This window comes from Triturus cristatus, chromosome 5_2, assembly GCF_964204655.1.
Source record: "Triturus cristatus chromosome 5_2, aTriCri1.1, whole genome shotgun sequence".
NCBI classification, from domain to species: Eukaryota; Metazoa; Chordata; class Amphibia; order Caudata; family Salamandridae; genus Triturus; species Triturus cristatus.
In genome coordinates this window covers 135,551,648-135,623,736 of record NC_140588.1, presented here as the reverse complement: position 1 = coordinate 135,623,736, position 72,089 = coordinate 135,551,648, and positions in this window count along the sequence as shown.

Genomic DNA, 72,089 nt, shown 5'->3' with positions numbered 1-72,089 from the left:
CCATTAAAAAATTACCATTTCTGACCATCTGGAGAAATTTCGACAGGTCGCGGGTCATCGTTTTTCATCAGAAAAGGGATTTTTTGGACTTTAGAAAAATTGATTCAAAATGTCATTTGGATTGTGCCTCATGTTGAATAACTACTTTTTAAAGCCCCAATGTGACCAAAATTGCCATTTTTACAGACTTTTTCTCCTACTAGAAGCTTCTATTTCGACCAATTTCAGGCATTAAAATGACTCTAAACACACTTATTTTAGTTCCAAAAGTGATAATTCACATGCAATAGTCATTTACAGTCAAAAAATTAAACATTAAAAAATTACCATTTCTGACCATCTGGAGAAATTTCGACAGGTCACGGGTCATCGTTTTTCATCAGAAAATGGATTTTTTGGACTTTACAAAAATTGATTCAAAATATCATTTGGATTGTGCCTCATGTTGAATAACTACTTTTTAAAGCCTCAATGTGACCAAATTGCCATTTTTACAGACTTTTTCTCCTACTAGAAGCTTCTATTTCGACCATTTTCAGGCATTAAAATGACTCTAAACACACTTATTTTAGTTCCAAAAGTGATAATTCACATGCAATAGTCATTTACAGTAAAAAAATTAAACATTAAAAAATTACCATTTCTGACCATCTGGAGAAAGTTCAACAGGTCACGGGTCATCGTTTTTCATCAGAAAATTAAGTTTTTCGACTTTAGAAAAATTGATTCAAAATATAATTTGGATTGTGCCTCATGTTGAATAACTACTTTTTAAAGCCTCAATGTGACCAAAATTGCTATTTTTACAGACTTTTCTCCTTCTCAGAAGCTTCTATTATGACTAATTTCAGGCATTAAAACGACTCTAAACACACTTATTTTAGTTCCACAAGTGATAATTCACATGCGATAGATATTTACAGTCAAAAAATTAAACATTAAAAAATTACCATTTCTGACCATCTGGAGAAATTTCGACAGGTCGCGGGTCATCGTTTTTCATCAGAAAATGGATTTTTGGACTTTAGAAAAATTGATTCAAAATATCATTTGGATTGTGCCTCATGTTGAATAACTACTTTTTAAAGCCTCAATGTGACCAAAATTGCCATTTTTACAGACTTTTTCTCCTACTAGAAGCTTCTATTTCAAACAATTTCAGGCATTAAAATGACTCTAAACACACTTCTTTTAGTTCCAAAAGTGATAATTCATATGCAGTAGTCATTTACAGTCAAAAAATTAAACATTAAAAAATTACCATTTCTGACCATCTGGAGAAAGTTCAACAGGTCACGGGTCATCTTTTTTCATCAGAAAATTGATTTTTGGACTTTAGAAAAATTGATTCAAAATGTCATTTGGATTGTGCCTCATGTTGAATAACTACTTTTTAAAGCCTCAATGTGACCAAAATTGCCATTTTTACAGACTTTTTCTCCTTCTCAGAAGCTTCTAATATGACTAATTTCAGGAATTAAAACGACTCTAAACACACTTATTTTAGTTCCACAAGTGATAATTCACATGCGATAGTCATTTACAGTCAAAAATTTAAACATTAATAAATTACCATTTCTGACCATCTGGAGAAATTTCGACAGGTCACTGGTCATCGTTTTTCATCAGAAAATGGATTTTTTGGACTTTAGAAAAATTGATTCAAAATATCATTTGGATTGTGCCTCATGTTGAATAACTACTTTTTAAAGCCTCAATGTGACCAAAATTGCCATTTTTACAGACTTTTTCTCCTACTAGAAGCTTCTATTTCAAACAATTTCAGGCATTAAAATGACTCTAAACACACTTCTTTTAGTTCCAAAAGTGATAATTCATATGCAATAGTCATTTATAGTCAAAAAATTAAACATTAAAAAATTACCATTTCTGACCATCTGGACAAAGTTCAACAGGTCACGGGTCATCTTTTTTCATCAGAAAATTGATTTTTGGACTTTAGAAAAATTGATTCAAAATGTCATTTGGATTGTGCCTCATGTTGAATAACTACTTTTTAAAGCCTCAATATGACCAAAATTGCCATTTTTGCAGACTTTTTCTCCTCTAGAAGCTTCTATTTCGAACAATTTCAGGCATTAAAATGACTCTAAACACACTTATTTTAGTTCCAAAAGTGATAATTCACATGCAATAGTCATTTACAGTCAAAAAATGAACCATTAAAAAATTACCATTTCTGACCATCTGGAGAAATTTCGACAGGTCGCGGGTCATCATTTTTCATCAGAAAAGGGATTTTTTGGACTTTAGAAAAATTGATTCAAAATGTCATTTGGATTGTGCCTCATGTTGAATAACTACTTTTTAAAGCCCCAATGTGACCAAAATTGCCATTTTTGCAGACTTTTTCTCCTACTAGAAGCTTCTATTTCAAACAATTTCAGGCATTAAAATGACTCTAAACACACTTCTTTTAGTTCCAAAAGTGATAATTCATATGCAATAGTCATTTATAGTCAAAAAATTAAACATTAAAAAATTACCATTTCTGACCATCTGGACAAAGTTCAACAGGTCACGGGTCATCTTTTTTCATCAGAAAATTGATTTTTGGACTTTAGAAAAATTGATTCAAAATGTCATTTGGATTGTGCCTCATGTTGAATAACTACTTTTTAAAGCCTCAATATGACCAAAATTGCCATTTTTGCAGACTTTTTCTCCTACTAGAAGCTTCTATTTCGACCAATTTCAGGCATTAAAATGACTCTAAACACACTTCTTTTAGTTCCAAAAGTGATAATTCATATGCAGTAGTCATTTACAGTCAAAAAATTCAACATTAAAAAATTACCATTTCTGACCATCTGGAGAAAGTTCAACAGGTCACGGGTCATCTTTTTTCATCAGAAAATTGATTTTTGGACTTTAGAAAAATTGATTCAAAATGTCATTTGGATTGTGCCTCATGTTGAATAACTACTTTTTAAAGCCTCAATGTGACCAAAATTGCCATTTTTACAGACTTTTTCTCCTTCTCAGAAGCTTCTAATATGACTAATTTCAGGAATTAAAACGACTCTAAACACACTTATTTTAGTTCCACAAGTGATAATTCACATGCGATAGTCATTTACAGTCAAAAATTTAAACATTAATAAATTACCATTTCTGACCATCTGGAGAAATTTCGACAGGTCACTGGTCATCGTTTTTCATCAGAAAATGGATTTTTTGAACTTTAGAAAAATTGATTCAAAATATCATTTGGATTGTGCCTCATGTTGAATAACTACTTTTTAAAGCCTCAATGTGACCAAAATTGCCATTTTTACAGACTTTTTCTCCTACTAGAAGCTTCTATTTCAAACAATTTCAGGCATTAAAATGACTCTAAACACACTTATTTTAGTTCCAAAAGTGATAATTCACATGCAATAGTCATTTACAGTCAAAAATAGAACCATTAAAAAATTACCATTTCTGACCATCTGGAGAAATTTCAACAGGTCGCGGGTCATCGTTTTTCATCAGAAAATGGATTTTTTGGACTTTATAAAAATTGAATCAAAATGTCATTTGGATTGTGCCTCATGTTGAATAACTACTGTTTAAAGCCTCAATGTGACCAAAATTGCCATTTTTACAGACTTTTTCTCCTACTAGAAGCTTCTATTTCGACCAATTTCAGGCATTAAAATGACTCTAAACACACTTATTTTAGTTCCAAAAGTGATAATTCACATGCAATAGTCATTTACAGTCAAAGAAATTAAACATTAAAAAATTACCATTTCTGACCATCTGGAGAAAGTTCAACAGGTCACGGGTCATCGTTTTTCATCAGAAAATTAATTTTTTCGACTTTAGAAAAATTGATTCAAAATATAATTTGGATTGTGCCTCATGTTGAATAACTACTTTTTAAAGCCTCAATGTGACCAAAATTGCCATTTTTACAGACTTTTCTCCTTCTCAGAAGCTTCTATTATGACTAATTTCAGGCATTAAAACGACTCTAAACACACTTATTTTAGTTCCACAAGTGATAATTCACATGCGATAGATATTTACAGTCAAAAAATTAAACATTAAAAAATTACCATTTCTGACCATCTGGAGAAATTTCGACAGGTCACTGGTCATCGTTTTTCATCAGAAAATGGATTTTTTGGACTTTAGAAAAATTGATTCAAAATATCATTTGGATTGTGCCTCATGTTGAATAACTACTTTTTAAAGCCTCAATGTGACCAAAATTGCCATTTTTACAGACTTTTTCTCCTACTAGAAGCTTCTATTTCAAACAATTTCAGGCATTAAAATGACTCTAAACACACTTCTTTTAGTTCCAAAAGTGATAATTCATATGCAATAGTCATTTACAGTCAAAAAATTAAACATTAAAAAATTACCATTTCTGACCATCTGAACAAAGTTCAACAGGTCACGGGTCATCTTTTTTCATCAGAAAATTGATTTTTGGACTTTAGAAAAATTGATTCAAAATGTCATTTGGATTGTGCCTCATGTTGAATAACTACTTTTTAAAGCCTCAATATGACCAAAATTGCCATTTTTGCAGACTTTTTCTCCTACTAGAAGCTTCTATTTCGAACAATTTCAGGCATTAAAATGACTCTAAACACACTTATTTTAGTTCCAAAAGTGATAATTCACATGCAATAGTCATTTACAGTCAAAAAATGAACCATTAAAAAATTACCATTTCTGACCATCTGGAGAAATTTCGACAGGTCGCGGGTCATCGTTTTTCATCAGAAAAGGGATTTTTTGGACTTTAGAAAAATTGATTCAAAATGTCATTTGGATTGTGCCTCATGTTGAATAACTACTTTTTAAAGCCCCAATGTGACCAAAATTGCCATTTTTACAGACTTTTTCTCCTACTAGAAGCTTCTATTTCGACCAATTTCAGGCATTAAAATGACTCTAAACACACTTATTTTAGTTCCAAAAGTGATAATTCACATGCAATAGTCATTTACAGTCAAAAAATTAAACATTAAAAAATTACCATTTCTGACCATCTGGAGAAATTTCGACAGGTCACGGGTCATCGTTTTTCATCAGAAAATGGATTTTTTGGACTTTACAAAAATTGATTCAAAATATCATTTGGATTGTGCCTCATGTTGAATAACTACTTTTTAAAGCCTCAATGTGACCAAATTGCCATTTTTACAGACTTTTTCTCCTACTAGAAGCTTCTATTTCGACCATTTTCAGGCATTAAAATGACTCTAAACACACTTATTTTAGTTCCAAAAGTGATAATTCACATGCAATAGTCATTTACAGTAAAAAAATTAAACATTAAAAAATTACCATTTCTGACCATCTGGAGAAAGTTCAACAGGTCACGGGTCATCGTTTTTCATCAGAAAATTAATTTTTTCGACTTTAGAAAAATTGATTCAAAATATCATTTGGATTGTGCCTCATGTTGAATAACTACTTTTTAAAGCCTCAATGTGACCAAAATTGCCATTTTTACAGACTTTTTCTCCTTCTCAGAAGCTTCTAATATGACTAATTACAGGCATTAAAACGACTCTAAACACACTTATTTTAGTTCCACAAGTGATAATTCACATGCGATAGTCATTTACAGTCAAAAATTTAAACATTAAAAAATTACCATTTCTGACCATCTGGAGAAATTTCGACAAGTCACTGGTCATCGTTTTTCCTCAATAAATGGATTTTTTGGACTTTAGAAAAATTGATTCAAAATATCATTTGGATTGTGCCTCATGTTGAATAACTACTTTTTAAAGCCTCAATGTGACCAAAATTGCCATTTTTGCAGACTTTTTCTCCTACTAGAAGCTTCTATTTCGAACAATTTCAGGCATTAAAATGACTCTAAACACACTTATTTTAGTTCCAAAAGTGATAATTCACATGCAATAGTCATTTACAGTCAAAAAATGAACCATTAAAAAATTACCATTTCTGACCATCTGGAGAAATTTCGACAGGTCGCGGGTCATCGTTTTTCCTCAGAAAAGGGATTTTTTGGACTTTAGAAAAATTGATTCAAAATATCATTTGGATTGTGCCTCATGTTGAATAACTACTTTTTAAAGCCTCAATGTGACCAAAATTGCCATTTTTGCAGACTTTTTCTCCTACTAGAAGCTTCTATTTCGAACAATTTCAGGCATTAAAATGACTCTAAACACACTTATTTTAGTTCCAAAAGTGATAATTCACATGCAATAGTCATTTACAGTCAAAAAATGAACCATTAAAAAATTACCATTTCTGACCATCTGGAGAAATTTCGACAGGTCGCGGGTCATCGTTTTTCATCAGAAAATGGATTTTTTGGACTTTACAAAAATTGATTCAAAATATCATTTGGTTTGTGCCTCATGTTGAATAACTACTTTTTAAAGCCTCAATGTGACCAAATTGCCATTTTTACAGACTTTTTCTCCTACTAGAAGCTTCTATTTCGACCATTTTCAGGCATTAAAATGACTCTAAACACACTTATTTTAGTTCCAAAAGTGATAATTCACATGCAATAGTCATTTACAGTAAAAAAACTTAAACATTAAAAAATTACCATTTCTGACCATCTGGAGAAAGTTCAACAGGTTACGGGTCATCGTTTTTCATCAGAAAATTAATTTTTTCGACTTTAGAAAAATTGATTCAAAATATCATTTGGATTGTGCCTCATGTTGAATAACTACTTTTTAAAGCCTCAATGTGACCAAAATTGCCATTTTTACAGACTTTTTCTCCTTCTCAGAAGCTTCTAATATGACTAATTACAGGCATTAAAACGACTCTAAACACACTTATTTTAGTTCCACAAGTGATAATTCACATGCGATAGTCATTTACAGTCAAAAATTTAAACATTAAAAAATTACCATTTCTGACCATCTGGAGAAATTTCGACAAGTCACTGGTCATCGTTTTTCCTCAATAAATGGATTTTTTGGACTTTAGAAAAATTGATTCAAAATATCATTTGGATTGTGCCTCATGTTGAATAACTACTTTTTAAAGCCTCAATGTGACCAAAATTGCCATTTTTACAGACTTTTTCTCCTACTAGAAGCTTCTATTTCAAACAATTTCAGGCATTAAAATGACTCTAAACACACTTATTTTAGTTCCAAAAGTGATAATTCACATGCAATAGTCATTTACAGTCAAAAAATGAACCATTAAAAAATTACCATTTCTGACCATCTGGAGAAATTTCGACAGGTCGCGGGTCATCGTTTTTCATCAGAAAATGGATTTTTTGGACTTTATAAAAATTGATTCAAAATGTCATTTGGATTGTGCCTCATGTTGAATAACTACTTTTTAAAGCCTCAATGTGACCAAAATTGCCATTTTTACAGACTTTTTCTCCTACTAGAAGCTTCTATTTCGAACAATTTCAGGCATTAAAATGACTCTAAACACACTTATTTTAGTTCCAAAAGTGATAATTCACATGCAATAGTCATTTACAGTCAAAAAATGAACCATTAAAAAATTACCATTTCTGACCATCTGGAGAAATTTCGACAGGTCGCGGGTCATCGTTTTTCATCAGAAAAGGGATTTTTTGGACTTTAGAAAAATTGATTCAAAATGTCATTTGGATTGTGTCTCATGTTGAATAACTACTTTTTAAAGCCCCAATGTGACCAAAATTGCCATTCTTACAGACTTTTTCTCCCACTAGAAGCTTCTATTTCGACCATTTTCAGGCATTAAAATGACTCTAAACACACTTATTTTAGTTCCAAAAGTTATAATTCACATGCAATAGTCATTTACAGTCAAAAAATGAACCATTATAAAATTACCATTTCTGACCATCTGGAGAAATTTCGACAGGTCGCGGGTCATCGTTTTTCATCAGAAAAGGGATTTATTGGACTTTATAAAAATTGATTCAAAATGTCATTTGGATTGTGCCTCATGTTGAATAACTACTTTTTAAAGCCTCAATGTGACCAAAATTGCCATTTTTACAGACTTTTTCTCCTACTAGAAGCTTCTATTTCGACCATTTTCAGGCATTAAAATGACTCTAAACACACTTATTTTAGTTCCAAAAGTGATAATTCACATGCAATAGTCATTTACAGTAAAAAAATTAAACATTAAAAAATTACCATTTCTGACCATCTGGAGAAAGTTCAACAGGTCGCGGGTCATCGTTTTTCATCAGAAAATGGATTTTTGGGACTTTATAAAAATTGAATCAAAATGTCATTTGGATTGTGCCTCATGTTGAATAACTACTTTTTAAAGCCTCAATGTGACCAAAATTGCCATTTTTACAGACTTTTTCTCCTACTAGAAGCTTCTATTTCGACCAATTTCAGGCATTAAAATGACTCTAAACACACTTATTTTAGTTCCAAAAGTGATAATTCACATGCAATAGTCATTTACAGTCAAAGAAATTAAACATTAAAAAATTACCATTTCTGACCATCTGGAGAAAGTTCAACAGGTCACGGGTCATTGTTTTTCATCAGAAAATTAATTTTTTCGACTTTAGAAAAATTGATTCAAAATATAATTTGGATTGTGCCTCATGTTGAATAACTACTTTTTAAAGCCTCAATGTGACCAAAATTGCCATTTTTACAGACTTTTCTCCTTCTCAGAAGCTTCTATTATGACTAATTTCAGGCATTAAAACGACTCTAAACACACTTATTTTAGTTCCACAAGTGATAATTCACATGCGATAGATATTTACAGTCAAAAAATTAAACATTAAAAAATTACCATTTCTGACCATCTGGAGAAATTTCGACAGGTCGCGGGTCATCGTTTTTCATCAGAAAATGGATTTTTGGACTTTAGAAAAATTGATTCAAAATATCATTTGGATTGTGCCTCATGTTGAATAACTACTTTTTAAAGCCTCAATGTGACCAAAATTGCCATTTTTACAGACTTTTTCTCCTACTAGAAGCTTCTATTTCAAACAATTTCAGGCATTAAAATGACTCTAAACACACTTCTTTTAGTTCCAAAAGTGATAATTCATATGCAATAGTCATTTACAGTCAAAAAATTAAACATTAAAAAATTACCATTTCTGACCATCTGGACAAAGTTCAACAGGTCACGGGTCATCTTTTTTCATCAGAAAATTGATTTTTGGACTTTAGAAAAATTGATTCAAAATGTCATTTGGATTGTGCCTCATGTTGAATAACTACTTTTTAAAGCCTCAATATGACCACAATTGCCATTTTTGCAGACTTTTTCTCCTACTAGAAGCTTCTATTTCGACCAATTTCAGGCATTAAAATGACTCTAAACACACTTCTTTTAGTTCCAAAAGTGATAATTCATATGCAGTAGTCATTTACATTCAAAAAATTAAACATTAAAAAATTACCATTTCTGACCATCTGGAGAAAGTTCAACAGGTCACGGGTCATCTTTTTTCATCAGAAAATTGATTTTTGGACTTTAGAAAAATTGATTCAAAATGTCATTTGGATTGTGCCTCATGTTGAATAACTACTTTTTAAAGCCTCAATGTGACCAAAATTGCCATTTTTACAGACTTTTTCTCCTTCTCAGAAGCTTCTAATATGACTAATTTCAGGAATTAAAACGACTCTAAACACACTTATTTTAGTTCCACAAGTGATAATTCACATGCGATAGTCATTTACAGTCAAAAATTTAAACATTAATAAATTACCATTTCTGACCATCTGGAGAAATTTCGACAGGTCACTGGTCATCGTTTTTCATCAGAAAATGGATTTTTTGGACTTTAGAAAAATTGATTCAAAATATCATTTGGATTGTGCCTCATGTTGAATAACTACTTTTTAAAGCCTCAATGTGACCAAAATTGCCATTTTTACAGACTTTTTCTCCTACTAGAAGCTTCTATTTCAAACAATTTCAGGCATTAAAATGACTCTAAACACACTTCTTTTAGTTCCAAAAGTGATAATTCATATGCAATAGTCATTTATAGTCAAAAAATTAAACATTAAAAAATTACCATTTCTGACCATCTGGACAAAGTTCAACAGGTCACGGGTCATCTTTTTTCATCAGAAAATTGATTTTTGGACTTTAGAAAAATTGATTCAAAATGTCATTTGGATTGTGCCTCATGTTGAATAACTACTTTTTAAAGCCTCAATATGACCAAAATTGCCATTTTTGCAGACTTTTTCTCCTCTAGAAGCTTCTATTTCGAACAATTTCAGGCATTAAAATGACTCTAAACACACTTATTTTAGTTCCAAAAGTGATAATTCACATGCAATAGTCATTTACAGTCAAAAAATGAACCATTAAAAAATTACCATTTCTGACCATCTGGAGAAATTTCGACAGGTCGCGGGTCATCGTTTTTCATCAGAAAAGGGATTTTTTGGACTTTAGAAAAATTGATTCAAAATTTCATTTGGATTGTGCCTCATGTTGAATAACTACTTTTTAAAGCCTCAATGTGACCAAAATTGCCATTTTTACAGACTTTTTCTCCTTCTCAGAAGCTTCTAATATGACTAATTACAGGCATTAAAACGACTCTAAACACACTTATTTTAGTTCCACAAGTGATAATTCACATGCGATAGTCATTTACAGTCAAAAATTTAAACATTAAAAAATTACCATTTCTGACCATCTGGAGAAATTTCGACAAGTCACTGGTCATCGTTTTTCCTCAATAAATGGATTTTTTGGACTTTAGAAAAATTGATTCAAAATATCATTTGGATTGTGCCTCATGTTGAATAACTACTTTTTAAAGCCTCAATGTGACCAAAATTGCCATTTTTGCAGACTTTTTCTCCTACTAGAAGCTTCTATTTCGAACAATTTCAGGCATTAAAATGACTCTAAACACACTTATTTTAGTTCCAAAAGTGATAATTCACATGCAATAGTCATTTACAGTCAAAAAATGAACCATTAAAAAATTACCATTTCTGACCATCTGGAGAAATTTCGACAGGTCGCGGGTCATCGTTTTTCCTCAGAAAAGGGATTTTTTGGACTTTAGAAAAATTGATTCAAAATATCATTTGGATTGTGCCTCATGTTGAATAACTACTTTTTAAAGCCTCAATGTGACCAAAATTGCCATTTTTGCAGACTTTTTCTCCTACTAGAAGCTTCTATTTCGAACAATTTCAGGCATTAAAATGACTCTAAACACACTTATTTTAGTTCCAAAAGTGATAATTCACATGCAATAGTCATTTACAGTCAAAAAATGAACCATTAAAAAATTACCATTTCTGACCATCTGGAGAAATTTCGACAGGTCGCGGGTCATCGTTTTTCATCAGAAAATGGATTTTTTGGACTTTACAAAAATTGATTCAAAATATCATTTGGATTGTGCCTCATGTTGAATAACTACTTTTTAAAGCCTCAATGTGACCAAATTGCCATGTTTACAGACTTTTTCTCCTACTAGAAGCTTCTATTTCGACCATTTTCAGGCATTAAAATGACTCTAAACACACTTATTTTAGTTCCAAAAGTGATAATTCACATGCAATAGTCCTTTACAGTAAAAAAATTAAACATTAAAAAATTACCATTTCTGACTATCTGGAGAAAGTTCAACAGGTCACGGGTCATCGTTTTTCATCAGAAAATTAATTTTTTTGACTTTAGAAAAATTGATTCAAAATATCATTTGGATTGTGCCTCATGTTGAATAACTACTTTTTAAAGCCTCAATGTGACCAAAATTGCCATTTTTACAGACTTTTTCTCCTACTAGAAGCTTCTATTTCAAACAATTTCAGGCATTAAAATGACTCTAAACACACTTATTTTAGTTCCAAAAGTGATAATTCACATGCAATAGTCATTTACAGTCAAAAAATGAACCATTAAAAAATTACCATTTCTGACCATCTGGAGAAATTTCGACAGGTCGCGGGTCATCGTTTTTCATCAGAAAAGGGATTTTTTGGACTTTAGAAAAATTGATTCAAAATGTCATTTGGATTGTGTCTCATGTTGAATAACTACTTTTTAAAGCCCCAATGTGACCAAAATTGCCATTCTTACAGACTTTTTCTCCCACTAGAAGCTTCTATTTCGACCATTTTCAGGCATTAAAATGACTCTAAACACACTTATTTTAGTTCCAAAAGTGATAATTCACATGCAATAGTCATTTACAGTCAAAAAATGAACCATTATAAAATTACCATTTCTGACCATCTGGAGAAATTTCGACAGGTCGCGGGTCATCGTTTTTCATCAGAAAAGGGATTTATTGGACTTTATAAAAATTGATTCAAAATGTCATTTGGATTGTGCCTCATGTTGAATAACTACTTTTTAAAGCCTCAATGTGACCAAAATTGCCATTTTTACAGACTTTTTCTCCTACTAGAAGCTTCTATTTCGACCAATTTCAGGCATTAAAATGACTCTAAACACACTTATTTTAGTTCCAAAAGTGATAATTCACATGCAATAGTCATTTACAGTCAAAAAATTAAACATTAAAAAATTACCATTTCTGACCATCTGGAGAAATTTCGACAGGTCACGGGTCATCGTTTTTCATCAGAAAATTAATTTTTTCGACTTTAGAAAAATTGATTCAAAATATCATTTGGATTGTGCCTCATGTTGAATAACTACTTTTTAAGGCCTCAATGTGACCAAAATTGCCATTTTTACAGACTTTTTCTCCTTCTCAGAAGCTTCTAATATGACTAATTACAGGCATTAAAACGACTCTAAACACACTTATTTTAGTTCCAAAAGTGATAATTCACATGCAATAGTCATTTACAGTCAAAAAATGAACCATTAAAAAATTACCATTTCTGACCATCTGGAGAAATTTCGACAGGTCGCGGGTCATCGTTTTTCATCAGAAAAGGGATTTTTTGGACTTTAGAAAAATTGATTCAAAATGTCATTTGGATTGTGTCTCATGTTGAATAACTACTTTTTAAAGCCCCAATGTGACCAAAATTGCCATTTTTACAGACTTTTTCTCCCACTAGAAGCTTCTATTTCGACCATTTTCAGGCATTAAAATGACTCTAAACACACTTATTTTAGTTCCAAAAGTGATAATTCACATGCAATAGTCATTTACAGTCAAAAAATGAACCATTATAAAATTACCATTTCTGACCATCTGGAGAAATTTCGACAGGTCGCGGGTCATCGTTTTTCATCAGAAAAGGGATTTATTGGACTTTATAAAAATTGATTCAAAATGTCATTTGGATTGTGCCTCATGTTGAATAACTACTTTTTAAAGCCTCAATGTGACCAAAATTGCCATTTTTACAGACTTTTTCTCCTACTAGAAGCTTCTATTTCGACCAATTTCAGGCATTAAAATGACTCTAAACACACTTATTTTAGTTCCAAAAGTGATAATTCACATGCAATAGTCATTTACAGTCAAAAAATTAAACATTAAAAAATTACCATTTCTGACCATCTGGAGAAATTTCGACAGGTCACGGGTCATCGTTTTTCATCAGAAAATGGATTTTTTGGACTTTACAAAAATTGATTCAAAATATCATTTGGATTGTGCCTCATGTTGAATAACTACTTTTTAAAGCCTCAATGTGACCAAATTGCCATTTTTACAGACTTTTTCTGATACTAGAAGCTTCTATTTCGACCATTTTCAGGCATTAAAATGACTCTAAACACACTTATTTTAGTTCCAAAAGTGATAATTCACATGCAATAGTCATTTACAGTAAAAAAATTAAACATTAAAAAATTACCATTTCTGACCATCTGGAGAAAGTTCAACAGGTCACGGGTCATCGTTTTTCATCAGAAAATTAATTTTTTCGACTTTAGAAAAATTGATTCAAAATATCATTTGGATGGTGCCTCATGTTGAATAACTACTTTTTAAAGCCTCAATGTGACCAAAATTGCCATTTTTACAGACTTTTTCTCCTTCTCAGAAGCTTCTAATATGACTAATTACAGGCATTAAAACGACTCTAAACACACTTATTTTAGTTCCACAAGTGATAATTCACATGCGATAGTCATTTACAGTCAAAAATTTAAACATTAAAAAATTACCATTTCTGACCATCTGGAGAAATTTCGACAAGTCACTGGTCATCGTTTTTCCTCAATAAATGGATTTTTTGGACTTTAGAAAAATTGATTCAAAATATCATTTGGATTGTGCCTCATGTTGAATAACTACTTTTTAAAGCCCCAATGTGACCAAAATTGCCATTTTTACAGACTTTTTCTCCTACTAGAAGCTTCTATTTCGACCATTTTCAGGCATTAAAATGACTCTAAACACACTTATTTTAGTTCCAAAAGTGATAATTCACATGCAATAGTCATTTACAGTCAAAAAATGAACCATTATAAAATTACCATTTCTGACCATCTGGAGAAATTTCGACAGGTCGCGGGTCATCGTTTTTCATCAGAAAAGGGATTTTTTGGACTTTAGAAAAATTGATTCAAAATGTCATTTGGATTGTGCCTCATGTTGAATAACTACTTTTTAAAGCCTCAATGTGACCAAATTGCCATTTTTACAGACTTTTTCTCCTACTAGAAGCTTCTATTTCGACCATTTTCAGGCATTAAAATGACTCTAAACACACTTATTTTAGTTCCAAAAGTGATAATTCACATGCAATAGTCATTTACAGTCAAAGAAATTAAACATTAAAAAATTACCATTTCTGACCATCTGGAGAAAGTTCAACAGGTCACGGGTCATCGTTTTTCATCAGAAAATTAATTTTTTCGACTTTAGAAAAATTGATTCAAAATATAATTTGGATTGTGCCTCATGTTGAATAACTACTTTTTAAAGCCTCAATGTGACCAAAATTGCCATTTTTACAGACTTTTCTCCTTCTCAGAAGCTTCTATTATGACTAATTTCAGGCATTAAAACGACTCTAAACACACTTATTTTAGTTCCACAAGTGATAATTCACATGCGATAGATATTTACAGTCAAAAAATTAAACATTAAAAAATTACCATTTCTGACCATCTGGAGAAATTTCGACAGGTCACTGGTCATCGTTTTTCATCAGAAAATGGATTTTTTGGACTTTAGAAAAATTGATTCAAAATATCATTTGGATTGTGCCTCATGTTGAATAACTACTTTTTAAAGCCTCAATGTGACCAAAATTGCCATTTTTACAGACTTTTTCTCCTACTAGAAGCTTCTATTTCAAACAATTTCAGGCATTAAAATGACTCTAAACACACTTCTTTTAGTTCCAAAAGTGATAATTCATATGCAATAGTCATTTACAGTCAAAAAATTAAACATTAAAAAATTACCATTTCTGACCATCTGAACAAAGTTCAACAGGTCACGGGTCATCTTTTTTCATCAGAAAATTGATTTTTGGACTTTAGAAAAATTGATTCAAAATGTCATTTGGATTGTGCCTCATGTTGAATAACTACTTTTTAAAGCCTCAATATGACCAAAATTGCCATTTTTGCAGACTTTTTCTCCTACTAGAAGCTTCTATTTCGAACAATTTCAGGCATTAAAATGACTCTAAACACACTTATTTTAGTTCCAAAAGTGATAATTCACATGCAATAGTCATTTACAGTCAAAAAATGAACCATTAAAAAATTACCATTTCTGACCATCTGGAGAAATTTCGACAGGTCGCGGGTCATCGTTTTTCATCAGAAAAGGGATTTTTTGGACTTTAGAAAAATTGATTCAAAATGTCATTTGGATTGTGCCTCATGTTGAATAACTACTTTTTAAAGCCCCAATGTGACCAAAATTGCCATTTTTACAGACTTTTTCTCCTACTAGAAGCTTCTATTTCGACCAATTTCAGGCATTAAAATGACTCTAAACACACTTATTTTAGTTCCAAAAGTGATAATTCACATGCAATAGTCATTTACAGTCAAAAAATTAAACATTAAAAAATTACCATTTCTGACCATCTGGAGAAATTTCGACAGGTCACGGGTCATCGTTTTTCATCAGAAAATGGATTTTTTGGACTTTACAAAAATTGATTCAAAATATCATTTGGATTGTGCCTCATGTTGAATAACTACTTTTTAAAGCCTCAATGTGACCAAATTGCCATTTTTACAGACTTTTTCTCCTACTAGAAGCTTCTATTTCGACCATTTTCAGGCATTAAAATGACTCTAAACACACTTATTTTAGTTCCAAAAGTGATAATTCACATGCAATAGTCATTTACAGTAAAAAAATTAAACATTAAAAAATTACCATTTCTGACCATCTGGAGAAAGTTCAACAGGTCACGGGTCATCGTTTTTCATCAGAAAATTAATTTTTTCGACTTTAGAAAAATTGATTCAAAATATCATTTGGATTGTGCCTCATGTTGAATAACTACTTTTTAAAGCCTCAATGTGACCAAAATTGCCATTTTTACAGACTTTTTCTCCTTCTCAGAAGCTTCTAATATGACTAATTACAGGCATTAAAAACACCTCTAAACACACTTATTTTAGTTCCACAAGTGATAATTCACATGCGATAGTCATTTACAGTCAAAAATTTAAACATTAAAAAATTACCATTTCTGACCATCTGGAGAAATTTCGACAAGTCACTGGTCATCGTTTTTCCTCAATAAATGGATTTTTTGGACTTTAGAAAAATTGATTCAAAATATCATTTGGATTGTGCCTCATGTTGAATAACTACTTTTTAAAGCCTCAATGTGACCAAAATTGCCATTTTTGCAGACTTTTTCTCCTACTAGAAGCTTCTATTTCGAACAATTTCAGGCATTAAAATGACTCTAAACACACTTATTTTAGTTCCAAAAGTGATAATTCACATGCAATAGTCATTTACAGTCAAAAAATGAACCATTAAAAAATTACCATTTCTGACCATCTGGAGAAATTTCGACAGGTCGCGGGTCATCGTTTTTCCTCAGAAAAGGGATTTTTTGGACTTTAGAAAAATTGATTCAAAATATCATTTGGATTGTGCCTCATGTTGAATAACTACTTTTTAAAGCCTCAATGTGACCAAAATTGCCATTTTTGCAGACTTTTTCTCCTACTAGAAGCTTCTATTTCGAACAATTTCAGGCATTAAAATGACTCTAAACACACTTATTTTAGTTCCAAAAGTGATAATTCACATGCAATAGTCATTTACAGTCAAAAAATGAACCATTAAAAAATTACCATTTCTGACCATCTGGAGAAATTTCGACAGGTCGCGGGTCATCGTTTTTCATCAGAAAATGGATTTTTTGGACTTTACAAAAATTGATTCAAAATATCATTTGGATTGTGCCTCATGTTGAATAACTACTTTTTAAAGCCTCAATGTGACCAAATTGCCATTTTTACAGACTTTTTCTCCTACTAGAAGCTTCTATTTCGACCATTTTCAGGCATTAAAATGACTCTAAACACACTTATTTTAGTTCCAAAAGTGATAATTCACATGCAATAGTCATTTACAGTAAAAAAACTTAAACATTAAAAAATTACCATTTCTGACCATCTGGAGAAAGTTCAACAGGTTACGGGTCATCGTTTTTCATCAGAAAATTAATTTTTTCGACTTTAGAAAAATTGATTCAAAATATCATTTGGATTGTGCCTCATGTTGAATAACTACTTTTTAAAGCCTCAATGTGACCAAAATTGCCATTTTTACAGACTTTTTCTCCTTCTCAGAAGCTTCTAATATGACTAATTACAGGCATTAAAACGACTCTAAACACACTTATTTTAGTTCCACAAGTGATAATTCACATGCGATAGTCATTTACAGTCAAAAATTTAAACATTAAAAAATTACCATTTCTGACCATCTGGAGAAATTTCGACAAGTCACTGGTCATCGTTTTTCCTCAATAAATGGATTTTTTGGACTTTAGAAAAATTGATTCAAAATATCATTTGGATTGTGCCTCATGTTGAATAACTACTTTTTAAAGCCTCAATGTGACCAAAATTGCCATTTTTACAGACTTTTTCTCCTACTAGAAGCTTCTATTTCAAACAATTTCAGGCATTAAAATGACTCTAAACACACTTATTTTAGTTCCAAAAGTGATAATTCACATGCAATAGTCATTTACAGTCAAAAAATGAACCATTAAAAAATTACCATTTCTGACCATCTGGAGAAATTTCGACAGGTCGCGGGTCATCGTTTTTCATCAGAAAATGGATTTTTTGGACTTTATAAAAATTGATTCAAAATGTCATTTGGATTGTGCCTCATGTTGAATAACTACTTTTTAAAGCCTCAATGTGACCAAAATTGCCATTTTTACAGACTTTTTCTCCTACTAGAAGCTTCTATTTCGAACAATTTCAGGCATTAAAATGACTCTAAACACACTTATTTTAGTTCCAAAAGTGATAATTCACATGCAATAGTCATTTACAGTCAAAAAATGAACCATTAAAAAATTACCATTTCTGACCATCTGGAGAAATTTCGACAGGTCGCGGGTCATCGTTTTTCATCAGAAAAGGGATTTTTTGGACTTTAGAAAAATTGATTCAAAATGTCATTTGGATTGTGTCTCATGTTGAATAACTACTTTTTAAAGCCCCAATGTGACCAAAATTGCCATTCTTACAGACTTTTTCTCCCACTAGAAGCTTCTATTTCGACCATTTTCAGGCATTAAAATGACTCTAAACACACTTATTTTAGTTCCAAAAGTTATAATTCACATGCAATAGTCATTTACAGTCAAAAAATGAACCATTATAAAATTACCATTTCTGACCATCTGGAGAAATTTCGACAGGTCGCGGGTCATCGTTTTTCATCAGAAAAGGGATTTATTGGACTTTATAAAAATTGATTCAAAATGTCATTTGGATTGTGCCTCATGTTGAATAACTACTTTTTAAAGCCTCAATGTGACCAAAATTGCCATTTTTACAGACTTTTTCTCCTACTAGAAGCTTCTATTTCGACCAATTTCAGGCATTAAAATGACTCTAAACACACTTATTTTAGTTCCAAAAGTGATAATTCACATGCAATAGTCATTTACAGTCAAAAAATTAAACATTAAAAAATTACCATTTCTGACCATCTGGAGAAATTTCGACAGGTCACGGGTCATCGTTTTTCATCAGAAAATGGATTTTTTGGACTTTACAAAAATTGATTCAAAATATCATTTGGATTGTGCCTCATGTTGAATAACTACTTTTTAAAGCCTCAATGTGACCAAATTGCCATTTTTACAGACTTTTTCTCCTACTAGAAGCTTCTATTTCGACCATTTTCAGGCATTAAAATGACTCTAAACACACTTATTTTAGTTCCAAAAGTGATAATTCACATGCAATAGTCATTTACAGTAAAAAAATTAAACATTAAAAAATTACCATTTCTGACCATCTGGAGAAAGTTCAACAGGTCACGGGTCATCGTTTTTCATCAGAAAATTAATTTTTTCGACTTTAGAAAAATTGATTCAAAATATCATTTGGATTGTGCCTCATGTTGAATAACTACTTTTTAAAGCCTCAATGTGACCAAAATTGCCATTTTTACAGACTTTTTCTCCTTCTCAGAAGCTTCTAATATGACTAATTACAGGCATTAAAACGACTCTAAACACACTTATTTTAGTTCCACAAGTGATAATTCACATGCGATAGTCATTTACAGTCAAAAATTTAAACATTAAAAAATTACCATTTCTGACCATCTGGAGAAATTTCGACAAGTCACTGGTCATCGTTTTTCCTCAATAAATGGATTTTTTGGACTTTAGAAAAATTGATTCAAAATATCATTTGGATTGTGCCTCATGTTGAATAACTACTTTTTAAAGCCCCAATGTGACCAAAATTGCCATTTTTACAGACTTTTTCTCCTACTAGAAGCTTCTATTTCGACCATTTTCAGGCATTAAAATGACTCTAAACACACTTATTTTAGTTCCAAAAGTGATAATTCACATGCAATAGTCATTTACAGTCAAAAAATGAACCATTATAAAATTACCATTTCTGACCATCTGGAGAAATTTCGACAGGTCGCGGGTCATCGTTTTTCATCAGAAAATGGATTTATTGGACTTTATAAAAATTGATTCAAAATGTCATTTGGATTGTGCCTCATGTTGAATAACTACTTTTTAAAGCCTCAATGTGACCAAAATTGCCATTTTTACAGACTTTTTCTCCTACTAGAAGCTTCTATTTCGACCAATTTCAGGCATTAAAATGACTCTAAACACACTTATTTTAGTTCCAAAAGTGATAATTCACATGCAATAGTCATTTACAGTCAAAAAATTAAACATTAAAAAATTACCATTTCTGACCATCTGGAGAAATTTCGACAGGTCACGGGTCATCGTTTTTCATCAGAAAATGGATTTTTTGGACTTTACAAAAATTGATTCAAAATATCATTTGGATTGTGCCTCATGTTGAATAACTACTTTTTAAAGCCTCAATGTGACCAAATTGCCATTTTTACAGACTTTTTCTCCTACTAGAAGCTTCTATTTCGACCATTTTCAGGCATTAAAATGACTCTAAACACACTTATTTTAGTTCCAAAAGTGATAATTCACATGCAATAGTCATTTACAGTAAAAAAATTAAACATTAAAAAATTACCATTTCTGACCATCTGGAGAAAGTTCAACAGGTCACGGGTCATCGTTTTTCATCAGAAAATTAATTTTTTCGACTTTAGAAAAATTGATTCAAAATATCATTTGGATTGTGCCTCATGTTGAATAACTACTTTTTAAAGCCTCAATTTGACCAAAATTGCCATTTTTACAGACTTTTTCTCCTTCTCAGAAGCTTCTAATATGACTAATTACAGGCATTAAAACGACTCTAAACACACTTATTTTAGTTCCACAAGTGATAATTCACATGCGATAGTCATTTACAGTCAAAAATTTAAACATTAAAAAATTACCATTTCTGACCATCTGGAGAAATTTCGACAAGTCACTGGTCATCGTTTTTCCTCAATAACTGGATTTTTTGGACTTTAGAAAAATTGATTCAAAATATCATTTGGATTGTGCCTCATGTTGAATAACTACTTTTTAAAGCCTCAATGTGACCAAAATTGCCATTTTTACAGACTTTTTCTCCTACTAGAAGCTTCTATTTCAAACAATTTCAGGCATTAAAATGACTCTAAACACACTTATTTTAGTTCCAAAAGTGATAATTCACATGCAATAGTCATTTACAGTCAAAAAATGAACCATTAAAAAATTACCATTTCTGACCATCTGGAGAAATTTCGACAGGTCGCGGGTCATCGTTTTTCATCAGAAAAGGGATTTTTTGGACTTTAGAAAAATTGATTCAAAATGTCATTTGGATTGTGTCTCATGTTGAATAACTACTTTTTAAAGCCCCAATGTGACCAAAATTGCCATTCTTACAGACTTTTTCTCCCACTAGAAGCTTCTATTTCGACCATTTTGAGGCATTAAAATGACTCTAAACACACTTATTTTAGTTCCAAAAGTGATAATTCACATGCAATAGTCATTTACAGTCAAAAAATGAACCATTATAAAATTACCATTTCTGACCATCTGGAGAAATTTCGACAGGTCGCGGGTCATCGTTTTTCATCAGAAAAGGGATTTATTGGACTTTATAAAAATTGATTCAAAATGTCATTTGGATTGTGCCTCATGTTGAATAACTACTTTTTAAAGCCTCAATGTGACCAAAATTGCCATTTTTACAGACTTTTTCTCCTACTAGAAGCTTCTATTTCGACCAATTTCAGGCATTAAAATGACTCTAAACACACTTATTTTAGTTCCAAAAGTGATAATTCACATGCAATAGTCATTTACAGTCAAAAAATTAAACATTAAAAAATTACCATTTCTGACCATCTGGAGAAATTTCGACAGGTCACGGGTCATCGTTTTTCATCAGAAAATGGATTTTTTGGACTTTACAAAAATTGATTCAAAATATCATTTGGATTGTGCCTCATGTTGAATAACTACTTTTTAAAGCCTCAATGTGACCAAATTGCCATTTTTACAGACTTTTTCTCCTACTAGAAGCTTCTATTTCGACCATTTTCAGGCATTAAAATGACTCTAAACACACTTATTTTAGTTCCAAAAGTGATAATTCACATGCAATAGTCATTTACAGTAAAAAAATTAAACATTAAAAAATTACCATTTCTGACCATCTGGAGAAAGTTCAACAGGTCACGGGTCATCGTTTTTCATCAGAAAATTAATTTTTTCGACTTTAGAAAAATTGATTCAAAATATCATTTGGATTGTGCCTCATGTTGAATAACTACTTTTTAAAGCCTCAATGTGACCAAAATTGCCATTTTTACAGACTTTTTCTCCTTCTCAGAAGCTTCTAATATGACTAATTACAGGCATTAAAACGACTCTAAACACACTTATTTTAGTTCCAAAAGTGATAATTCACATGCAATAGTCATTTACAGTCAAAAAATGAACCATTAAAAAATTACCATTTCTGACCATCTGGAGAAATTTCGACAAGTCACTGGTCATCGTTTTTCCTCAATAAATGGATTTTTTGGACTTTAGAAAAATTGATTCAAAATATCATTTGGATTGTGCCTCATGTTGAATAACTACTTTTTAAAGCCTCAATGTGACCAAAATTGCCATTTTTACAGACTTTTTCTCCTACTAGAAGCTTCTATTTCAAACAATTTCAGGCATTAAAATGACTCTAAACACACTTATTTTAGTTCCAAAAGTGATAATTCACATGCAATAGTCATTTACAGTCAAAAAATGAACCATTAAAAAATTACCATTTCTGACCATCTGGAGAAATTTCGACAGGTCGCGGGTCATCGTTTTTCATCAGAAAAGGGATTTTTTGGACTTTAGAAAAATTGATTCAAAATGTCATTTGGATTGTGTCTCATGTTGAATAACTACTTTTTAAAGCCCCAATGTGACCAAAATTGCCATTCTTACAGACTTTTTCTCCCACTAGAAGCTTCTATTTCGACCATTTTCAGGCATTAAAATGACTCTAAACACACTTATTTTAGTTCCAAAAGTGATAATTCACATGCAATAGTCATTTACAGTCAAAAAATGAACCATTATAAAATTACCATTTCTGACCATCTGGAGAAATTTCGACAGGTCGCGGGTCATCGTTTTTCATCAGAAAAGGGATTTTTTGGACTTTAGAAAAATTGATTCAAAATGTCATTTGGATTGTGTCTCATGTTGAATAACTACTTTTTAAAGCCCCAATGTGACCAAAATTGCCATTCTTACAGACTTTTTCTCCCACTAGAAGCTTCTATTTCGACCATTTTCAGGCATTAAAATGACTCTAAACACACTTATTTTAGTTCCAAAAGTGATAATTCACATGCAATAGTCATTTACAGTCAAAAAATGAACCATTATAAAATTACCATTTTTGACCATCTGGAGAAATTTCGACAGGTCGCGGGTCATCGTTTTTCATCAGAAAAGGGATTTATTGGACTTTATAAAAATTGATTCAAAATGTCATTTGGATTGTGCCTCATGTTGAATAACTACTTTTTAAAGCCTCAATGTGACCAAAATTGCCATTTTTACAGACTTTTTCTCCTACTAGAAGCTTCTATTTCGACCAATTTCAGGCATTAAAATGACTCTAAACACACTTATTTTAGTTCCAAAAGTGATAATTCACATGCAATAGTCATTTACAGTCAAAAAATTAAACATTAAAAAATTACCATTTCTGACCATCTGGAGAAATTTCGACAGGTCACGGGTCATCGTTTTTCATCAGAAAATGGATTTTTTGGACTTTACAAAAATTGATTCAAAATATCATTTGGATTGTGCCTCATGTTGAATAACTACTTTTTAAAGCCTCAATGTGACCAAATTGCCATTTTTACAGACTTTTTCTCCTACTAGAAGCTTCTATTTCGACCATTTTCAGGCATTAAAATGACTCTAAACACACTTATTTTAGTTCCAAAAGTGATAATTCACATGCAATAGTCATTTACAGTAAAAAAATTAAACATTAAAAAATTACCATTTCTGACCATCTGGAGAAAGTTCAACAGGTCACGGGTCATCGTTTTTCATCAGAAAATTAATTTTTTCGACTTTAGAAAAATTGATTCAAAATATCATTTGGATTGTGCCTCATGTTGAATAACTACTTTTTAAGGCCTCAATGTGACCAAAATTGCCATTTTTACAGACTTTTTCTCCTTCTCAGAAGCTTCTAATATGACTAATTACAGGCATTAAAACGACTCTAAACACACTTATTTTAGTTCCAAAAGTGATAATTCACATGCAATAGTCATTTACAGTCAAAAAATGAACCATTAAAAAATTACCATTTCTGACCATCTGGAGAAATTTCGACAGGTCGCGGGTCATCGTTTTTCATCAGAAAAGGGATTTTTTGGACTTTAGAAAAATTGATTCAAAATGTCATTTGGATTGTGTCTCATGTTGAATAACTACTTTTTAAAGCCCCAATGTGACCAAAATTGCCATTTTTACAGACTTTTTCTCCCACTAGAAGCTTCTATTTCGACCATTTTCAGGCATTAAAATGACTCTAAACACACTTATTTTAGTTCCAAAAGTGATAATTCACATGCAATAGTCATTTACAGTCAAAAAATGAACCATTATAAAATTACCATTTCTGACCATCTGGAGAAATTTCGACAGGTCGCGGGTCATCGTTTTTCATCAGAAAAGGGATTTATTGGACTTTATAAAAATTGATTCAAAATGTCATTTGGATTGTGCCTCATGTTGAATAACTACTTTTTAAAGCCTCAATGTGACCAAAATTGCCATTTTTACAGACTTTTTCTCCTACTAGAAGCTTCTATTTCGACCAATTTCAGGCATTAAAATGACTCTAAACACACTTATTTTAGTTCCAAAAGTGATAATTCACATGCAATAGTCATTTACAGTCAAAAAATTAAACATTAAAAAATTACCATTTCTGACCATCTGGAGAAATTTCGACAGGTCACGGGTCATCGTTTTTCATCAGAAAATGGATTTTTTGGACTTTACAAAAATTGATTCAAAATATCATTTGGATTGTGCCTCATGTTGAATAACTACTTTTTAAAGCCTCAATGTGACCAAATTGCCATTTTTACAGACTTTTTCTCCTACTAGAAGCTTCTATTTCGACCATTTTCAGGCATTAAAATGACTCTAAACACACTTATTTTAGTTCCAAAAGTGATAATTCACATGCAATAGTCATTTACAGTAAAAAAATTAAACATTAAAAAATTACCATTTCTGACCATCTGGAGAAAGTTCAACAGGTCACGGGTCATCGTTTTTCATCAGAAAATTAATTTTTTCGACTTTAGAAAAATTGATTCAAAATATCATTTGGATGGTGCCTCATGTTGAATAACTACTTTTTAAAGCCTCAATGTGACCAAAATTGCCATTTTTACAGACTTTTTCTCCTTCTCAGAAGCTTCTAATATGACTAATTACAGGCATTAAAACGACTCTAAACACACTTATTTTAGTTCCACAAGTGATAATTCACATGCGATAGTCATTTACAGTCAAAAATTTAAACATTAAAAAATTACCATTTCTGACCATCTGGAGAAATTTCGACAAGTCACTGGTCATCGTTTTTCCTCAATAAATGGATTTTTTGGACTTTAGAAAATTGATTCAAAATATCATTTGGATTGTGCCTCATGTTGAATAACTACTTTTTAAAGCCCCAATGTGACCAAAATTGCCATTTTTACAGACTTTTTCTCCTACTAGAAGCTTCTATTTCGACCATTTTCAGGCATTAAAATGACTCTAAACACACTTATTTTAGTTCCAAAAGTGATAATTCACATGCAATAGTCATTTACAGTCAAAAAATGAACCATTATAAAATTACCATTTCTGACCATCTGGAGAAATTTCGACAGGTCGCGGGTCATCGTTTTTCATCAGAAAAGGGATTTTTTGGACTTTAGAAAAATTGATTCAAAATGTCATTTGGATTGTGTCTCATGTTGAATAACTACTTTTTAAAGCCCCAATGTGACCAAAATTGCCATTTTTACAGACTTTTTCTCCCACTAGAAGCTTCTATTTCAACCATTTTCAGGCATTAAAATGACACTAAACACACTTATTTTAGTTCCAAAAGTGATAATTCACATGCAATAGTCATTTACAGTCAAAAAATGAACCATTATAAAATTACCATTTCTGACCATCTGGAGAAATTTCGACAGGTCGCGGGTCATCGTTTTTCATCAGAAAAGGGATTTATTGGACTTTATAAAAATTGATTCAAAATGTCATTTGGATTGTGCCTCATGTTGAATAACTACTTTTTAAAGCCTCAATGTGACCAAAATTGCCATTTTTACAGACTTTTTCTCCTACTAGAAGCTTCTATTTCGACCAATTTCAGGCATTAAAATGACTCTAAACACACTTATTTTAGTTCCAAAAGTGATAATTCACATGCAATAGTCATTTACAGTCAAAAAATTAAACATTAAAAAATTACCATTTCTGACCATCTGGAGAAATTTCGACAGGTCACGGGTCATCGTTTTTCATCAGAAAATGGATTTTTTGGACTTTACAAAAATTGATTCAAAATATCATTTGGATTGTGCCTCATGTTGAATAACTACTTTTTAAAGCCTCAATGTGACCAAATTGCCATTTTTACAGACTTTTTCTCCTACTAGAAGCTTCTATTTCGACCATTTTCAGGCATTAAAATGACTCTAAACACACTTATTTTAGTTCCAAAAGTGATAATTCACATGCAATAGTCATTTACAGTAAAAAAATTAAACATTAAAAAATTACCATTTCTGACCATCTGGAGAAAGTTCAACAGGTCACGGGTCATCGTTTTTCATCAGAAAATTAATTTTTTCGACTTTAGAAAAATTGATTCAAAATATCATTTGGATTGTGCCTCATGTTGAATAACTACTTTTTAAAGCCTCAATGTGACCAAAATTGCCATTTTTACAGACTTTTTCTCCTTCTCAGAAGCTTCTAATATGACTAATTACAGGCATTAAAACGACTCTAAACACACTTATTTTAGTTCCACAAGTGATAATTCACATGCGATAGTCATTTACAGTCAAAAATTTAAACATTAAAAAATTACCATTTCTGACCATCTGGAGAAATTTCGACAAGTCACTGGTCATCGTTTTTCCTCAATAAATGGATTTTTTGGACTTTAGAAAAATTGATTCAAAATATCATTTGGATTGTGCCTCATGTTGAATAACTACTTTTTAAAGCCCCAATGTGACCAAAATTGCCATTTTTACAGACTTTTTCTCCTACTAGAAGCTTCTATTTCGACCATTTTCAGGCATTAAAATGACTCTAAACACACTTATTTTAGTTCCAAAAGTGATAATTCACATGCAATAGTCATTTACAGTCAAAAAATGAACCATTATAAAATTACCATTTCTGACCATCTGGAGAAATTTCGACAGGTCGCGGGTCATCGTTTTTCATCAGAAAATGGATTTATTGGACTTTATAAAAATTGATTCAAAATGTCATTTGGATTGTGCCTCATGTTGAATAACTACTTTTTAAAGCCTCAATGTGACCAAAATTGCCATTTTTACAGACTTTTTCTCCTACTAGAAGCTTCTATTTCGACCAATTTCAGGCATTAAAATGACTCTAAACACACTTATTTTAGTTCCAAAAGTGATAATTCACATGCAATAGTCATTTACAGTCAAAAAATTAAACATTAAAAAATTACCATTTCTGACCATCTGGAGAAATTTCGACAGGTCACGGGTCATCGTTTTTCATCAGAAAATGGATTTTTTGGACTTTACAAAAATTGATTCAAAATATCATTTGGATTGTGCCTCATGTTGAATAACTACTTTTTAAAGCCTCAATGTGACCAAATTGCCATTTTTACAGACTTTTTCTCCTACTAGAAGCTTCTATTTCGACCATTTTCAGGCATTAAAATGACTCTAAACACACTTATTTTAGTTCCAAAAGTGATAATTCACATGCAATAGTCATTTACAGTAAAAAAATTAAACATTAAAAAATTACCATTTCTGACCATCTGGAGAAAGTTCAACAGGTCACGGGTCATCGTTTTTCATCAGAAAATTAATTTTTTCGACTTTAGAAAAATTGATTCAAAATATCATTTGGATTGTGCCTCATGTTGAATAACTACTTTTTAAAGCCTCAATTTGACCAAAATTGCCATTTTTACAGACTTTTTCTCCTTCTCAGAAGCTTCCAATATGACTAATTACAGGCATTAAAACGACTCTAAACACACTTATTTTAGTTCCACAAGTGATAATTCACATGCGATAGTCATTTACAGTCAAAAATTTAAACATTAAAAAATTACCATTTCTGACCATCTGGAGAAATTTCGACAAGTCACTGGTCATCGTTTTTCCTCAATAACTGGATTTTTTGGACTTTAGAAAAATTGATTCAAAATATCATTTGGATTGTGCCTCATGTTGAATAACTACTTTTTAAAGCCTCAATGTGACCAAAATTGCCATTTTTACAGACTTTTTCTCCTACTAGAAGCTTCTATTTCAAACAATTTCAGGCATTAAAATGACTCTAAACACACTTATTTTAGTTCCAAAAGTGATAATTCACATGCAATAGTCATTTACAGTCAAAAAATGAACCATTAAAAAATTACCATTTCTGACCATCTGGAGAAATTTCGACAGGTCGCGGGTCATCGTTTTTCATCAGAAAAGGGATTTTTTGGACTTTAGAAAAATTGATTCAAAATGTCATTTGGATTGTGTCTCATGTTGAATAACTACTTTTTAAAGCCCCAATGTGACCAAAATTGCCATTCTTACAGACTTTTTCTCCCACTAGAAGCTTCTATTTCGACCATTTTGAGGCATTAAAATGACTCTAAACACACTTATTTTAGTTCCAAAAGTGATAATTCACATGCAATAGTCATTTACAGTCAAAAAATGAACCATTATAAAATTACCATTTCTGACCATCTGGAGAAATTTCGACAGGTCGCGGGTCATCGTTTTTCATCAGAAAAGGGATTTATTGGACTTTATAAAAATTGATTCAAAATGTCATTTGGATTGTGCCTCATGTTGAATAACTACTTTTTAAAGCCTCAATGTGACCAAAATTGCCATTTTTACAGACTTTTTCTCCTACTAGAAGCTTCTATTTCGACCAATTTCAGGCATTAAAATGACTCTAAACACACTTATTTTAGTTCCAAAAGTGATAATTCACATGCAATAGTCATTTACAGTCAAAAAATTAAACATTAAAAAATTACCATTTCTGACCATCTGGAGAAATTTCGACAGGTCACGGGTCATCGTTTTTCATCAGAAAATGGATTTTTTGGACTTTACAAAAATTGATTCAAAATATCATTTGGATTGTGCCTCATGTTGAATAACTACTTTTTAAAGCCTCAATGTGACCAAATTGCCATTTTTACAGACTTTTTCTCCTACTAGAAGCTTCTATTTCGACCATTTTCAGGCATTAAAATGACTCTAAACACACTTATTTTAGTTCCAAAAGTGATAATTCACATGCAATAGTCATTTACAGTAAAAAAATTAAACATTAAAAAATTACCATTTCTGACCATCTGGAGAAAGTTCAACAGGTCACGGGTCATCGTTTTTCATCAGAAAATTAATTTTTTCGACTTTAGAAAAATTGATTCAAAATATCATTTGGATTGTGCCTCATGTTGAATAACTACTTTTTAAAGCCTCAATGTGACCAAAATTGCCATTTTTACAGACTTTTTCTCCTTCTCAGAAGCTTCTAATATGACTAATTACAGGCATTAAAACGACTCTAAACACACTTATTTTAGTTCCAAAAGTGATAATTCACATGCAATAGTCATTTACAGTCAAAAAATGAACCATTAAAAAATTACCATTTCTGACCATCTGGAGAAATTTCGACAAGTCACTGGTCATCGTTTTTCCTCAATAAATGGATTTTTTGGACTTTAGAAAAATTGATTCAAAATATCATTTGGATTGTGCCTCATGTTGAATAACTACTTTTTAAAGCCTCAATGTGACCAAAATTGCCATTTTTACAGACTTTTTCTCCTACTAGAAGCTTCTATTTCAAACAATTTCAGGCATTAAAATGACTCTAAACACACTTATTTTAGTTCCAAAAGTGATAATTCACATGCAATAGTCATTTACAGTCAAAAAATGAACCATTAAAAAATTACCATTTCTGACCATCTGGAGAAATTTCGACAGGTCGCGGGTCATCGTTTTTCATCAGAAAAGGGATTTTTTGGACTTTAGAAAAATTGATTCAAAATGTCATTTGGATTGTGTCTCATGTTGAATAACTACTTTTTAAAGCCCCAATGTGACCAAAATTGCCATTCTTACAGACTTTTTCTCCCACTAGAAGCTTCTATTTCGACCATTTTCAGGCATTAAAATGACTCTAAACACACTTATTTTAGTTCCAAAAGTGATAATTCACATGCAATAGTCATTTACAGTCAAAAAATGAACCATTATAAAATTACCATTTCTGACCATCTGGAGAAATTTCGACAGGTCGCGGGTCATCGTTTTTCATCAGAAAATGGATTTATTGGACTTTATAAAAATTGATTCAAAATGTCATTTGGATTGTGCCTCATGTTGAATAACTACTTTTTAAAGCCTCAATGTGACCAAAATTGCCATTTTTACAGACTTTTTCTCCTACTAGAAGCTTCTATTTCGACCAATTTCAGGCATTAAAATGACTCTAAACACACTTATTTTAGTTCCAAAAGTGATAATTCACATGCAATAGTCATTTACAGTCAAAAAATTAAACATTAAAAAATTACCATTTCTGACCATCTGGAGAAATTTCGACAGGTCACGGGTCATCGTTTTTCATCAGAAAATGGATTTTTTGGACTTTACAAAAATTGATTCAAAATATCATTTGGATTGTGCCTCATGTTGAATAACTACTTTTTAAAGCCTCAATGTGACCAAATTGCCATTTTTACAGACTTTTTCTCCTACTAGAAGCTTCTATTTCGACCATTTTCAGGCATTAAAATGACTCTAAACACACTTATTTTAGTTCCAAAAGTGATAATTCACATGCAATAGTCATTTACAGTAAAAAAATTAAACATTAAAAAATTACCATTTCTGACCATCTGGAGAAAGTTCAACAGGTCACGGGTCATCGTTTTTCATCAGAAAATTAATTTTTTCGACTTTAGAAAAATTGATTCAAAATATCATTTGGATTGTGCCTCATGTTGAATAACTACTTTTTAAAGCCTCAATTTGACCAAAATTGCCATTTTTACAGACTTTTTCTCCTTCTCAGAAGCTTCTAATATGACTAATTACAGGCATTAAAACGACTCTAAACACACTTATTTTAGTTCCACAAGTGATAATTCACATGCGATAGTCATTTACAGTCAAAAATTTAAACATTAAAAAATTACCATTTCTGACCATCTGGAGAAATTTCGACAAGTCACTGGTCATCGTTTTTCCTCAATAACTGGATTTTTTGGACTTTAGAAAAATTGATTCAAAATATCATTTGGATTGTGCCTCATGTTGAATAACTACTTTTTAAAGCCTCAATGTGACCAAAATTGCCATTTTTACAGACTTTTTCTCCTACTAGAAGCTTCTATTTCAAACAATTTCAGGCATTAAAATGACTCTAAACACACTTATTTTAGTTCCAAAAGTGATAATTCACATGCAATAGTCATTTACAGTCAAAAAATGAACCATTAAAAAATTACCATTTCTGACCATCTGGAGAAATTTCGACAGGTCGCGGGTCATCGTTTTTCATCAGAAAAGGGATTTTTTGGACTTTAGAAAAATTGATTCAAAATGTCATTTGGATTGTGTCTCATGTTGAATAACTACTTTTTAAAGCCCCAATGTGACCAAAATTGCCATTCTTACAGACTTTTTCTCCCACTAGAAGCTTCTATTTCGACCATTTTGAGGCATTAAAATGACTCTAAACACACTTATTTTAGTTCCAAAAGTGATAATTCACATGCAATAGTCATTTACAGTCAAAAAATGAACCATTATAAAATTACCATTTCTGACCATCTGGAGAAATTTCGACAGGTCGCGGGTCATCGTTTTTCATCAGAAAAGGGATTTATTGGACTTTATAAAAATTGATTCAAAATGTCATTTGGATTGTGCCTCATGTTGAATAACTACTTTTTAAAGCCTCAATGTGACCAAAATTGCCATTTTTACAGACTTTTTCTCCTACTAGAAGCTTCTATTTCGACCAATTTCAGGCATTAAAATGACTCTAAACACACTTATTTTAGTTCCAAAAGTGATAATTCACATGCAATAGTCATTTACAGTCAAAAAATTAAACATTAAAAAATTACCATTTCTGACCATCTGGAGAAATTTCGACAGGTCACGGGTCATCGTTTTTCATCAGAAAATGGATTTTTTGGACTTTACAAAAATTGATTCAAAATATCATTTGGATTGTGCCTCATGTTGAATAACTACTTTTTAAAGCCTCAATGTGACCAAATTGCCATTTTTACAGACTTTTTCTCCTACTAGAAGCTTCTATTTCGACCATTTTCAGGCATTAAAATGACTCTAAACACACTTATTTTAGTTCCAAAAGTGATAATTCACATGCAATAGTCATTTACAGTAAAAAAATTAAACATTAAAAAATTACCATTTCTGACCATCTGGAGAAAGTTCAACAGGTCACGGGTCATCGTTTTTCATCAGAAAATTAATTTTTTCGACTTTAGAAAAATTGATTCAAAATATCATTTGGATTGTGCCTCATGTTGAATAACTACTTTTTAAAGCCTCAATGTGACCAAAATTGCCATTTTTACAGACTTTTTCTCCTTCTCAGAAGCTTCTAATATGACTAATTACAGGCATTAAAACGACTCTAAACACACTTATTTTAGTTCCAAAAGTGATAATTCACATGCAATAGTCATTTACAGTCAAAAAATGAACCATTAAAAAATTACCATTTCTGACCATCTGGAGAAATTTCGACAAGTCACTGGTCATCGTTTTTCCTCAATAAATGGATTTTTTGGACTTTAGAAAAATTGATTCAAAATATCATTTGGATTGTGCCTCATGTTGAATAACTACTTTTTAAAGCCTCAATGTGACCAAAATTGCCATTTTTACAGACTTTTTCTCCTACTAGAAGCTTCTATTTCAAACAATTTCAGGCATTAAAATGACTCTAAACACACTTATTTTAGTTCCAAAAGTGATAATTCACATGCAATAGTCATTTACAGTCAAAAAATGAACCATTAAAAAATTACCATTTCTGACCATCTGGAGAAATTTCGACAGGTCGCGGGTCATCGTTTTTCATCAGAAAAGGGATTTTTTGGACTTTAGAAAAATTGATTCAAAATGTTATTTGGATTGTGTCTCATGTTGAATAACTACTTTTTAAAGCCCCAATGTGACCAAAATTGCCATTCTTACAGACTTTTTCTCCCACTAGAAGCTTCTATTTCGACCATTTTCAGGCATTAAAATGACTCTAAACACACTTATTTTAGTTCCAAAAGTGATAATTCACATGCAATAGTCATTTACAGTCAAAAAATGAACCATTATAAAATTACCATTTCTGACCATCTGGAGAAATTTCGACAGGTCGCGGGTCATCGTTTTTCATCAGAAAAGGGATTTATTGGACTTTATAAAAATTGATTCAAAATGTCATTTGGATTGTGCCTCATGTTGAATAACTACTTTTTAAAGCCTCAATGTGACCAAAATTGCCATTTTTACAGACTTTTTCTCCTACTAGAAGCTTCTATTTCGACCAATTTCAGGCATTAAAATGACTCTAAACACACTTATTTTAGTTCCAAAAGTGATAATTCACATGCAATAGTCATTTACAGTCAAAAAATTAAACATTAAAAAATTACCATTTCTGACCATCTGGAGAAATTTCGACAGGTCACGGGTCATCGTTTTTCATCAGAAAATTGATTTTTTGGACTTTACAAAAATTGATTCAAAATATCATTTGGATTGTGCCTCATGTTGAATAACTACTTTTTAAAGCCTCAATGTGACCAAATTGCCATTTTTACAGACTTTTTCTCCTACTAGAAGCTTCTATTTCGACCATTTTCAGGCATTAAAATGAATCTAAACACACTTATTTTAGTTCCAAAAGTGATAATTCACATGCAATAGTCATTTACAGTAAAAAAATTAAACATTAAAAAATTACCATTTCTGACCATCTGGAGAAAGTTCAACAGGTCACGGGTCATCGTTTTTCATCAGAAAATTAATTTTTTCGACTTTAGAAAAATTGATTCAAAATATCATTTGGATTGTGCCTCATGTTGAATAACTACTTTTTAAAGCCTCAATGTGACCAAAATTGCCATTTTTACAGACTTTTTCTCCTTCTCAGAAGCTTCTAATATGACTAATTACAGGCATTAAAACGACTCTAAACACACTTATTTTAGTTCCACAAGTGATAATTCACATGCGATAGTCATTTACAGTCAAAAATTTAAACATTAAAAAATTACCATTTCTGACCATCTGGAGAAATTTCGACAAGTCACTGGTCATCGTTTTTCCTCAATAAATGGATTTTTTGGACTTTAGAAAAATTGATTCAAAATATCATTTGGATTGTGCCTCATGTTGAATAACTACTTTTTAAAGCCCCAATGTGACCAAAATTGCCATTTTTACAGACTTTTTCTCCTACTAGAAGCTTCTATTTCGACCATTTTCAGGCATTAAAATGACTCTAAACACACTTATTTTAGTTCCAAAAGTGATAATTCACATGCAATAGTCATTTACAGTCAAAAAATGAACCATTATAAAATTACCATTTCTGACCATCTGGAGAAATTTCGACAGGTCGCGGGTCATCGTTTTTCATCAGAAAATGGATTTATTGGACTTTATAAAAATTGATTTAAAATGTCATTTGGATTGTGCCTCATGTTGAATAACTACTTTTTAAAGCCTCAATGTGACCAAAATTGCCATTTTTACAGACTTTTTCTCCTACTAGAAGCTTCTATTTCGACCAATTTCAGGCATTAAAATGACTCTAAACACACTTATTTTAGTTCCAAAAGTGATAATTCACATGCAATAGTCATTTACAGTCAAAAAATTAAACATTAAAAAATTACCATTTCTGACCATCTGGAGAAATTTCGACAGGTCACGGGTCATCGTTTTTCATCAGAAAATCGATTTTTTGGACTTTACAAAAATTGATTCAAAATATCATTTGGATTGTGCCTCATGTTGAATAACTACTTTTTAAAGCCTCAATGTGACCAAATTGCCATTTTTACAGACTTTTTCTCCTACTAGAAGCTTCTATTTCGACCATTTTCAGGCATTAAAATGACTCTAAACACACTTATTTTAGTTCCAAAAGTGATAATTCACATGCAATAGTCATTTACAGTAAAAAAATTAAACATTAAAAAATTACCATTTCTGACCATCTGGAGAAAGTTCAACAGGTCACGGGTCATCGTTTTTCATCAGAAAATTAATTTTTTCGACTTTAGAAAAATTGATTCAAAATATCATTTGGATTGTGCCTCATGTTGAATAACTACTTTTTAAAGCCTCAATGTGACCAAAATTGCCATTTTTACAGACTTTTTCTCCTTCTCAGAAGCTTCTAATATGACTAATTACAGGCATTAAAACGACTCTAAACACACTTATTTTAGTTCCACAAGTGATAATTCACATGCGATAGTCATTTACAGTCAAAAATTTAAACATTAAAAAATTACCATTTCTGACCATCTGGAGAAATTTCGACAAGTCACTGGTCATCGTTTTTCCTCAATAAATGGATTTTTTGGACTTTAGAAAAATTGATTCAAAATATCATTTGGATTGTGCCTCATGTTGAATAACTACTTTTTAAAGCCCCAATGTGACCAAAATTGCCATTTTTACAGACTTTTTCTCCTACTAGAAGCTTCTATTTCGACCATTTTCAGGCATTAAAATGACTCTAAACACACTTATTTTAGTTCCAAAAGTGATAATTCACATGCAATAGTCATTTACAGTCAAAAAATGAACCATTATAAAATTACCATTTCTGACCATCTGGAGAAATTTCGACAGGTCGCGGGTCATCGTTTTTCATCAGAAAATGGATTTATTGGACTTTATAAAAATTGATTCAAAATGTCATTTGGATTGTGCCTCATGTTGAATAACTACTTTTTAAAGCCTCAATGTGACCAAAATTGCCATTTTTACAGACTTTTTCTCCTACTAGAAGCTTCTATTTCGACCAATTTCAGGCATTAAAATGACTCTAAACACACTTATTTTAGTTCCAAAAGTGATAATTCACATGCAATAGTCATTTACAGTCAAAAAATGAACCATTATAAAATTACCATTTCTGACCATCTGGAGAAATTTCGACAGGTCGCGGGTCATCGTTTTTCATCAGAAAATGGATTTATTGGACTTTATAAAAATTGATTCAAAATGTCATTTGGATTGTGCCTCATGTTGAATAACTACTTTTTAAAGCCTCAATGTGACCAAAATTGCCATTTTTACAGACTTTTTCTCCTACTAGAAGCTTCTATTTCGACCAATTTCAGGCATTAAAATGACTCTAAACACACTTATTTTAGTTCCAAAAGTGATAATTCACATGCAATAGTCATTTACAGTCAAAAAATTAAACATTAAAAAATTACCATTTCTGACCATCTGGAGAAATTTCGACAGGTCACGGGTCATCGTTTTTCATCAGAAAATGGATTTTTTGGACTTTACAAAAATTGATTCAAAATATCATTTGGATTGTGCCTCATGTTGAATAACTACTTTTTAAAGCCTCAATGTGACCAAATTGCCATTTTTACAGACTTTTTCTCCTACTAGAAGCTTCTATTTCGACCATTTTCAGGCATTAAAATGACTCTAAACACACTTATTTTAGTTCCAAAAGTGATAATTCACATGCAATAGTCATTTACAGTAAAAAAATTAAACATTAAAAAATTACCATTTCTGACCATCTGGAGAAAGTTCAACAGGTCACGGGTCATCGTTTTTCATCAGAAAATTATTTTTTTCGACTTTAGAAAAATTGATTCAAAATATCATTTGGATTGTGCCTCATGTTGAATAACTACTTTTTAAAGCCTCAATTTGACCAAAATTGCCATTTTTACAGACTTTTTCTCCTTCTCAGAAGCTTCTAATATGACTAATTACAGGCATTAAAACGACTCTAAACACACTTATTTTAGTTCCACAAGTGATAATTCACATGCGATAGTCATTTACAGTCAAAAATTTAAACATTAAAAAATTACCATTTCTGACCATCTGGAGAAATTTCGACAAGTCACTGGTCATCGTTTTTCCTCAATAACTGGATTTTTTGGACTTTAGAAAAATTGATTCAAAATATCATTTGGATTGTGCCTCATGTTGAATAACTACTTTTTAAAGCCTCAATGTGACCAAAATTGCCATTTTTACAGACTTTTTCTCCTACTAGAAGCTTCTATTTCAAACAATTTCAGGCATTAAAATGACTCTAAACACACTTATTTTAGTTCCAAAAGTGATAATTCACATGCAATAGTCATTTACAGTCAAAAAATGAACCATTAAAAAATTACCATTTCTGACCATCTGGAGAAATTTCGACAGGTCGCGGGTCATCGTTTTTCATCAGAAAAGGGATTTTTTGGACTTTAGAAAAATTGATTCAAAATGTCATTTGGATTGTGTCTCATGTTGAATAACTACTTTTTAAAGCCCCAATGTGACCAAAATTGCCATTCTTACAGACTTTTTCTCCCACTAGAAGCTTCTATTTCGACCATTTTGAGGCATTAAAATGACTCTAAACACACTTATTTTAGTTCCAAAAGTGATAATTCACATGCAATAGTCATTTACAGTCAAAAAATGAACCATTATAAAATTACCATTTCTGACCATCTGGAGAAATTTCGACAGGTCGCGGGTCATCGTTTTTCATCAGAAAAGGGATTTATTGGACTTTATAAAAATTGATTCAAAATGTCATTTGGATTGTGCCTCATGTTGAATAACTACTTTTTAAAGCCTCAATGTGACCAAAATTGCCATTTTTACAGACTTTTTCTCCTACTAGAAGCTTCTATTTCGACCAATTTCAGGCATTAAAATGACTCTAAACACACTTATTTTAGTTCCAAAAGTGATAATTCACATGCAATAGTCATTTACAGTCAAAAAATTAAACATTAAAAAATTACCATTTCTGACCATCTGGAGAAATTTCGACAGGTCACGGGTCATCGTTTTTCATCAGAAAATGGATTTTTTGGACTTTACAAAAATTGATTCAAAATATCATTGGATTGTGCCTCATGTTGAATAACTACTTTTTAAAGCCTCAATGTGACCAAATTGCCATTTTTACAGACTTTTTCTCCTACTAGAAGCTTCTATTTCGACCATTTTCAGGCATTAAAATGACTCTAAACACACTTATTTTAGTTCCAAAAGTGATAATTCACATGCAATAGTCATTTACAGTAAAAAAATTAAACATTAAAAAATTACAATTTCTGACCATCTGGAGAAAGTTCAACAGGTCACGGGTCATCGTTTTTCATCAGAAAATTAATTTTTTCGACTTTAGAAAAATTGATTCAAAATATCATTTGGATTGTGCCTCATGTTGAATAACTACTTTTTAAAGCCTCAATGTGACCAAAATTGCCATTTTTACAGACTTTTTCTCCTTCTCAGAAGCTTCTAATATGACTAATTACAGGCATTAAAACGACTCTAAACACACTTATTTTAGTTCCAAAAGTGATAATTCACATGCAATAGTCATTTACAGTCAAAAAATGAACCATTAAAAAATTACCATTTCTGACCATCTGGAGAAATTTCGACAAGTCACTGGTCATCGTTTTTCCTCAATAAATGGATTTTTTGGACTTTAGAAAAATTGATTCAAAATATCATTTGGATTGTGCCTCATGTTGAATAACTACTTTTTAAAGCCTCAATGTGACCAAAATTGCCATTTTTACAGACTTTTTCTCCTACTAGAAGCTTCTATTTCAAACAATTTCAGGCATTAAAATGACTCTAAACACACTTATTTTAGTTCCAAAAGTGATAATTCACATGCAATAGTCATTTATAACTACTTTTTAAAGCCCCAATGTGACCAAAATTGCCATTCTTACAGACTTTTTCTCCCACTAGAAGCTTCTATTTCGACCATTTTCAGGCATTAAAATGACTCTAAACACACTTATTTTAGTTCCAAAAGTGATAATTCACATGCAATAGTCATTTACAGTCAAAAAATGAACCATTATAAAATTACCATTTCTGACCATCTGGAGAAATTTCGACAGGTCGCGGGTCATCGTTTTTCATCAGAAAAGGGATTTATTGGACTTTATAAAAATTGATTCAAAATGTCATTTGGATTGTGCCTCATGTTGAATAACTACTTTTTAAAGCCTCAATGTGACCAAAATTGCCATTTTTACAGACTTTTTCTCCTACTAGAAGCTTCTATTTCGACCAATTTCAGGCATTAAAATGACTCTAAACACACTTATTTTAGTTCCAAAAGTGATAATTCACATGCAATAGTCATTTACAGTCAAAAAATTAAACATTAAAAAATTACCATTTCTGACCATCTGGAGAAATTTCGACAGGTCACGGGTCATCGTTTTTCATCAGAAAATTGATTTTTTGGACTTTACAAAAATTGATTCAAAATATCATTTGGATTGTGCCTCATGTTGAATAACTACTTTTTAAAGCCTCAATGTGACCAAATTGCCATTTTTACAGACTTTTTCTCCTACTAGAAGCTTCTATTTCGACCATTTTCAGGCATTAAAATGACTCTAAACACACTTATTTTAGTTCCAAAAGTGATAATTCACATGCAATAGTCATTTACAGTAAAAAAATTAAACATTAAAAAATTACCATTTCTGACCATCTGGAGAAAGTTCAACAGGTCACGGGTCATCGTTTTTCATCAGAAAATTAATTTTTTCGACTTTAGAAAAATTGATTCAAAATATCATTTGGATTGTGCCTCATGTTGAATAACTACTTTTTAAAGCCTCAATGTGACCAAAATTGCCATTTTTACAGACTTTTTCTCCTTCTCAGAAGCTTCTAATATGACTAATTACAGGCATTAAAACGACTCTAAACACACTTATTTTAGTTCCACAAGTGATAATTCACATGCGATAGTCATTTACAGTCAAAAATTTAAACATTAAAAAATTACCATTTCTGACCATCTGGAGAAATTTCGACAAGTCACTGGTCATCGTTTTTCCTCAATAAATGGATTTTTTGGACTTTAGAAAAATTGATTCAAAATATCATTTGGATTGTGCCTCATGTTGAATAACTACTTTTTAAAGCCCCAATGTGACCAAAATTGCCATTTTTACAGACTTTTTCTCCTACTAGAAGCTTCTATTTCGACCATTTTCAGGCATTAAAATGACTCTAAACACACTTATTTTAGTTCCAAAAGTGATAATTCACATGCAATAGTCATTTACAGTCAAAAAATGAACCATTATAAAATTACCATTTCTGACCATCTGGAGAAATTTCGACAGGTCGCGGGTCATCGTTTTTCATCAGAAAATGGATTTATTGGACTTTATAAAAATTGATTTAAAATGTCATTTGGATTGTGCCTCATGTTGAATAACTACTTTTTAAAGCCTCAATGTGACCAAAATTGCCATTTTTACAGACTTTTTCTCCTACTAGAAGCTTCTATTTCGACCAATTTCAGGCATTAAAATGACTCTAAACACACTTATTTTAGTTCCAAAAGTGATAATTCACATGCAATAGTCATTTACAGTCAAAAAATTAAACATTAAAAAATTACCATTTCTGACCATCTGGAGAAATTTCGACAGGTCACGGGTCATCGTTTTTCATCAGAAAATTGATTTTTTGGACTTTACAAAAATTGATTCAAAATATCATTTGGATTGTGCCTCATGTTGAATAACTACTTTTTAAAGCCTCAATGTGACCAAATTGCCATTTTTACAGACTTTTTCTCCTACTAGAAGCTTCTATTTCGACCATTTTCAGGCATTAAAATGACTCTAAACACACTTATTTTAGTTCCAAAAGTGATAATTCACATGCAATAGTCATTTACAGTAAAAAAATTAAACATTAAAAAATTACCATTTCTGACCATCTGGAGAAAGTTCAACAGGTCACGGGTCATCGTTTTTCATCAGAAAATTAATTTTTTCGACTTTAGAAAAATTGATTCAAAATATCATTTGGATTGTGCCTCATGTTGAATAACTACTTTTTAAAGCCTCAATGTGACCAAAATTGCCATTTTTACAGACTTTTTCTCCTTCTCAGAAGCTTCTAATATGACTAATTACAGGCATTAAAACGACTCTAAACACACTTATTTTAGTTCCACAAGTGATAATTCACATGCGATAGTCATTTACAGTCAAAAATTTAAACATTAAAAAATTACCATTTCTGACCATCTGGAGAAATTTCGACAAGTCACTGGTCATCGTTTTTCCTCAATAAATGGATTTTTTGGACTTTAGAAAAATTGATTCAAAATATCATTTGGATTGTGCCTCATGTTGAATAACTACTTTTTAAAGCCCCAATGTGACCAAAATTGCCATTTTTACAGACTTTTTCTCCTACTAGAAGCTTCTATTTCGACCATTTTCAGGCATTAAAATGACTCTAAACACACTTATTTTAGTTCCAAAAGTGATAATTCACATGCAATAGTCATTTACAGTCAAAAAATGAACCATTATAAAATTACCATTTCTGACCATCTGGAGAAATTTCGACAGGTCGCGGGTCATCGTTTTTCATCAGAAAATGGATTTATTGGACTTTATAAAAATTGATTCAAAATGTCATTTGGATTGTGCCTCATGTTGAATAACTACTTTTTAAAGCCTCAATGTGACCAAAATTGCCATTTTTACAGACTTTTTCTCCTACTAGAAGCTTCTATTTCGACCAATTTCAGGCATTAAAAGGACTCTAAACACACTTATTTTAGTTCCAAAAGTGATAATTCACATGCAATAGTCATTTACAGTCAAAAAATTAAACATTAAAAAATTACCATTTCTGACCATCTGGAGAAATTTCGACAGGTCACGGGTCATCGTTTTTTATCAGAAAATGGATTTTTTGGACTTTACAAAAATTGATTCAAAATATCATTTGGATTGTGCCTCATGTTGAATAACTACTTTTTAAAGCCTCAATGTGACCAAATTGCCATTTTTACAGACTTTTTCTCCTACTAGAAGCTGCTATTTCGACCATTTTCAGGCATTAAAATGACTCTAAACACACTTATTTTAGTTCCAAAAGTGATAATTCACATGCAATAGTCATTTACAGTAAAAAAATTAAACATTAAAAAATTACCATTTCTGACCATCTGGAGAAAGTTCAACAGGTCACGGGTCATCGTTTTTCATCAGAAAATTAATTTTTTCGACTTTAGAAAAATTGATTCAAAATATCATTTGGATTGTGCCTCATGTTGAATAACTACTTTTTAAAGCCTCAATGTGACCAAAATTGCCATTTTGACAGACTTTTTCTCCTTCTCAGAAGCTTCTAATATGACTAATTACAGGCATTAAAACGACTCTAAACACACTTATTTTAGTTCCACAAGTGATAATTCACATGCGATAGTCATTTACAGTCAAAAATTTAAACATTAAAAAATTACCATTTCTGACCATCTGGAGAAATTTCGACAAGTCACTGGTCATCGTTTTTCCTCAATAAATGGATTTTTTGGACTTTAGAAAAATTGATTCAAAATACCATTTGGATTGTGCCTCATGTTGAATAACTACTTTTTAAAGCCTCAATGTGACCAAAATTGCCATTTTTACAGACTTTTTCTCCTACTAGAAGCTTCTATTTCGACCAATTTCAGGCATTAAAATGACTCTAAACACACTTATTTTAGTTCCAAAAGTGATAATTCACATGCAATAGTCATTTACAGTCAAAAAATGAAACATTAAAAAATTACCATTTCTGACCATCTGGAGAAATTTCGACAGGTCACGGGTCATCGTTTTTCATCAGAAAATTGATTTTTTGGACTTTACAAAAATTGATTCAAAATATCATTTGGATTGTGCCTCATGTTGAATAACTACTTTTTAAAGCCTCAATGTGACCAAAATTGCCATTTTTGCAGACTTTTTCACCTACTAGAAGCTTCTATTTCGAACAATTTCAGACATTAAAATGACTCTAAACACACTTATTTTAGTTCCAAAAGTGATAATTCACATGCAATAGTCATTTACAGTCAAAAAATGAACCATTAAAAAATTACCATTTCTGACCATCTGGAGAAATTTCGACAGGTCGCGGGTCATCGTTTTTCATCAGAAAAGGGATTTTTTGGACTTTAGAAAAATTGATTCAAAATGTCATTTGGATTGTGCCTCATGTTGAATAACTACTTTTTAAAGCCCCAATGTGACCAAAATTGCCATTTTTACAGACTTTTTCTCCTACTAGAAGCTTCTATTTCGACCATTTTCAGGCATTAAAATGACTCTAAACACACTTATTTTAGTTCCAAAAGTGATAATTCACATGCAATAGTCATTTACAGTCAAAAAATGAACCATTATAAAATTACCATTTCTGACCATCTGGAGAAATTTCGACAGGTCGCGGGTCATCGTTTTTCATCAGAAAATGGATTTATTGGACTTTATAAAAATTGATTCAAAATGTCATTTGGATTGTGCCTCATGTTGAATAACTACTTTTTAAAGCCTCAATGTGACCAAATTGCCATTTTTACAGACTTTTTCTCCTACTAGAAGCTTCTATTTCGACCATTTTCAGGCATTAAAATGACTCTAAACACACTTATTTTAGTTCCAAAAGTGATAATTCACATGCAATAGTCATTTACAGTAAAAAAATTAAACATTAAAAAATTACCATTTCTGACCATCTGGAGAAAGTTCAACAGGTCACGGGTCATCGTTTTTCATCAGAAAATTAATTTTTTCGACTTTAGAAAAATTGATTCAAAATATCATTTGGATTGTGCCTCATGTTGAATAACTACTTTTTAAAGCCTCAATGTGACCAAAATTGCCATTTTTACAGACTTTTTCTCCTTCTCAGAAGCTTCTAATATGACTAATTACAGGCATTAAAACGACTCTAAACACACTTATTTTAGTTCCACAAGTGATAATTCACATGCGATAGTCATTTACAGTCAAAAATTTAAACATTAAAAAATTACCATTTCTGACCATCTGGAGAAATTTCGACAAGTCACTGGTCATCGTTTTTCCTCAATAAATGGATTTTTTGGACTTTAGAAAAATTGATTCAAAATATCATTTGGATTGTGCCTCATGTTGAATAACTACTTTTTAAAGCCTCAATGTGACCAAAATTGCCATTTTTACAGACTTTTTCTCCTACTAGAAGCTTCTATTTCGAACAATTTCAGGCATTAAAATGACTCTAAACACACTTATTTTAGTTCCAAAAGTGATAATTCACATGCAATAGTCATTTACAGTCAAAAAATGAACCATTAAAAAATTACCATTTCTGACCATCTGGAGAAATTTCGACAGGTCGCGGGTCATCGTTTTTCATCAGAAAATGGATTTTTTGGACTTTACAAAAATTGATTCAAAATATCATTTGGATTGCGCCTCATGTTGAATAACTACTTTTTAAAGCCTCAATGTGACCAAAATTGTCATTTTTACAGACTTTTTCTCCTACTAGAAGCTTCTATTTCGACCATTTTCAGGCATTAAAATGACTCTAAATACACTTATTTTAGTTCCAAAAGTGATAATTCACATGCAATAGTCATTTACAGTAAAAAAATTAAACATTAAAAAATTACCATTTCTGACCATCTGGAGAAAGTTCAACAGGTCACGGGTCATCGTTTTTCATCAGAAAATTAATTTTTTCGACTTTAGAAAAATTGATTCAAAATATCATTTGGATTGTGCCTCATGTTGAATAACTACTTTTTAAAGCCTCAATGTGACCAAAATTGCCATTTTTACAGACTTTTTCTCCTTCTCAGAAGCTTCTAATATGACTAATTACAGGCATTAAAACGACTCTAAACACACTTATTTTAGTTCCACAAGTGATAATTCACATGCGATAGTCATTTACAGTCAAAAATTTAAACATTAAAAAATTACCATTTCTGACCATCTGGAGAAATTTCGACAAGTCACTGGTCATCGTTTTTCCTCAATAAATGGATTTTTTGGACTTTAGAAACATTGATTCAAAATATCATTTGGATTGTGCCTCATGTTGAATAACTACTTTTTAAAGCCTCAATGTGACCAAAATTGCCATTTTTACAGACTTTTTCTCCTACTAGAAGCTTCTATTTCGAACAATTTCAGGCATTAAAATGACTCTAAACACACTTATTTTAGTTCCAAAAGTGATAATTCACATGCAATAGTCATTTACAGTCAAAAAATGAACCATTAAAAAATTACCATTTCTGACCATCTGGAGAAATTTCGACAGGTCGCGTGTCATCGTTTTTCATCAGAAAATGGATTTTTTGGACTTTATAAAAATTGATTCAAAATGTCATTTGGATTGTGCCTCATGTTGAATAACTACTTTTTAAAGCCTCAATGTGACCAAAATTGCCATTTTTATAGACTTTTTCTCCTACTAGAAGCTTCTATTTCGACCAATTTCAGGCATTAAAATGACTCTAAACACACTTATTTTAGTTCCAAAAGTGATAATTCACATGCAATAGTCATTTACAGTCAAAAAATGAAACATTAAAAAATTACCATTTCTGACCATCTGGAGAAATTTCGACAGGTCACTGGTCATCGTTTTTCATCAGAAAATGGATTTTTTAGACTTTACAAAAATTGATTCAAAATATCATTTGGATTGTGCCTCATGTTGAATAACTACTTTTTAAAGCCTCAATGTGACCAAAATTGCCATTTTTACAGACTTTTTCTCCTACTAGAAGCTTCTATTTCGAACAATTTCAGGCATTAAAATGACTCTAAACACACTTATTTTAGTTCCAAAAGTGATAATTCACATGCAATAGTCATTTACAGTCAAAAAATGAACCATTAAAAAATTACCATTTCTGAACATCTGGAGAAATTTCGACAGGTCGCGGGTCATCGTTTTTCATCAGAAAATGGATTTTTTGGACTTTATAAAAATTGATTCAAAATGTCATTTGGATTGTGCCTCATGTTGAATAACTACTTTTTAAAGCCTCAATGTGACCAAAATTGCCATTTTTGCAGACTTTTTCTCCTACTAGAAGCTTCTATTTCGAACAATTTCAGGCATTAAAATGACTCTAAACACACTTATTTTAGTTCCAAAAGTGATAATTCACATGCAATAGTCATTTACAGTCAAAAAATTAAACATTAAAAAATTACCATTTCTGACCATCTGGAGAAAGTTCAACAGGTCACGGGTCATCATTTTTCATCAGAAAATTAATTTTTTCGACTTTAGAAAAATTGATTCAAAATATCATTTGGATTGTGCCTCATGTTGAATAATTACTTTTTAAAGCCTCAATGTGACCAAAATTGCCATTTTTAAAGACTTTTTCTCCTTCTCAGAAGCTTCTATTATGACTAATTTCAGGCATTAAAACGCCTCTAAACACACTTATTTTAGTTCCAAAAGTGATAATTCACATGCAATAGTCATTTACAGTCAAAAAATGAAACATTAAAAAATTACCATTTCTGACCATCTGGAGAAAGTTCAACAGGTCACGGGTCATCATTTTTCATCAGAAAATTAATTTTTTCGACTTTAGAAAAATTGATTCAAAATATCATTTGGATTGTGCCTCATGTTGAATAACTACTTTTTAAAGCCTCAATGTGACCAAAATTGCCATTTTTACACACTTTTTCTCCTACTAGAAGCTTCTATTTCGACCAATTTCAGGCATTAAAATGACTCTAAACACACTTCTTTTAGTTCCAAAAGTGATAATTCATATGCAATAGTCATTTACAGTCAAAAAATTGAACAGCAAAAAATTACCATTTCTGACCATCTGGAGAAAGTTCAACAGGTCACGGGTCATCGTTTTTCATCGGAAAATTGATTTTTGGACTTTAGAAAAATTGATTAAAAATGTCATTTTAATTGTGCCTCATGTTGAATAACTACTTTTTAAAGCCTCGATGTGACCAAAATTGCCATTTTTACAGACTTTTTCTCCTACTAGAAGCCTCTATTTCAACCAACTTCAGGCATTAAAATGACTCTAAACAAACTTATTTTAGTTCCACAAGTGATAATTCACATGCAATAGTCATTTACAGTCAAAAAATTAAACATTAAAAAATTACCATTTCTGACCATCTGGAGAAATTTCGACAGGTCGCGGGTCATCGTTTTTCATCAGAAAATGGATTTTTTGGACTTTAGAAAAATTGATTCAAAATGTCATTTGGATTGTGCCTCATGTTGAATAACTACTTTTTAAAGCCTCAATGTGACCAAAATTGCCATTTTTACAGACTTTTTCTCCTACTAGAAGCTTCTATTTCGAACAATTTCAGGCATTAAAATGAGTCTAAACACACTTATTTTAGTTCCAAAAGTGATAATTCACATGCAATAGTCATTTACAGTCAAGAAATTAAACATTAAAAAATTACCATTTCTGACCATCTGGAGAAATTTCGACAGGTCGCGGGTCATCGTTTTTCATCAGAAAATGGATTTTTTGGACTTTAGAAAAATTGATTCAAAATGTCATTTGGATTGTGCCTCATGTTGAATAACTACTTTTTAAAGCCTCAATGTGACCAAAATTGCCATTTTTATAGACTTTTTCTCCTACTAGAAGCTTCTATTTCGACCAATTTCAGGCATTAAAATGACTCTAAACACACTTATTTTAGTTCCAAAAGTGATAATTCACATGCAATAGTCATTTACAGTCAAAAAATGAAACATTAAAAAATTACCATTTCTGACCATCTGGAGAAATTTCGACAGGTCACGGGTCATCGTTTTTCATCAGAAAATGGATTTTTTGGACTTTACAAAAATTGATTCAAAATATCATTTGGATTGTGCCTCATGTTGAATAACTACTTTTTAAAGCCTCAATGTGACCAAATTGCCATTTTTACAGACTTTTTCTCCTACTAGAAGCTTCTATTTCGACCATTTTCAGGCATTAAAATGACTCTAAACACACTTATTTTAGTTCCAAAAGTGATAATTCACATGCAATAGTCATTTACAGTAAAAAAATTAAACATTAAAAAATTACCATTTCTGACCATCTGGAGAAAGTTCAACAGGTCACGGGTCATCGTTTTTCATCAGAAAATTAATTTTTTCGACTTTAGAAAAATTGATTCAAAATATCATTTGGATTGTGCCTCATGTTGAATAACTACTTTTTAAAGCCTCAATGTGACCAAAATTGCCATTTTTACAGACTTTTTCTCCTTCTCAGAAGCTTCTAATATGACTAATTACAGGCATTAAAACGACTCTAAACACACTTATTTTAGTTCCACAAGTGATAATTCACATGCGATAGTCATTTACAGTCAAAAATTTAAACATTAAAAAATTACCATTTCTGACCATCTGGAGAAATTTCGACAAGTCACTGGTCATCGTTTTTCCTCAATAAATGGATTTTTTGGACTTTAGAAAAATTGATTCAAAATATCATTTGGATTGTGCCTCATGTTGAATAACTACTTTTTAAAGCCTCAATGTGACCAAAATTGCCATTTTTACAGACTTTTTCTCCTACTAGAAGCTTCTATTTCGAACAATTTTAGGCATTAAAATGACTCTAAACACACTTATTTTAGTTCCAAAAGTGATAATTCACATGCAATAGTCATTTACAGTCAAAAAATGAACCATTAAAAAATTACCATTTCTGACCATCTGGAGAAATTTCGACAGGTCGCGGGTCATCGTTTTTCATCAGAAAATGGATTTTTTGGACTTTATAAAAATTGATTCAAAATGTCATTTGGATTGTGCCTCATGTTGAATAACTACTTTTTAAAGCCTCAATGTGACCAAAATTGTCATTTTTACAGACTTTTTCTCCTACTAGAAGCTTCTATTTCGACCATTTTCAGGCATTAAAATGACTCTAAACACACTTATTTTAGTTCCAAAAGTGATAATTCACATGCAATAGTCATTTACAGTCAAAAAATTAAACATTAAAAAATTACCATTTCTGACCATCTGGAGAAAGTTCAACAGGTCACGGGTCATCGTTTTTCATCGGAAAATTGATTTTTGGACTTTAGAAAAATTGATTAAAAATGTCATTTTAATTGTGCCTCATGTTGAATAACTACTTTTTAAAGCCTCGATGTGACCAAAATTGCCATTTTTACAGACTTTTTCTCCTACTAGAAGCCTCTATTTCAACCAACTTCAGGCATTAAAATGACTCTAAACACACTTATTTTAGTTCCACAAGTGATAATTCACATGCAATAGTCATTTACAGTAAAAAAATTAAACATTAAAAAATTACCATTTCTGACCATCTGGAGAAATTTCGACAGGTCGCGGGTCATCGTTTTTCATCAGAAAATTGATTTTTTGGACTTTAGAAAAATTGATTCAAAATGTCATTTGGATTGTGCCTCATGTTGAATAACTACTTTTTAAAGCCTCAATGTGACCAAAATTGCCATTTTTACAGACTTTTTCTCCTACTAGAAGCTTCTATTTCGACCATTTTCAGGCATTAAAATGAGTCTAAACACACTTATTTTAGTTCCAAAAGTGATAATTCACATGCAATAGTCATTTACAGTCAAGAAATTAAACATTAAAAAATTACCATTTCTGACCATCTGGAGAAATTTCGACAGTTCGCGGGTCATCGTTTTTCATCAGAAAATGAATTTATTGGTCTTTAGAAAAATTGATTCAAAATGTCATTTGGATTGTGCCTCATGTTGAATAACTACTTTTTAAAGCCTCAATGTGACCAAAATTGCCATTTTTATAGACTTTTTCTCCTACTAGAAGCTTCTATTTCGACCAATTTCAGGCATTAAAATGACTCTAAACACACTTATTTTAGTTCCAAAAGTGATAATTCACATGCAATAGTCATTTACAGTCAAAAAATGAAACATTAAAAAATTACCATTTCTGACCATCTGGAGAAATTTCGACAGGTCACGGGTCATCGTTTTTCATCAGAAAATGGATTTTTTGGACTTTACAAAAATTGATTCAAAATATCATTTGGATTGTGCCTCATGTTGAATAACTACTTTTTAAAGCCTCAATGTGACCAAAATTGCCATTTTTGCAGACTTTTTCACCTACTAGAAGCTTCTATTTCGAACAATTTCAGGCATTAAAATGACTCTAAACACACTTATTTTAGTTCCAAAAGTGATAATTCACATGCAATAGTCATTTACAGTCAAAAAATTAAACATTAAAAAATTACCATTTCTGACCATCTGGAGAAAGTTCAACAGGTCACGGGTCATCATTTTTCATCAGAAAATTAATTTTTTCGACTTTAGAAAAATTGATTCAAAATATCATTTGGATTGTGCCTCATGTTGAATAACTACTTTTTAAAGCCTCAATGTGACCAAAATTGCCATTTTTAAAGACTTTTTCTCCTTCTCAGAAGCTTCTATTATGACTAATTTCAGGCATTAAAACGACTCTAAACACACTTATTTTAGTTCCACAAGTGATAATTCACATGCGATAGTCATTTACAGTCAAAAAATTAAACATTAAAAAATTACCATTTCTGACCATCTGGAGAAATTTCGACAGGTCACTGGTCATCGTTTTTCATCAGAAAATGGATTTTTTAGAGTTTACAAAAATTGATTCAAAATATCATTTGGATTGCGCCTCATGTTGAATAACTACTTTTTAAAGCCTCAATGTGACCAAAATTGTCATTTTTACAGACTTTTTCTCCTACTAGAAGCTTCTATTTCGACCATTTTCAGGCATTAAAATGACTCTAAACACACTTATTTTAGTTCCAAAAGTGATAATTCACATGCAATAGTCATTTACAGTCAAAAAATGAACCATTAAAAAATTACCATTTCTGACCATCTGGAGAAATTTCGACAGGTCGCGGGTCATCGTTTTTCATCAGAAAAGGGATTTTTTGGACTTTAGAAAAATTGATTCAAAATGTCATTTGGATTGTGCCTCATGTTGAATAACTACTTTTTAAAGCCCCAATGTGACCAAAATTGCCATTTTTACAGACTTTTTCTCCTACTAGAAGCTTCTATTTCGACCATTTTCAGGCATTAAAATGACTCTAAACACACTTATTTTAGTTCCAAAAGTGATAATTCACATGCAATAGTCATTTACAGTCAAAAAATGAACCATTATAAAATTACCATTTCTGACCATCTGGAGAAATTTCGACAGGTCGCGGGTCATCGTTTTTCATCAGAAAATGGATTTATTGGACTTTATAAAAATTGATTCAAAATGTCATTTGGATTGTGCCTCATGTTGAATAACTACTTTTTAAAGCCTCAATGTGACCAAAATTGCCATTTTTACAGACTTTTTCTCCTACTAGAAGCTTCTATTTCGACCAATTTCAGGCATTAAAATGACTCTAAACACACTTATTTTAGTTCCAAAAGTGATAATTCACATGCAATAGTCATTTACAGTCAAAAAATTAAACATTAAAAAATTACCATTTCTGACCATCTGGAGAAATTTCGACAGGTCACGGGTCATCGTTTTTCATCAGAAAATGGATTTTTTGGACTTTACAAAAATTGATTCAAAATATCATTTGGATTGTGCCTCATGTTGAATAACTACTTTTTAAAGCCTCAATGTGACCAAATTGCCATTTTTACAGACTTTTTCTCCTACTAGAAGCTTCTATTTCGACCATTTTCAGGCATTAAAATGACTCTAAACACACTTATTTTAGTTCCAAAAGTGATAATTCACATGCAATAGTCATTTACAGTAAAAAAATTAAACATTAAAAAATTACCATTTCTGACCATCTGGAGAAAGTTCAACAGGTCACGGGTCATCGTTTTTCATCAGAAAATTAATTTTTTCGACTTTAGAAAAATTGATTCAAAATATCATTTGGATTGTGCCTCATGTTGAATAACTACTTTTTAAAGCCTCAATGTGACCAAAATTGCCATTTTTACAGACTTTTTCTCCTTCTCAGAAGCTTCTAATATGACTAATTACAGGCATTAAAACGACTCTAAACACACTTATTTTAGTTCCACAAGTGATAATTCACATGCGATAGTCATTTACAGTCAAAAATTTAAACATTAAAAAATTACCATTTCTGACCATCTGGAGAAATTTCGACAAGTCACTGGTCATCGTTTTTCCTCAATAAATGGATTTTTTGGACTTTAGAAAAATTGATTCAAAATATCATTTGGATTGTGCCTCATGTTGAATAACTACTTTTTAAAGCCTCAATGTGACCAAAATTGCCATTTTTACAGACTTTTTCTCCTACTAGAAGCTTCTATTTCGAACAATTTCAGGCATTAAAATGACTCTAAACACACTTATTTTAGTTCCAAAAGTGATAATTCACATGCAATAGTCATTTACAGTCAAAAAATGAACCATTAAAAAATTACCATTTCTGACCATCTGGAGAAATTTCGACAGGTCGCGGCTCATCGTTTTTCATCAGAAAATGGATTTTTTGGACTTTACAAAAATTGATTCAAAATATCATTTGGATTGCGCCTCATGTTGAATAACTACTTTTTAAAGCCTCAATGTGACCAAAATTGTCATTTTTACAGACTTTTTCTCCTACTAGAAGCTTCTATTTCGACCATTTTCAGGCATTAAAATGACTCTAAATACACTTATTTTAGTTCCAAAAGTGATAATTCACATGCAATAGTCATTTACAGTAAAAAAATTAAACATTAAAAAATTACCATTTCTGACCATCTGGAGAAAGTTCAACAGGTCACGGGTCATCGTTTTTCATCAGAAAATTAATTTTTTCGACTTTAGAAAAATTGATTCAAAATATCATTTGGATTGTGCCTCATGTTGAATAACTACTTTTTAAAGCCTCAATGTGACCAAAATTGCCATTTTTACAGACTTTTTCTCCTTCTCAGAAGCTTCTAATATGACTAATTACAGGCATTAAAACGACTCTAAACACACTTATTTTAGTTCCACAAGTGATAATTCACATGCGATAGTCATTTACAGTCAAAAATTTAAACATTAAAAAATTACCATTTCTGACCATCTGGAGAAATTTCGACAAGTCACTGGTCATCGTTTTTCCTCAATAAATGGATTTTTTGGACTTTAGAAACATTGATTCAAAATATCATTTGGATTGTGCCTCATGTTGAATAACTACTTTTTAAAGCCTCAATGTGACCAAAATTGCCATTTTTACAGACTTTTTCTCCTACTAGAAGCTTCTATTTCGAACAATTTCAGGCATTAAAATGACTCTAAACACACTTATTTTAGTTCCAAAAGTGATAATTCACATGCAATAGTCATTTACAGTCAAAAAATGAACCATTAAAAAATTACCATTTCTGACCATCTGGAGAAATTTCGACAGGTCGCGTGTCATCGTTTTTCATCAGAAAATGGATTTTTTGGACTTTATAAAAATTGATTCAAAATGTCATTTGGATTGTGCCTCATGTTGAATAACTACTTTTTAAAGCCTCAATGTGACCAAAATTGCCATTTTTATAGACTTTTTCTCCTACTAGAAGCTTCTATTTCGACCAATTTCAGGCATTAAAATGACTCTAAACACACTTATTTTAGTTCCAAAAGTGATAATTCACATGCAATAGTCATTTACAGTCAAAAAATGAAACATTAAAAAATTACCATTTCTGACCATCTGGAGAAATTTCGACAGGTCACTGGTCATCGTTTTTCATCAGAAAATGGATTTTTTAGACTTTACAAAAATTGATTCAAAATATCATTTGGATTGCGCCTCATGTTGAATAACTACTTTTTAAAGCCTCAATGTGACCAAAATTGTCATTTTTACAGACTTTTTCTCCTACTAGAAGCTTCTATTTCGACCATTTTCAGGCATTAAAATGACTCTAAACACACTTATTTTAGTTCCAAAAGTGATAATTCACATGCAATAGTCATTTACAGTCTAAAATTAAACATTAAAAAATTACCATTTCTGACAATCTGGAGAAAGTTCAACAGGTCACGGGTCATCGTTTTTCATCGGAAAATTGATTTTTGGACTTTAGAAAAATTGATTAAAAATGTCATTTTAATTGTGCCTCATGTTGAATAACTACTTTTTAAAGCCTCGATGTGACCAAAATTGCCATTTTTACAGACTTTTTCTCCTACTAGAAGCCTCTATTTCAACCAACTTCAGGCATTAAAATGACTCTAAACAAACTTATTTTAGTTCCACAAGTGATAATTCACATGCAATAGTCATTTACAGTCAAAAAATTAAACATTAAAAAATTACCATTTCTGACCATCTGGAGAAATTTCGACAGGTCGCGGGTCATCGTTTTTCATCAGAAAATTGATTTTTTGGACTTTAGAAAAATTGATTCAAAATGTCATTTGGATTGTGCCTCATGTTGAATAACTACTTTTTAAAGCCTCAATGTGACCAAAATTGCCATTTTTACAGACTTTTTCTCCTACTAGAAGCTTCTATTTCGAACAATTTCAGGCATTAAAATGAGTCTAAACACACTTATTTTAGTTCCAAAAGTGATAATTCACATGCAATAGTCATTTACAGTCAAGAAATTAAACATTAAAAAATTACCATTTCTGACCATCTGGAGAAATTTCGACAGGTCGCGGGTCATCGTTTTTCATCAGAAAATGGATTTTTTGGACTTTAGAAAAATTGATTCAAAATGTCATTTGGATTGTGCCTCATGTTGAATAACTACTTTTTAAAGCCTCAATGTGACCAAAATTGCCATTTTTATAGACTTTTTCTCCTACTAGAAGCTTCTATTTCGACCAATTTCAGGCATTAAAATGACTCTAAACACACTTATTTTAGGTCCAAAAGTGATAATTCACATGCAATAGTCATTTACAGTCAAAAAATGAAACATTAAAAAATTACCATTTCTGACCATCTGGAGAAATTTCGACAGGTCACGGGTCATCGTTTTTCATCAGAAAATGGATTTTTTGGACTTTACAAAAATTGATTCAAAATATCATTTGGATTGTGCCTCATGTTGAATAACTACTTTTTAAAGCCTCAATGTGACCAAATTGCCATTTTTACAGACTTTTTCTCCTACTAGAAGCTTCTATTTCGACCATTTTCAGGCATTAAAATGACTCTAAACACACTTATTTTAGTTCCAAAAGTGATAATTCACATGCAATAGTCATTTACAGTAAAAAAATTAAACATTAAAAAATTACCATTTCTGACCATCTGGAGAAAGTTCAACAGGTCACGGGTCATCGTTTTTCATCAGAAAATTAATTTTTTCGACTTTAGAAAAATTGATTCAAAATATCATTTGGATTGTGCCTCATGTTGAATAACTACTTTTTAAAGCCTCAATGTGACCAAAATTGCCATTTTTACAGACTTTTTCTCCTTCTCAGAAGCTTCTAATATGACTAATTACAGGCATTAAAACGACTCTAAACACACTTATTTTAGTTCCACAAGTGATAATTCACATGCGATAGTCATTTACAGTCAAAAATTTAAACATTAAAAAATTACCATTTCTGACCATCTGGAGAAATTTCGACAAGTCACTGGTCATCGTTTTTCCTCAATAAATGGATTTTTTGGACTTTAGAAAAATTGATTCAAAATATCATTTGGATTGTGCCTCATGTTGAATAACTACTTTTTAAAGCCTCAATGTGACCAAAATTGCCATTTTTACAGACTTTTTCTCCTACTAGAAGCTTCTATTTCGAACAATTTCAGGCATTAAAATGACTCTAAACACACTTATTTTAGTTCCAAAAGTGATAATTCACATGCAATAGTCATTTACAGTCAAAAAATGAACCATTAAAAAATTACCATTTCTGACCATCTGGAGAAATTTCGACAGGTCGCGGGTCATCGTTTTTCATCAGAAAATGGATTTTTTGGACTTTATAAAAATTGATTCAAAATGTCATTTGGATTGTGCCTCATGTTGAATAACTACTTTTTAAAGCCTCAATGTGACCAAAATTGCCATTTTTATAGACTTTTTCTCCTACTAGAAGCTTCTATTTCGACCAATTTCAGGCATTAAAATGACTCTAAACACACTTATTTTAGTTCCAAAAGTGATAATTCACATGCAATAGTCATTTACAGTCAAAAAATGAAACATTAAAAAATTACCATTTCTGACCATCTGGAGAAATTTCGACAGGTCACTGGTCATCGTTTTTCATCAGAAAATGGATTTTTTAGACTTTACAAAAATTGATTCAAAATATCATTTGGATTGCGCCTCATGTTGAATAACTACTTTTTAAAGCCTCAATGTGACCAAAATTGTCATTTTTACAGACTTTTTCTCCTACTAGAAGCTTCTATTTCGACCATTTTCAGGCATTAAAATGACTCTAAACACACTTATTTTAGTTCCAAAAGTGATAATTCACATGCAATAGTCATTTACAGTCAAAAAATTAAACATTAAAAAATTACCATTTCTGACCATCTGGAGAAAGTTCAACAGGTCACGGGTCATCGTTTTTCATCGGAAAATTGATTTTTGGACTTTAGAAAAATTGATTAAAAATGTCATTTTAATTGTGCCTCATGTTGAATAACTACTTTTTAAAGCCTCGATGTGACCAAAATTGCCATTTTTACAGACTTTTTCTCCTACTAGAAGCTTCTATTTCGACCAACTTCAGGCATTAAAATGACTCTAAACACACTTATTTCAGTTCCACAAGTGATAATTCACATGCAATAGTCATTTACAGTAAAAAAATTAAACATTAAAAAATTACCATTTCTGACCATCTGGAGAAATTTCGACAGGTCGCGGGTCATCGTTTTTCATCAGAAAATTGATTTTTTGGACTTTAGAAAAATTGATTCAAAATGTCATTTGGATTGTGCCTCATGTTGAATAACTACTTTTTAAAGCCTCAATGTGACCAAAATTGCCATTTTTACAGACTTTTTCTCCTACTAGAAGCTTCTATTTCGAACAATTTCAGGCATTAAAATGAGTCTAAACACACTTATTTTAGTTCCAAAAGTGATAATTCACATGCAATAGTCATTTACAGTCAAGAAATTAAACATTAAAAAATTACCATTTCTGACCATCTGGAGAAATTTCGACAGGTCGCGGGTCATCGTTTTTCATCAGAAAATGGATTTTTTGGACTTTAGAAAAATTGATTCAAAATGTCATTTGGATTGTGCCTCATGTTGAATAACTACTTTTTAAAGCCTCAATGTGACCAAAATTGCCATTTTTACAGACTTTTTCTCCTTCTCAGAAGCTTCTAATATGACTAATTTCAGGAATTAAAACGACTCTAAACACACTTATTTTAGTTCCACAAGAGATAATTCACATGCGATAGTCATTTACAGTCAAAAATTTAAACATTAAAAAATTACCATTTCTGACCATCTGGAGAAATTTCGACAGGTCACTGGTCATCGTTTTTCATCAGAAAATGGATTTTTTAGACTTTACAAAAATTGATTCAAAATATCATTTGGATTGCGCCTCATGTTGAATAACTACTTTTTAAAGCCTCAATGTGACCAAAATTGTCATTTTTACAGACTTTTTCTCCTACTAGAAGCTTCTATTTCGACCATTTTCAGGCATTAAAATGACTCTAAACACACTTATTTTAGTTCCAAAAGTGATAATTCACATGCAATAGTCATTTACAGTCAAAAAATTAAACATTAAAAAATTACCATTTCTGACCATCTGGAGAAAGTTCAACAGGTCACGGGTCATCGTTTTTCATCGGAAAATTGATTTTTGGACTTTAGAAAAATTGATTAAAAATGTCATTTTAATTGTGCCTCATGTTGAATAACTACTTTTTAAAGCCTCGATGTGACCAAAATTGCCATTTTTACAGACTTTTTCTCCTACTAGAAGCTTCTATTTCGACCAACTTCAGGCATTAAAATGACTCTAAACACACTTATTTCAGTTCCACAAGTGATAATTCACATGCAATAGTCATTTACAGTAAAAAAATTAAACATTAAAAAATTACCATTTCTGACCATCTGGAGAAATTTCGACAGGTCGCGGGTCATCGTTTTTCATCAGAAAATTGATTTTTTGGACTTTAGAAAAATTGATTCAAAATGTCATTTGGATTGTGCCTCATGTTGAATAACTACTTTTTAAAGCCTCAATGTGACCAAAATTGCCATTTTTACAGACTTTTTCTCCTACTAGAAGCTTCTATTTCGAACAATTTCAGGCATTAAAATGAGTCTAAACACACTTATTTTAGTTCCAAAAGTGATAATTCACATGCAATAGTCATTTACAGTCAAGAAATTAAACATTAAAAAATTACCATTTCTGACCATCTGGAGAAATTTCGACAGGTCGCGGGTCATCGTTTTTCATCAGAAAATGGATTTTTTGGACTTTAGAAAAATTGATTCAAAATGTCATTTGGATTGTGCCTCATGTTGAATAACTACTTTTTAAAGCCTCAATGTGACCAAAATTGCCATTTTTATAGACTTTTTCTCCTACTAGAAGCTTCTATTTCGACCAATTTCAGGCATTAAAATGACTCTAAACACACTTATTTTAGTTCCAAAAGTGATAATTCACATGCAATAGTCATTTACAGTCAAAAAATGAAACATTAAAAAATTACCATTTCTGACCATCTGGAGAAATTTCGACAGGTCACGGGTCATCGTTTTTCATCAGAAAATGGATTTTTTGGACTTTACAAAAATTGATTCAAAATATCATTTGGATTGTGCCTCATGTTGAATAACTACTTTTTAAAGCCTCAATGTGACCAAAATTGCCATTTTTGCAGACTTTTTCACCTACTAGAAGCTTCTATTTCGAACAATTTCAGGCATTAAAATGACTCTAAACACACTTATTTTAGTTCCAAAAGTGATAATTCACATGCAATAGTCATTTACAGTCAAAAAATTAAACATTAAAAAATTACCATTTCTGACCATCTGGAGAAAGTTCAACAGGTCACGGGTCATCATTTTTCATCAGAAAATTAATTTTTTCGACTTTAGAAAAATTGATTCAAAATATCATTTGGATTGTGCCTCATGTTGAATAACTACTTTTTAAAGCCTCAATGTGACCAAAATTGCCATTTTTAAAGACTTTTTCTCCTTCTCAGAAGCTTCTATTATGACTAATTTCAGGCATTAAAACGACTCTAAACACACTTATTTTAGTTCCACAAGTGATAATTCACATGCGATAGTCATTTACAGTCAAAAAATTAAACATTAAAAAATTACCATTTCTGACCATCTGGAGAAATTTCGACAGGTCACTGGTCATCGTTTTTCATCAGAAAATGGATTTTTTAGAGTTTACAAAAATTGATTCAAAATATCATTTGGATTGCGCCTCATGTTGAATAACTACTTTTTAAAGCCTCAATGTGACCAAAATTGTCATTTTTACAGACTTTTTCTCCTACTAGAAGCTTCTATTTCGACCATTTTCAGGCATTAAAATGACTCTAAACACACTTATTTCAGTTCCAAAAGTGATAATTCACATGCAATAGTCATTTACAGTCAAAAAATTAAACATTAAAAAATTACCATTTCTGACCATCTGGAGAAAGTTCAACAGGTCACGGGTCATCGTTTTTCATCGGAAAATTGATTTTTGGACTTTAGAAAAATTGATTAAAAATGTCATTTTAATTGTGCCTCATGTTGAATAACTACTTTTTAAAGCCTCAATGTGACCAAAATTGCCATTTTTACAGACTTTTTCTCCTACTAGAAGCTTCTATTTCGAACAATTTCAGGCATTAAAATGACTCTAAACACACTTATTTTAGTTCCAAAAGTGATAATTCACATGCAATAGTCATTTACAGTCAAAAAATGAAACATTAAAAAATTACCATTTCTGACCATCTGGAGAAATTTCGACAGGTCGCGGGTCATCGTTTTTCATCAGAAAATGGATTTTTTGGACTTTATAAAAATTGATTCAAAATGTCATTTGGATTGTGCCTCATGTTGAATAACTACTTTTTAAAGCCTCAATGTGACCAAAATTGCCATTTTTATAGACTTTTTCTCCTACTAGAAGCTTCTATTTCGAACAATTTCAGGCATTAAAATGACTCTAAACACACTTATTTTAGTTCCAAAAGTGATAATTCACATGCAATAGTCATTTACAGTCAAAAAATTAAACATTAAAAAATTACCATTTCTGACCATCTGGAGAAAGTTCAACAGGTCACGGGTCATCGTTTTTCATCAGAAAATTGATTTTTTCGACTTTAGAAAAATTGATTCAAAATATCATTTGGATTGTGCCTCATGTTGAATAACTACTTTTTAAAGCCTCAATGTGACCAAAATTGCCATTTTTACAGACTTTTTCTCCTTCTCAGAAGCTTCTAATATGACTAATTACAGGCATTAAAACGACTCTAAACACACTTATTTTAGTTCCACAAGTGATAATTCACATGCGATAGTCATTTACAGTCAAAAAATGAACCATTAAAAAATTACCATTTCTGACCATCTGGAGAAATTTCGACAGGTCACTGGTCATCGTTTTTCATCAGAAAATGGATTTTTTAGACTTTACAAAAATTGATTCAAAATATCATTTGGATTGTGCCTCATGTTGAATAACTACTTTTTAAAGCCTCAATGTGACCAAAATTGCCATTTTTACAGACTTTTTCTCCTACTAGAAGCTTCTATTTCGAACAATTTCAGGCATTAAAATGACTCTAAACACACTTATTTTAGTTCCAAAAGTGATAATTCACATGCAATAGTCATTTACAGTCAAAAAATGAACCATTAAAAAATTACCATTTCTGAACATCTGGAGAAATTTCGACAGGTCGCGGGTCATCGTTTTTCATCAGAAAATGGATTTTTTGGACTTTATAAAAATTGATTCAAAATGTCATTTGGATTGTGCCTCATGTTGAATAACTACTTTTTAAAGCCTCAATGTGACCAAAATTGCCATTTTTATAGACTTTTTCTCCTACTAGAAGCTTCTATTTCGACCAATTTCAGGCATTAAAATGACTCTAAACACACTTATTTTAGTTCCAAAAGTGATAATTCACATGCAATAGTCATTTACAGTCAAAAAATGAAACATTAAAAAATTACCATTTCTGACCATCCGGAGAAATTTTGACAGGTCACGGGTCATCGTTTTTCATCAGAAAATGGATTTTTTGGACTTTACAAAAATTGATTCAAAATATCATTTGGATTGTGCCTCATGTTGAATAACTACTTTTTAAAGCCTCAATGTGACCAAAATTGCCATTTTTGCAGACTTTTTCACCTACTAGAAGCTTCTATTTCGAACAATTTCAGGCATTAAAATGACTCTAAACACACTTATTTTAGTTCCAAAAGTGATAATTCACATGCAATAGTCATTTACAGTCAAAAAATTAAACATTAAAAAATTACCATTTCTGACCATCTGGAGAAAGTTCAACAGGTCACGGGTCATCATTTTTCATCAGAAAATTAATTTCTTCGACTTTAGAAAAATTGATTCAAAATATCATTTGGATTGTGCCTCATGTTGAATAATTACTTTTTAAAGCCTCAATGTGACCAAAATTGCCATTTTTAAAGACTTTTTCTCCTTCTCAGAAGCTTCTATTATGACTAATTTCAGGCATTAAAACGCCTCTAAACACACTTATTTTAGTTCCAAAAGTGATAATTCACATGCAATAGTCATTTACAGTCAAAAAATGAAACATTAAAAAATTACCATTTCTGACCATCTGGAGAAAGTTCAACAGGTCACGGGTCATCATTTTTCATCAGAAAATTAATTTTTTCGACTTTAGAAAAATTGATTCAAAATATCATTTGGATTGTGCCTCATGTTGAATAACTACTTTTTAAAGCCTCAATGTGACCAAAATTGCCATTTTTACACACTTTTTCTCCTACTAGAAGCTTCTATTTCGACCAATTTCAGGCATTAAAATGACTCTAAACACACTTCTTTTAGTTCCAAAAGTGATAATTCATATGCAATAGTCATTTACAGTCAAAAAATTGAACAGCAAAAAATTACCATTTCTGACCATCTGGAGAAAGTTCAACAGGTCACGGGTCATCGTTTTTCATCGGAAAATTGATTTTTGGACTTTAGAAAAATTGATTAAAAATGTCATTTTAATTGTGCCTCATGTTGAATAACTACTTTTTAAAGCCTCGATGTGACCAAAATTGCCATTTTTACAGACTTTTTCTCCTACTAGAAGCCTCTATTTCAACCAACTTCAGGCATTAAAATGACTCTAAACAAACTTATTTTAGTTCCACAAGTGATAATTCACATGCAATAGTCATTTACAGTCAAAAAATTAAACATTAAAAAATTACCATTTCTGACCATCTGGAGAAATTTCGACAGGTCGCGGGTCATCGTTTTTCATCAGAAAATTGATTTTTTGGACTTTAGAAAAATTGATTCAAAATGTCATTTGGATTGTGCCTCATGTTGAATAACTACTTTTTAAAGCCTCAATGTGACCAAAATTGCCATTTTTACAGACTTTTTCTCCTACTAGAAGCTTCTATTTCAAACAATTTCAGGCATTAAAATGAGTCTAAACACACTTATTTTAGTTCCAAAAGTGATAATTCACATGCAATAGTCATTTACAGTCAAGAAATTAAACATTAAAAAATTACCATTTCTGACCATCTGGAGAAATTTCGACAGGTCGCGGGTCATCGTTTTTCATCAGAAAATGGATTTTTTAGACTTTACAAAAATTGATTCAAAATATCATTTGGATTGCGCCTCATGTTGAATAACTACTTTTTAAAGCCTCAATGTGACCAAAATTGTCATTTTTACAGACTTTTTCTCCTACTAGAAGCTTCTATTTCGACCATTTTCAGGCATTAAAATGACTCTAAACACACTTATTTTAGTTCCAAAAGTGATAATTCACATGCAATAGTCATTTACAGTCAAAAAATTAAACATTAAAAAATTACCATTTCTGACAATCTGGAGAAAGTTCAACAGGTCACGGGTCATCGTTTTTCATCGGAAAATTGATTTTTGGACTTTAGAAAAATTGATTAAAAATGTCATTTTAATTGTGCCTCATGTTGAATAACTACTTTTTAAAGCCTCGATGTGACCAAAATTGCCATTTTTACAGACTTTTTCTCCTACTAGAAGCCTCTATTTCAACCAACTTCAGGCATTAAAATGACTCTAAACAAACTTATTTTAGTTCCACAAGTGATAATTCACATGCAATAGTCATTTACAGTCAAAAAATTAAACATTAAAAAATTACCATTTCTGACCATCTGGAGAAATTTCGACAGGTCGCGGGTCATCGTTTTTCATCAGAAAATTGATTTTTTGGACTTTAGAAAAATTGATTCAAAATGTCATTTGGATTGTGCCTCATGTTGAATAACTACTTTTTAAAGCCTCAATGTGACCAAAATTGCCATTTTTACAGACTTTTTCTCCTACTAGAAGCTTCTATTTCGAACAATTTCAGGCATTAAAATGAGTCTAAACACACTTATTTTAGTTCCAAAAGTGATAATTCACATGCAATAGTCATTTACAGTCAAGAAATTAAACATTAAAAAATTACCATTTCTGACCATCTGGAGAAATTTCGACAGGTCGCGGGTCATCGTTTTTCATCAGAAAATGGATTTTTTGGACTTTAGAAAAATTGATTCAAAATGTCATTTGGATTGTGCCTCATGTTGAATAACTACTTTTTAAAGCCTCAATGTGACCAAAATTGCCATTTTTATAGACTTTTTCTCCTACTAGAAGCTTCTATTTCGACCAATTTCAGGCATTAAAATGACTCTAAACACACTTATTTTAGTTCCAAAAGTGATAATTCACATGCAATAGTCATTTACAGTCAAAAAATGAAACATTAAAAAATTACCATTTCTGACCATCTGGAGAAATTTCGACAGGTCACGGGTCATCGTTTTTCATCAGAAAATGGATTTTTTGGACTTTACAAAAATTGATTCAAAATATCATTTGGATTGTGCCTCATGTTGAATAACTACTTTTTAAAGCCTCAATGTGACCAAAATTGCCATTTTTGCAGACTTTTTCACCTACTAGAAGCTTCTATTTCGAACAATTTCAGGCATTAAAATGACTCTAAACACACTTATTTTAGTTCCAAAAGTGATAATTCACATGCAATAGTCATTTACAGTCAAAAAATTAAACATTAAAAAATTACCATTTCTGACCATCTGGAGAAAGTTCAACAGGTCACGGGTCATCATTTTTCATCAGAAAATTAATTTTTTCGACTTTAGAAAAATTGATTCAAAATATCATTTGGATTGTGCCTCATGTTGAATAACTACTTTTTAAAGCCTCAATGTGACCAAAATTGCCATTTTTAAAGACTTTTTCTCCTTCTCAGAAGCTTCTATTATGACTAATTTCAGGCATTAAAACGACTCTAAACACACTTATTTTAGTTCCACAAGTGATAATTCACATGCGATAGTCATTTACAGTCAAAAAATTAAACATTAAAAAATTACCATTTCTGACCATCTGGAGAAATTTCGACAGGTCACTGGTCATCGTTTTTCATCAGAAAATGGATTTTTTAGAGTTTACAAAAATTGATTCAAAATATCATTTGGATTGCGCCTCATGTTGAATAACTACTTTTTAAAGCCTCAATGTGACCAAAATTGTCATTTTTACAGACTTTTTCTCCTACTAGAAGCTTCTATTTCGACCATTTTCAGGCATTAAAATGACTCTAAACACACTTATTTCAGTTCCAAAAGTGATAATTCACATGCAATAGTCATTTACAGTCAAAAAATTAAACATTAAAAAATTACCATTTCTGACCATCTGGAGAAAGTTCAACAGGTCACGGGTCATCGTTTTTCATCGGAAAATTGATTTTTGGACTTTAGAAAAATTGATTAAAAATGTCATTTTAATTGTGCCTCATGTTGAATAACTACTTTTTAAAGCCTCAATGTGACCAAAATTGCCATTTTTACAGACTTTTTCTCCTACTAGAAGCTTCTATTTCGAACAATTTCAGGCATTAAAATGACTCTAAACACACTTATTTTAGTTCCAAAAGTGATAATTCACATGCAATAGTCATTTACAGTCAAAAAATGAAACATTAAAAAATTACCATTTCTGACCATCTGGAGAAATTTCGACAGGTCGCGGGTCATCGTTTTTCATCAGAAAATGGATTTTTTGGACTTTATAAAAATTGATTCAAAATGTCATTTGGATTGTGCCTCATGTTGAATAACTACTTTTTAAAGCCTCAATGTGACCAAAATTGCCATTTTTATAGACTTTTTCTCCTACTAGAAGCTTCTATTTCGAACAATTTCAGGCATTAAAATGACTCTAAACACACTTATTTTAGTTCCAAAAGTGATAATTCACATGCAATAGTCATTTACAGTCAAAAAATTAAACATTAAAAAATTACCATTTCTGACCATCTGGAGAAAGTTCAACAGGTCACGGGTCATCGTTTTTCATCAGAAAATTGATTTTTTCGACTTTAGAAAAATTGATTCAAAATATCATTTGGATTGTGCCTCATGTTGAATAACTACTTTTTAAAGCCTCAATGTGACCAAAATTGCCATTTTTACAGACTTTTTCTCCTTCTCAGAAGCTTCTAATATGACTAATTACAGGCATTAAAACGACTCTAAACACACTTATTTTAGTTCCACAAGTGATAATTCACATGCGATAGTCATTTACAGTCAAAAAATGAACCATTAAAAAATTACCATTTCTGACCATCTGGAGAAATTTCGACAGGTCACTGGTCATCGTTTTTCATCAGAAAATGGATTTTTTAGACTTTACAAAAATTGATTCAAAATATCATTTGGATTGTGCCTCATGTTGAATAACTACTTTTTAAAGCCTCAATGTGACCAAAATTGCCATTTTTACAGACTTTTTCTCCTACTAGAAGCTTCTATTTCGAACAATTTCAGGCATTAAAATGACTCTAAACACACTTATTTTAGTTCCAAAAGTGATAATTCACATGCAATAGTCATTTACAGTCAAAAAATGAACCATTAAAAAATTACCATTTCTGAACATCTGGAGAAATTTCGACAGGTCGCGGGTCATCGTTTTTCATCAGAAAATGGATTTTTTGGACTTTATAAAAATTGATTCAAAATGTCATTTGGATTGTGCCTTATGTTGAATAACTACTTTTTAAAGCCTCAATGTGACCAAAATTGCCATTTTTATAGACTTTTTCTCCTACTAGAAGCTTCTATTTCGACCAATTTCAGGCATTAAAATGACTCTAAACACACTTATTTTAGTTCCAAAAGTGATAATTCACATGCAATAGTCATTTACAGTCAAAAAATGAACCATTAAAAAATTACCATTTCTGACCATCTGGAGAAATTTCGACAGGTCACTGGTCATCGTTTTTCATCAGAAAATGGATTTTTTGGACTTTAGAAAAATTGATTCAAAATGTCATTCGGATTGTGCCTCATGTTGAATAACTACTTTTTAAAGCCTCAATGTGACCAAAATTGCCATTCTTACAGACTTTTTCTCCTACTAGAAGCTTCTATTTCGACCAATTTCAGGCATTAAAATGACTCTAAACACACTTCTTTTAGTTCCAAAAGTGATAATTCATATGCAATAGTCATTTACAGTCAAAAAATTAAACATTAAAAAATTACCATTTCTGACCATCTGGAGAAATTTCGACAGGTCGCGGGTCATCGTTTTTCATCAGAAAATGGATTTTTTTGGCTTTCGAAAAATTGATTCAAAATGTCATTTGGATTGTGCCTCATGTTGAATAACTACTTTTTAAAGCCTCAATGTGACCAAAATTGCCATTTTTGCAGACTTTTTCTCCTACTTGAAGCTTCTATTTCGAACAATTTCAGGCATTAAAATGACTCTAAACACACTTATTTTAGTTCCAAAAGTGATAATTCACATGCAATAGTCATTTACAGTCAAAAAATAAAACATTAAAAAATTACCATTTCTGACCATCTGGAGAAATTTCGACGGGTCACTGGTCATCGTTTTTCATCAGAAAATGGATTTTTTGGACTTTAGAAAAATTGATTCAAAATATCATTTGGATTGTGCCTCATGTTGAATAACTACTTTTTAAAGCCTCAATGTGACCAAAATTGCCATTTTTACAGACTTTTTCTCCTACTTGAAGCTTCTATTTCAAACAATTTCAGGCATTAAAAGGACTCTAAACACACGTATTTTAGTTCCAAAAGTGATAATTCACATGCAATATTCATTTACAGTCAAAAAATGAACCATTAAAAAATTACCCTTTCTGACCATCTGGAGAAATTTCGTCAGGTCGCAGGTCATCGTTTTTCATCAGAAAATGGATTTTTTTGGCTTTCGAAAAATTGATTCAAAATGTCATTTGGATTGTGCCTCATGTTGAATAACTACTTTTTAAAGCCTCAAAATGACCAATACTGCCATTTTTACAGACTTTTTCTCCTACTAGAAGCTTCTATTTTGACCAATTTCAGGCATTAAAATGACTCTAAACACACTTATTTTAGTTCCAAAAGTGATAATTCACATGCAATAGTCATTTACAGTAAAAAAATGTAAACATTAAAAAATTACCATTTCTGACCATCTGGGGAAATTTCGACAGGTCACGGGTCATCGTTTTTCATCAGAAAATGGATTTTTTGGACTTTACAAAAATTGATTCAAAATATCATTTGGATTGTGCCTCATGTTGAATAACTACTTTTTAAAGCCTCAATGTGACCAAAATTGCCATTTTTGCAGACTTTTTCTCCTACTTGAAGCTTCTATTTCGAACAATTTCAGGCATTAAAATGACTCTAAACACACTTATTTTAGTTCCAAAAGTGATAATTCACATGCAATAGTCATTTACAGTCAAAGAAATTAAACATTAAAAAATTACCATTTCTGACCATCTGGAGAAAGTTCAACAGGTCACGGGTCATCGTTTTTCATCAGAAAATTAATTTTTTCGACTTTAGAAAAATTGATTCAAAATATAATTTGGATTGTGCCCCATGTTGAATAACTACTTTTTAAAGCCTCAATGTGACCAAAATTGCCATTTTTACAGACTTTTCTCCTTCTCAGAAGCTTCTATTATGACTAATTTCAGGCATTAAAACGACTCTAAACACACTTATTTTAGTTCCACAAGTGATAATTCACATGCGATAGATATTTACAGTCAAAAAATTAAACATTAAAAAATTACCATTTCTGACCATCTGGACAAAGTTCAACAGGTCACGGGTCATCTTTTTTCATCAGAAAATTGATTTTTGGACTTTAGAAAAATTGATTCAAAATGTCATTTGGATTGTGCCTCATGTTGAATAACTACTTTTTAAAGCCTCAATATGACCAAAATTGCCATTTTTGCAGACTTTTTCTCCTACTAGAAGCTTCTATTTCGAACAATTTCAGGCATTAAAATGACTCTAAACACACTTATTTTAGTTCCAAAAGTGATAATTCACATGCAATAGTCATTTACAGTCAAAAAATGAACCATTAAAAAATTACCATTTCTGACCATCTGGAGAAATTTCGACAGGTCGCGGGTCATCGTTTTTCATCAGAAAAGGGATTTTTTGGACTTTAGAAAAATTGATTCAAAATGTCATTTGGATTGTGCCTCATGTTGAATAACTACTTTTTAAAGCCCCAATGTGACCAAAATTGCCATTTTTACAGACTTTTTCTCCTACTAGAAGCTTCTAATATGACTAATTACAGGCATTAAAACGACTCTAAACACACTTATTTTAGTTCCACAAGTGATAATTCACATGCGATAGTCATTTACAGTCAAAAATTTAAACATTAAAAAATTACCATTTCTGACCATCTGGAGAAATTTCGACAAGTCACTGGTCATCGTTTTTCCTCAATAAATGGATTTTTTGGACTTTAGAAAAATTGATTCAAAATATCATTTGGATTGTGCCTCATGTTGAATAACTACTTTTTAAAGCCTCAATGTGACCAAAATTGCCATTTTTACAGACTTTTTCTCCTACTAGAAGCTTCTATTTCAAACAATTTCAGGCATTAAAATGACTCTAAACACACTTATTTTAGTTCCAAAAGTGATAATTCACATGCAATAGTCATTTACAGTCAAAAAATGAACCATTAAAAAATTACCATTTCTGACCATCTGGAGAAATTTCAACAGGTCGCGGGTCATCGTTTTTCATCAGAAAATGGATTTTTTGGACTTTATAAAAATTGATTCAAAATGTCATTTGGATTGTGCCTCATGTTGAATAACTACTTTTTAAAGCCTCAATGTGACCAAAATTGTCATTTTTACAGACTTTTTCTCCTACTAGAAGCTTCTATTTCGACCATTTTCAGGCATTAAAATGACTCTAAACACACTTATTTTAGTTCCAAAAGTGATAATTCACATGCAATAGTCATTTACAGTCAAAAAATTAAACATTAAAAAATTACCATTTCTGACAATCTGGAGAAAGTTCAACAGGTCACGGGTCATCGTTTTTCATCGGAAAATTGATTTTTGGACTTTAGAAAAATTGATTAAAAATGTCATTTTAATTGTGCCTCATGTTGAATAACTACTTTTTAAAGCCTCGATGTGACCAAAATTGCCATTTTTACAGACTTTTTCTCCTACTAGAAGCCTCTATTTCAACCAACTTCAGGCATTAAAATGACTCTAAACAAACTTATTTTAGTTCCACAAGTGATAATTCACATGCAATAGTCATTTACAGTCAAAAAATTAAACATTAAAAAATTACCATTTCTGACCATCTGGAGAAATTTCGACAGGTCGCGGGTCATCGTTTTTCATCAGAAAATTGATTTTTTGGACTTTAGAAAAATTGATTCAAAATGTCATTTGGATTGTGCCTCATGTTGAATAACTACTTTTTAAAGCCTCAATGTGACCAAAATTGCCATTTTTACAGACTTTTTCTCCTACTAGAAGCTTCTATTTCGAACAATTTCAGGCATTAAAATGAGTCTAAACACACTTATTTTAGTTCCAAAAGTGATAATTCACATGCAATAGTCATTTACAGTCAAGAAATTAAACATTAAAAAATTACCATTTCTGACCATATGGAGAAATTTCGACAGGTCGCGGGTCATCGTTTTTCATCAGAAAATGGATTTTTTGGACTTTAGAAAAATTGATTCAAAATGTCATTTGGATTGTGCCTCATGTTGAATAACTACTTTTTAAAGCCTCAATGTGACCAAAATTGCCATTTTTATAGACTTTTTCTCCTACTAGAAGCTTCTATTTCGACCAATTTCAGGCATTAAAATGACTCTAAACACACTTATTTTAGTTCCAAAAGTGATAATTCACATGCAATAGTCATTTACAGTCAAAAAATGAAACATTAAAAAATTACCATTTCTGACCATCTGGAGAAATTTCGACAGGTCACGGGTCATCGTTTTTCATCAGAAAATGGATTTTTTGGACTTTACAAAAATTGATTCAAAATATCATTTGGATTGTGCCTCATGTTGAATAACTACTTTTTAAAGCCTCAATGTGACCAAAATTGCCATTTTTGCAGACTTTTTCACCTACTAGAAGCTTCTATTTCGAACAATTTCAGGCATTAAAATGACTCTAAACACACTTATTTGAGTTCCAAAAGTGATAATTCACATGCAATAGTCATTTACAGTCAAAAAATTAAACATTAAAAAATTACCATTTCTGACCATCTGGAGAAATTTCGACAGGTCACGGGTCATCGTTTTTCATCAGAAAATGGATTTTTTGGACTTTACAAAAATTGATTCAAAATATCATTTGGATTGTGCCTCATGTTGAATAACTACTTTTTAAAGCCTCAATGTGACCAAATTGCCATTTTTACAGACTTTTTCTCCTACTAGAAGCTTCTATTTCGACCATTTTCAGGCATTAAAATGACTCTAAACACACTTATTTTAGTTCCAAAAGTGATAATTCACATGCAATAGTCATTTACAGTAAAAAAATTAAACATTAAAAAATTACCATTTCTGACCATCTGGAGAAAGTTCAACAGGTCACGGGTCATCGTTTTTCATCAGAAAATTAATTTTTTCGACTTTAGAAAAATTGATTCAAAATATCATTTGGATTGTGCCTCATGTTGAATAACTACTTTTTAAAGCCTCAATGTGACCAAAATTGCCATTTTTACAGACTTTTTCTCCTTCTCAGAAGCTTCTAATATGACTAATTACAGGCATTAAAACGACTCTAAACACACTTATTTTAGTTCCACAAGTGATAATTCACATGCGATAGTCATTTACAGTCAAAAATTTAAACATTAAAAAATTACCATTTCTGACCATCTGGAGAAATTTCGACAAGTCACTGGTCATCGTTTTTCCTCAATAAATGGATTTTTTGGACTTTAGAAAAATTGATTCAAAATATCATTTGGATTGTGCCTCATGTTGAATAACTACTTTTTAAAGCCTCAATGTGACCAAAATTGCCA